Source organism: Capricornis sumatraensis, chromosome 8, assembly GCF_032405125.1.
Source record: "Capricornis sumatraensis isolate serow.1 chromosome 8, serow.2, whole genome shotgun sequence".
Classification (NCBI taxonomy): domain Eukaryota; kingdom Metazoa; phylum Chordata; class Mammalia; order Artiodactyla; family Bovidae; genus Capricornis; species Capricornis sumatraensis.
In genome coordinates this window covers 23,825,604-23,897,692 of record NC_091076.1, presented here as the reverse complement: position 1 = coordinate 23,897,692, position 72,089 = coordinate 23,825,604, and the positions used below count along the sequence as shown (strand labels likewise).

General features: G+C 38.2%; 3 protein-coding genes and 2 pseudogenes across 3 annotated transcripts; 2 read left to right on the top strand and 3 right to left on the bottom strand.

Moving 5' to 3' along the window:
• The first annotated feature begins 11,104 nt into the window (after window positions 1-11,104).
• Window positions 11,105-12,056, top strand: LOC138084041 (putative olfactory receptor 10D4; annotated as a pseudogene).
• A 9,239-nt stretch (window positions 12,057-21,295) lies between these two features.
• LOC138083497 (putative olfactory receptor 10D4) lies at window positions 21,296-22,244 on the top strand (annotated as a pseudogene).
• Window positions 22,245-43,842: 21,598 nt separating this feature from the next.
• On the bottom strand, window positions 43,843-44,778 carry LOC138084060 (putative olfactory receptor 10D4). The gene has a single exon (XM_068978138.1). The coding sequence runs from the start codon at window positions 44,776-44,778 to the stop codon at window positions 43,843-43,845; it is 936 nt and encodes a 311-aa protein (XP_068834239.1).
• Window positions 44,779-51,752: 6,974 nt separating this feature from the next.
• LOC138083496 (olfactory receptor 10N1-like) lies at window positions 51,753-52,685 on the bottom strand. The gene has a single exon (XM_068977350.1). It carries the CDS (start codon window positions 52,683-52,685, stop codon window positions 51,753-51,755), a length of 933 nt encoding a protein of 310 aa, XP_068833451.1.
• A 16,864-nt stretch (window positions 52,686-69,549) lies between these two features.
• Window positions 69,550-70,482, bottom strand: LOC138083494 (olfactory receptor 10N1-like). Its single transcript, XM_068977349.1, has one exon. The coding sequence runs from the start codon at window positions 70,480-70,482 to the stop codon at window positions 69,550-69,552; it is 933 nt and encodes a 310-aa protein (XP_068833450.1).
• Between the last annotated feature and the right edge of the window lie 1,607 nt (window positions 70,483-72,089).

Genomic DNA, 72,089 nt, shown 5'->3' with positions numbered 1-72,089 from the left:
TCTGTTACATTCCCGAAGCCAGGTGATATCCATATATCTACTAACATGTATTTTAATAGATCATCAATCTTAGTTAAGTATATCTGTTCTTTGCTAAAGTGATTTGAATTCTATAATAATGACTGCAGATTATCTTTCATTAAATTAAGACTGAGTTTGAATTGCAGAATTCCTGAACCTTCAAACATAATCAGCTTTTTTCCCTTATATAAGTAAACAGATTTGAAGAAAACAGGAAGACTGTGAAAATTAAAGTGACCTGAAATTATGCATTTATGCTACCACTGAAATATAATCACCATTAACATTCTGGCATTTGCTCTATCTCTCTCATTGGTGACTAAATTAGAACTAAATTTCCTGACTTCCTCTTTATAATTATTTGTTATATATCTCTATTATTATATACCTATCTGCTGCTGCTGCTGCTGCTAAGTCACTTCAGTCGTGTCCGACTCTGTGCGACCCCATAGACGGCAGCCCACCAGGCTCCCCCATCCCTGGGGTTCTCCAGGCAAGAACACTGGAATGGGTTGCCATTTCCTTCTCCAATATCTACATATGTGTATTTATGCAGTTGCAGTCACATATGTGGGGCTTCCCTGGTGGCTCAGTGGTAAAGAATCTGCCTGCAATGCAGGAGACCCGGGTTCTATCCCTGAGTTGGGAAGATTCCCCGGAGGAGTGCGTGGCAACCCATTCTAGTACTCTTGCGTAGAGAATCCCACAGATGGAGGAGCCTGGCAGTCTGCAGTTCTTAGAGTCACACAGAGTCGGACACGACTGAAGTAACTAATCAGCAGCAGCTGCAGTCATGTCTATAAATAAGTGTATAAACTGCTCACTTGCACAGTCATGTCAGACTCTTTTCAACCCCATGGACTGTAGCCCACCAGGCTCCTCAGTACATGGGATTTTTCAGGCAAGAATACTGGAGTGGATTGCCACTTTCTACTGCAGTGAGTCTCTTGTGTCTCCTGCATTGACAGGTGGATTCTTTAACACTGAGCCACCAATCTTGTTTTAATAGTGTATCAAGTATTTTCAGTTGCCACAGTTTTTAACCAGTTTTATTGAGATATAATTTACATACCAAATAATTCACCCATTTAAAGTACATGAGTCAGTGTTTTTTTAGTATATTCACAGATATGTGCAACCATCCCCATGGTGTGTTTTAGAACATTTTTATCATCTCAAAAAGATATCTTATACCATTTAGCTATCATTCTCTTATTACCTCTGTCAGCTTTGACTGTAAGCTATCATTAATCTGCTTTCTGTATCTATAGATGTCCCTGTTCTGGACATTTTAATCAACAGAATCACATAAAATGTGTGTTTTTTTTTGTGTGTGTATGGCTGTCTTAGCATAATGTTTTCAAGGTTCATTCATGTAGTAGCAGGTTATTTATGTCCCTCTGCACCTCCCCCCACTTCATATGTGATATGACTGTCTCTTGTTCTCTTGATTTCTGAGGCAACTATATGTTATTAAATGCATATGTATTTACAATTGTTCTGTCTTTATACCAGATTAACCCTTTTATTATTATAAAATATTCCTTTTTATCTCTAGTTACATGTTCTGTTTTAAAGTCTATTTTGTCTACTAATCTAACCACTTCAACTCCCCCGTTGTTTCTATTTGCATGACATTGCTTTCTCTACACTCTTATTTTCCTTCTGTTTGTATCTTTTTATTTTTTTAAGCTTAAATATATTTATTTTAATTGGAGGCTAAATACTTTTTTAAAAAAAGTATTTATTTTTAATTAATTTATTTGGCTGCCCTGGTTCTTAGTTGCAGCATGTGAGATCTAGTTCCCTGACCACGGATGTGAAACCAGACCCCCTGCATTGAGAGCTCAGAGTCTTAGCCACTGGACCACTTGGGAAGTCTCCTGTTTTTGTCTTTGAATTTAAAATGTGTCTCCTATAGACAGAATGCATTTGGATCACTTTTATGGTCCAGTTCAATGATCTCTGCCTTTTGATTGAATTTTAATCCATTCACATTTTAATGTTAAAATAGATATAATTGGATTTATGTGTGATATGTAAATATCACGTTTACTTTTTGCTTTCTATATGTGTCATTCCATGTCTTTTATTGTTCTTTTATTTCTCCTTTAAAAATTAATTTAATTAATATTTTTAGCATTTTTAAATTCTTTAAGGAGTTCTTAACTATATTGTTTGAATTATTACCTTAATAGTTGCTCTAGGGCTTACCATGTTATGTCTTCAGTTAGGTTCAGTTCAGTTGCTCAGTCGTGTCCGACTCTTTGCGACCCCATAAATCACAGCACACCAGGCCTCCCTGTCCATCACCAACTCCCAGAGTTCACTCAGACTCACGTCCATCAAGTCTGTGATGCCATCCAGCCATCTCATCCTTTGTCGTCCCCTTCTCCTCCTGCCCCCAACCTCTCCCAGCATCAGAGTCTTTTCCAATGAGTCAACTCTTTGCATGAGGTGGCCAAAGTACTGGAGCTTCAGCTTTAGCATCATTCCTTCCAAAGAAATCCCAGGGTTGATCTCCTTCAGAATGGACAGGTTGGATCTCCTTGCAGTCCAAGGGACCCTCAAGAGTCTTCTCCAACACCACATTTCAAACACATCAATTCTTCGGTGCTCAGCCTTCTTCATAGTCCAACTCTCACATCCATACATGACCACAGGAAAAACCATAGCCTGGACTAGATGGACCTTATGGCAGAGTAATGTCTCTGCTTTTGAATATACTATCTAGGTTGGTCATAATTTTTCTTCCAAGGAGTAAGCGTCTTTTAATTTAATGGCTGCAATCACCATCTGCAGGGATTTTGGAGTCCCAAAAAATAAAGTCTGACACTGTTTCTACTGTTTCTCCATTTATTTCCCATGAAGTGATGGGACAGGATGGCATGATCTTCGTTTTCTGAATGTTGAGCTTTAAGCCAACTTTTTTACTCTCCTCTTTCACTTTCATCAAGAGGCTTTTTAGTTCCTCTTCACTTTCTGCCATAAGGGTGGTGTCATCTGCATATCTGAGGTTATTGATATTTCTCCCGGCAATCTTGATTCCAGCTTGTGCTTCTTCCAGCCCAGCGTTTCTCATGATGTACTCTGCATATAAGTTAACTCAATAGGGTGACAATATACAGCCTTCACGTACTCCTTTTCCTATTTGGAAGCAGTCTGTTGTTCCATGTCCAGTTCGAACTGTTGCTTCCTGACCTGCATACAGATTTCTCAAGAGGCAGGTCAGGTGGTCTGGTATTCCCATCTCTTTCAGAATTTTCCACAGTTTATTGTGATCCACACAGTCAAAGGCTTTGGCATAGTCAATAAAGCAGAAATAGATGTGTTTCTGGAACTCTCTTGCTTTTTCCATGATCCAGCGGATGTTGGCAATTTGATCTCTGGTTCCTCTGCGTTTTCTAAAACCAGCTTGAACATCAGGGAGTTCACGGTTCACATATTGCTGAAGCCTGGCTTGGAGAATTTTGAGCATTACTTTACTAGCATGTGAGATGAGGGCAACTGTGCAGTAGTTTGAGGATTCTTTGGCATTGCCTTTCTTTGGGATTGGAATGAAAACTGACGTTTTCCAGTCCTGTGGCCACTGCTGAGTTTTCCAAATTTGCTGGCATATTGAGTGCAGCACTTTCACAGCATCATCTTTCAGGATTTGAAACAGCTCAACTGGAGTTCCATCACCTCCACTAGCTTTGTTCGTAGTGATGCTTTCTAAGGCCCACTTAACTTCACATTCTAAGATGTCTGGCTCTGGATTAGTCATCACATCATCATGATTATCTGGGTCGTGAAGATCTTTTTTGTACAGTTCTTCTGTGTATTCTTGCCACCTCTTCTTAATATCTTCTGCTTCTGTTAGGTCCATACCATTTCTGTCCTTTATCGAGCCCATCTTTGCATGAAACGTTCCCTTGGTATCTCTAATTTTCTTGAAGAGATCTCTAGTCTTTCCCATTCTGTTGTTTTCCTCTATTTCTTTGCATTGATCACTGAAGAAGGCTTTCTTATCTCTTGCTAGTCTTTGGAACTCTGCATTCAGATGCTTATATCTTTCCTCTTCTTTGCTTTTTGCCTCTCTTCTTTTCACAGCTACTTGTTAGCCCTCCCCAGACAGCCATTTTGCTTGTTTGCATTTCTTTTCCATGGGGGTGGTCTTGATCCCTGTCTCCTGTACAATGTCATGAACCTCATTCCATAGTTCATCAGGCATTCTATCTATCAGATCTAGACCCTTAAATCTATTTCTCACTTCCACTGTATAATCATAAGGGATTTGATTTAGGTCATACCTGAATGGTCTAGCAGTTTTCCCTACTTTCTTCAATTTGAGTCTGAATTTGGTAATAAGGAGTTCATGATCTGAGCCACAGTCAACTCCCGGTCTTGTTTTTGTTGATTGTATAGAGCTTCTCCATCTTTGGCTGCAAAGAATATAATCACTCTGATTTCTTGTTGACTATCTGGTGATGTCCATGTGTAGAGTCTTCTCTTGTGTTGTTGGAAGAGGGTGTTTGCTATGACCAGTGCATTTTCTTGGCGAAACTCTATTAGTCTTTGCCCTGCTTCATTCCACATTCCAAGGCCAAATTTGCCTGTTACTCCAGGTGTTTCTTGACTTCCTACTTTTGCATTCCAGTCCCCTATAATGAAAAGGATATCTTTATTGGGTGTTAGTTCTAAAAGGTCTTGTAGATCTTCATAGAACCATTCAACTTCAGTTTCTTCAGCATTGCTGGTTGGGGCATAGACTTGGATAACTGTGATATTGAATGGTTTGCCTTGGAGACAGAGATCATTCTGTCGTTTTTGAAATTGTGTCCAAGTACTGCATTTCGGACTCTTTTTTTTGACCATGATGGCTACTCCATTTCTTTTGAGGGATTCCTGCCTGCAGTAGTAGATGTAATGGTCATCTGAGTTAAATTCACCCATTCCATCCATTTTAGTTCGCTGATTCCTAGAATGTTGATGTTCACCCTTGCCATCTCTTGTTTGACCACTTCCAATTTGCCTTGATTCATGGACCTGACATTCCAGGTTCCTATGCAATACTGCTCTTTACAACATCGGACCTTGCTTCTATCACCAGTCACATCCACAAGTGGGTGTTGTTTTTGCTTTGGCTCCATCCCTTCATTCCCTCTGGAGTTATTTCTCCACTGATCTCCAGTAGCATATTGGGCACCTAATGACCTGGGGAGTTCCTCTTTTGGTATCCTATCATTTTGCCTTTTCCTACTGTTCATGGGGTTCTCAAGGTAAGAATACTGAAGTGGCTTGCCATTCCCTTCTCCAGTGGACCACATTCTGTCAGGCCTCTCCACCATAACCCTCCCGTCCTTGGTTGCCCCGCAGGCATGGCTTGGTTTCATGTCTTAAATTACCACAATAAGCTTCAGACAAATACTAAATTAATTCCAGAGTCACAGAGAGACACTACTTCTATTTAGCTCTCTGCCTTCTGCTCTCTCCTTGTGATATTATTGTTAGACATATTACACCTATGAATGCTACAATTTCAACAATGCATGGTTATAATTATTGCTTTGTGTAATTTTATGTCTTTTAAAGAAGCTGGGTAATGTATGTAAAGTAACTATGTATTTACAGCTTTTGTTATAATAACCTTGTTACTTTTACTTTTCTCCATTTGTTTATGTGGTTTTGAATTATCATATCATTTTCTTTGCTCAGTACAGATTTGCTCCCATCTACCTCATTTTTTGCTATTATTGGCAAGTATATTACATTTTCATATATATTGCATACCCTGTAATACTTTATATGCATATTGTTTTATATATTTGGTATTAAAATATGTTCACAGAAATTAGAAAATATGAATTTATATTGTCTTTTTAAATAGCATACCAATGGTGTTTGTCTTTCATTTGTATTTGGATTACCATCTAGAGTTGGAGAAGGAAATGGCAACCCACTCCAGTACTCTTGCCTGGAAAATTCCATGGACAGAGAAGCCTTGTAAACTACAGTCCACGGGGTTGCAAAGAGTCGGGCACGACTGAGATACGTCACTTCCCTTCGTCATTTCTAGAGTTAAGTGCTATTAGCTTGAAGGATTTCATTTAGTAGTTCTCATAAGGTCCATTTGCTGGGAGCAAATTTTTTCCTGTTTAATTTTTTAAGAATGTGTTTATTTCATGTTTCATATTCATTTGGATAATTTTTTAATGTCAGTAGTATCCTGGTTGGCTTTTTTTCCTTTGAGTACTTAAATACTTGTTCTTGTGTCTTCTGAGATCTGCTGTTTCATATGAAAAGTCAGTCAAACTTCTTACTGAGGTTCCCTTGTAAAGGATGAGTCATTTTTTTCTGAATGCTTTCTACATTTTCTCCTTTTGTTATGTATTTGGTATTTTTGTTATTCTGTGTTTATTTATGCCTATCCTACATGGCCTTTATTGAGCTCTCTTCAGAGCTCATGAAACATAGTGTTCAATAGATAGCTGGTATAATATAGAGGGACATTGGTCATGTTTATATATTGACTTTCTTATTATCTCCACTAATTCTGTGCCACAACCCATTGTACCCCTCTGTACATGGTGGCACTGAGATATAGCAATAAGTATCTTGCCCTTCATTACACATGTAGCTAGGGTAAATACAACTTTAGTCTCAAGTCCTCTTAACTCCTACTATCACTGTTTCCTACTGTATCATACTGACAACATCCCAGATTACCCTCTAGAGTGAAAGGGTTGGGAAAGCCATATTGTCCAGTGTTGTTTGAAGAGAAGATGTCCTGATTACTGGGTTCAGTTACTATGCGTATCTGGTTCTCCCACAAAGTTACATTTTCCAACTTGGCCTCCCCAAATACCCAAGTTGTTCATCATTTCTCACTTTTCTTCAGAATCCAGAGAGAAAGAAGGACAATATTTACAGGCGATCACATGGACACATGAGTCCTTGTTTTCTATGACATTTTACTGATGTGTAGGTTTGTGTTCCATTTTTACTCCCCAAAGTATCCATGCCACTTGAAACCATTAAAATAAAACAAAAAGTGAAAACCCCAAACAAAATAAATTGCTGCCCTTACAAAAAGCAAGAGACAAAAAGGACAAAATGAAATCCATTTGCACCGCAGACAATGGTTTGATGTGCAATGTGAGGATTCCATGTCTCTTCCTAAAATGACAGGTAAAAGCTAAGATCATACAGAATCCTATTCCTATGCTTTGGGAGTGTGTCCTAGACTATATGTTGGATTCAAACAATTCTAGTATTAGTTTGCTGCCCTATTAATGCTGGATACTGATGGAAGAACCCTCATGCTATAATATCTGGAAAACCCTATATAGTGATTATGACAAATAGTTATCAGCACTAATACTTAAACTTGTTCATTTTATTTCTTTTCTGTGCAAGACAAATTTCCATCATGTTTGTCTTATTCATTGTTGTACCCATAGGACATTGCCCAGTGACCTAGTAAGCACCGTGTGTGAGTTTGTTGAATGAATGAATGGGTATCACTTAGCCTTTCAAATTATGATATAATTGCAAATTTATTGATATGAAAACAGAAACATGAGTGAAACATGTGGGATACAGAACAACCACATAACTTATTTAGATATATATTTTCATTAAAGTGGAAATACATATCCTCATTAAAGTTGAAGAAAGCCAAATATGAATGAACTCCAACCACTTTCCTCGGCTTCTCTGTAATCAGTGCTGTAATGTCAGGCACTGCAAAAATATTAAAACATCTTAAAACTTCCCTGTATCTAAAACTTTGGTATAGCACACAACATAAATCTTTTCTTAAAACACATGTGCACACACATACACATGCACACACCAGTTCTTAAAATCTTATTCCAGCATCCTCAACAAGAACAACAACAAAACAAATAACTTGATTAAAGGGGGGAAAAGGACTTAAACAGACATCCGTAAAGAAGACATACAATTGATCATGAAGCATATGAAAAGATGCTTGACATCAGTAATTGTTCATTTCAGTTCAGTCATTCAGTTGTGTCCCATCTTTGCGACTCCATGAATTGCATCACGCCAGGCCTCCCTGTCCATCACCAACTCCCAGAGTTCACTCAGACTCACGTCCATCGAGTCAGTGCTGCCATCCAGCCATCTCATCCTCTGTCGTCCCCTTCTTCTCCTGCCCCCAATCCCTCCCAGCATCAAAGTCTTTTCCAATGAGTCAGCTCTTCACATGAGGTGGCCAAAGTACTGGAGTTTCAGCTTTAGCATCATTCCTTCCAAAGAAATCCCAGGGCTGATCTCCTTCAGAATGGACTGGTTGGATCTCCTTGCAGTCCAAGGGACTCTTAAGAGTCTTCTCCAACACCACAGTTCAAAAGCATCAATTCTTCAGTGCTCAGCTTTCTTCACAGTCCAACTCTCACATCCATATGGAAAAACCGTAGCTTTGATTAGATGGACCTTTGTTGGCAAAGTAATGTCTCTGCTTTTGAATATGCTATCTAGGTTGGTCATAACTTTCCTTCCAAGGAGTAAGCATCTTTTAATTTCATGGCTGCAATCACCATCTGCAGTGATTTTGGAGACCAAAAAAATAAAGTCTGACACTGTTTCCCCATCTATTTCCCATGAAGTGATGGGACCAGATGCCATGATCTTCGTTTTCTGAATGTTGAGCTTTAAGCCAACTTTTTCACTCTCCTCTTTCATTTTCATCAAGGGGCTTTTTAGTTCCTTTTCACTTCTGCCATAAGGATGGTGTCATCTGCATATCTGAGGTTATTGATATTTCTCCCAGCAATCTTGATTCCAGCTTGTGCTTCTTCCAGCCCAGCGTTTCTCATGGTCTACTCTGTATATAAATAAGCAGGGTGACAATATACAGCCTTGACGTACTCTTTTTCCTATTTGGAACCAGTCTTTTGTTCCATGTCCAGTTCTAACTGTTGCTTCCTGACCTGCATATATGTTTCTCAAGATGCAGATTAGGTGGTCTGGTATTCCCATCTCTTTCAGAATTTCCCACAGTTTATTGTAATTGTTGCTGCTGCTGCTAAGTCACTTCATTGTTAGGGAGATGCAAATAAAATTCACTTTGCGATATCACCTGCACCCATTAGAATAGCTCTTACTGGGGAAAAAAGCAAAATAGAAAAGAGATGTGGAAAACTTGGAAGCATTGTGCACCATTGGTAGGAATTGCAAAATGGTACACTCTCTGTGGAAAGTAGTATGGTGATTTCTCAGTAAATTTGGAAATAAAATTACCCTATGATTCACTAATTTTACTTCTGAGTATACATCCAAGAGTCCTGAATATTCATACTTATAGTGTGTTCATGGCAGAATTATTCACAATAGGTAGGAGGTGGAAGCTATTTTTGCCCATTAATGACAAATAGATAATCAAAATGTGGAGCATACATACATATTGAAAATAAATAAATGCTTTTACATAATTATATTTTAGTCTAAGATTTAATGAAGTAGAGACAGTGAGGAGAAGAAGGAAGGAGGGGAAAGTCTCCAGTCTAATTGCTCACCCTGTTCTACAGACATCCCACATGGGGAGAAGGTCTCAAAGGAACTCTCAAAACATCTATTCACTCTTCAGGGAACGAATGCCACTCCTTTTCCCAAGGAACACAGGCACTGTTGGTCTGGATTTTCAGGTCTTAGTGACTTAATCTAAGAGGTGCTTTCAGCTTCTCTGGTTTCAGAGCCTGACTTTCTGTTCCAGGCTCTGAAGGAAAGAAAGGAAAGAAAGCAGGAGGGTGGATGTGGAGCCCAGATTCCAGCCCATGTTGCCTCTTTCCCTTCCATCTGTAGGTGCCTTCATTCTGGAACGCTCTATCCTCATCTGATGGGTTATACACACCATAGGGATGTGAGAGAAGATGGAAATTGGCTCTATTGGAGTTTGGACTAAACATTGACTTAGCTGACTCCATAGGTTTTCTTAAGCTTTTCCCTAGTTAATGACGCTGAGTCTTAAAAACCTTCATCGGGATGGCATACATTGTCATATTGCAGACATAATTTCTATTGAGAGACTGACTGTGACATTGAGAGGAGATAGTTGTTTTTTATTGTTGCTAACTGCCTGTTGCTTTTTCCTGAATTAAGTATTATCATTTCCATTGTGTTTCACTGTATTTCCACTTAGTTGTTGATTTTTCGAGTTGACGATGGAGAAAGCATTTTTGTGAATCGATGACATCAATAGATGATTCCAAAGTGTTGCAGGGGCAGATCAGCCTAAGTCAAATACTGTGTGCAGTAAAGGAGCATTGAAATCAGAATTCAGTACCTTGAGGGAATTTTCTAATGAGGATAGGAATTTGCAGCATTATATTAGGGGTTTTATATATATTAAAGCATTATTCCTCATTAGAATCAAGTTCAGTTGCTCAGTCATGTCTGACTCTTTGCGACCCAATGGACTGCAGCACGCCAGGCTTCCTTGTCCATCACCAAATCCTGGAGTTTGCTCAAACTCATGTCCATCGAGCTGGTGGTGCCATCCAACCATCTCATCCTCTGTCATCCCCTTCTCCTCCTGCCTTCAATCTTTCCCAGCATCAGAGTCAGTTCTTCATATCATGGGGCCAAAGTAGAATCATATTATTAAATCTTAGAATCATAAGATATTATTAAACTATTAACCCAGATACTGAGGATATATGGAGATTTGTTATTTATTTATTTATTTTTTAATTTTTATTTTTACTTTATTTTACTTTACAATACTGTATTGGTTTTGCCATACATTGACAAGAATCTGCCACGAGTGTAGAAAATCACTGAGTGGAAATTAGATTGGGCATTTAAATTCAGATAAATCTGAGGCAGGATTTATCTCGTACCCTCTGCTCTATTTCTCCTGTGCTAGCTATTATCCTTCAGCAGATACAGATGAATAATGGCTGAATGTCACTCATTAATTAGTAAGGACTGGACTGACTCCCATCTTGAAGTTTTTTATGTATAATACATAGATATTATCCCTTTCCCGTGGGTCTTGTGCAGGTATTACTGTTTTGGGGAAAGCCCATCTCAGTGAGACCACTGTCTGACCTTCCAGGTGTGACTAGGTGTGAGGATGAGGAATCACACTCCAGTAACCGAGTTCCTCCTCATGGGAATCCCTCACACACAGGGGCTGGGACACGTGCTCTTTGTCTTCTTCCTCGCCTTCTACCTGCTCACTCTAGTGGGGAACCTGCTCATTCTCCTGGCCACCCTCACTTCCTCCAACCTCCACACCCCCATGTATTTCTTCCTGGGCAACTTGTCAGTGTTTGACATCTTTTTCCCTTCCGTGAGTTCCCCCAAAATGATGCTCTACCTTCTGGGGCAAAGCCGGACCATCTCTTACCAGGGCTGCGCCTGCCAGCTCTTCTTTTATCACTTCCTGGGCTGCACAGAGTGTTTCCTGTACACTGTGATGGCCTATGACCGCTTTGCCGCCATCTGTCACCCCTTGCGGTACACGGCCATGTGTACACGGTTCACGGTACATGAACCCCAGGGTGTGTGCCATCTTGACTCTGAGCACCTGGATGGGGAGCAGTGTGCATGCGTCTGTCCTCACATTCCTTGTGTTTAAGTTACCCTACTGTGGCCCCAATGAGGTGGGCAATTTCTTCTGTGACATCCCGGTTGTGCTGTCCCTGGCCTGTGCAGACACCTCTCTAGCTCACAGGGTGAGTGTCACCAACGTAGGTGTTGTGGCACTCCTGTGTTTCCTTCTTGTCCTCACTTCTTATACTCGCATCGTTATCTCTATATTGAGAATCAGCTCCTCAGAAGGCAGGCACAGAGCCTTCTCCACCTGCAGTGCCCACCTGACTTCTGTCCTGCTCTTCTATGGACCCGTGGTCCTCATTTATCTCCGGCCTGCCTCCAGCCCATGGTTGGATTCTGTGGTTCAGGTATTAAATAATATTGTTACCCCATCCTTAAATCCTTTGATATATAGCTTGAGAAACAAGGATGTGAAGTTGGCTCTGAGAAAAGCACTAATCCAGGGAGTACACATCTGTGGAGTGTAAGCTTTTCTGTCACTACCTGTGATTATAAATTTGCCTTGTATTTATCAGGGATGACTAGTCTCTTAGCATTGCTGTGACTGCTAAACAATTTGAATGGATTTTTTTTTTGTGATTAGCATGTATATATTTATATAATTTTTATTGAGCAAAATCTTTTATAGCACTTACCATGGGCCAAGCACTATTCTATGCACTTTATAAGTACTGACATATGTTATTATGATAATTATCACATGGAGTAGATATTATCATCCCAATTTACAGAGGAGGATATTAAGGCACCGGAAGGTTAAGAAACTTTTGCAGTGTCACAGAGATAGAAGGTTGCTGAGGTAGGACTGTGACTGCTAGAGTTTTAACTTTGTGCTAATAATGCTTCCTCTGTATTGTCAGAAACATGTGTGTGGGTATCCTGTCATGTCTGACTCTTTGTGACCCCATGGACTGTAGCCTGCCAGGCTTTTCTATCCATGGAAGTTTCCAGGAAAGAATGCTGGAGTGGGTTTCAGTTTCCTACTCCAGGGGATCTTCCCTACCCAGGGATTGATCCCGGGTCCGTTGCATCTCTTGCATTGGCAGGAGGATTCTTTACCACTGTGCCACCTGGAAAGCTTTGTATTGTCAGAAGTATAGCACAAATGCCCACTTTTCCAGGAACTTCTTTTCAACTTACATGGAGTATTCTCCAATTTTCCAGAAAAAAAAAATCTGTAATCTATTCAGTTTGTTCCATTCCATTAATTTCCATTGCTTTTTTTCTATGTTGTGAGGAGTGTTATATACCTGAGTCTGATATAAAGAATTTCGGTTACATTTCAGAAACCAGATGATATCCACATATCTACTAGTACATGTTTCATAGATCCTCTAGTCTCAGGGCAGTTATCTGTTCTTAACAACAGTAGTTTTAATTCTGTAACAGTGATTGCAGATTTTCTTCCATTAAATCAGAGACTGAGTTTGAGTTCCAAAATTCCTAGCACTTTAGAAATAATAATCTTCATTTTCCTCATGTAAATAAATAGGTTTGAAGAAAATAGGAAATCTGTAAAAAACTAAAGTGACTAGAAATTACAAATTAATCATATCACACAAATGATAATCACCATTAACTTTCTGACAGTTCTCTCTCTCATTAATGACTAAATTGAAACTAAAATTTCTGACTTTCTGTTTATAATCATGTAATCTAAATGTACATCATGGATATATATATCTATATATGCATATTTATACAGTAGTAGTTTTATATATATACATATATATAATATTTCCTTATTTTAATAGTGTATCAAGTAATTTCAATTGTCACAATTTTTAAACTAATTTTACTGAGATAATTCATGTCCCAAATAGTTCACCCATTTAAAGTGTACAAGTCAATTTTTTTTTTTATTATATTCACAGATCTGTGCAACCATCACTATGGCCAAGTTTAGAACATTTTTATCATCAGAAAAAGATATCCTATACTTTGTAGCTATCATCTTCTTATTACCCTATCATCTTTGGCTGTAAGCAACTTAATCTGCTTTCTGTATCTACAGATTTGCTTGTTTTTGAGATTTTATATAAACAGAATCATATAATACTTATTTTTTTGTGACAGTCTTCTTAACTTCGCATAATGTTTTCAAGATTCAAACATGTAGTAGTAGGTTCTGTTTTTTTTTTTTTTCCACTTCTTATCTTTGTTGTTGTTTAGTTGCTAAGTCGTGTTTGACTCTTTTGCGACCCCATGAACTGTAGCCTGCCAGGCTCCTCTGTCCATGGGACTTCGTGGGCAAGAATATGGGATTGGGTTGCCATTTCCTCTTCCAGGCCATCTTCCAAACCCAGGGATAGATCCCATGTCTCCTGCATTGGCAGATGGAGTCTTTTTCACTGAACCATGAACTTCTTATGTAGCCTGAATTTCACTTTGGTTTTCTAAGGTCACTACATGTTATTAAATACATATATGTTTATAATTGTTCTGTTTTCATAATAGATCAACCGTTTAATCATTATAAAATGTTCCCTTGCATCTCTAGTAACACTTTTTGTTTTAAAGTCTGTTTGTCTATTAGTCCTGCCACTTCAGCTTCCCTGTGATGGATGTTAGCATGACATCTCTTTTTCTTTTCTTTTTTTTTTATCCTCCATCCTTTTGTAGATAGTTTAGTTTATTATAGTTTCAATCATATACAGTTTTACGCATTCTTCAAAAACATAACAATTAATTAAAGAGTAAATATGTAATTCATATTTCATAATATCATTTTAAAGCCTACAGTTCATGGATTTCAATATTTTTGAAAAGCTAAGTGAACATTTGAAGTAACCCTTAAATACAGACCCCCCACTGCAATAGCAAATGAAGATAGGAATTGATAGGTTTTTATGTCTGCTTTTGAAGGGACAAAGGATCCTGCTTTCCCCATAAATGAGATATAAACAAAACAGTATATCACCAAAGACTTGAGTTATAACTCCTTAAATTCCAGTTGGAGGAACAATTCTTGTGTACTAAATCAATCTGGAGAATGAGAAGAGATAAATTCTCTTCAGAGAAGGGGACGACAGAGGATGGGATGGCTGGATGGCATCACCAACTCGATGGATATGTTTGAGTGAACTCTGGGAGTTGGTGATGGACATCTCTTTTTCTATGATTTTATTTTCTTTTTATTTATATCTTTCTATTCTGAACTGTGTCTCCTATAGACAGAATGTATTTGGATCATTTTCAGTTGTGGCCCAACTAGCTCAGCTGCTGTGCAGCATGTGGAATCTTCCTGGGCCAGGGATTGAACCTGCGTCTCCTGCATTGGCAAGTGGACCCTACAGCTGTGCCACCAGGAAGATCCTGTAGCATTTTTTTTGGAAAGCTTAGATCTGTGGCCAAATAATGTTTCTTCACCCCTCCCCACTCCCACCCAGTGAATACCATTGATATCTCTTTTGTTCTTTCTCTAGAATTTTCCCTCAAACATTTATTTTAGATTTTCCTTTTTCTTCTATGTTGACATGGGTCATATACCCTACACTAGCAGTAGATGGATTATCAGTTCTTAAACCACACAGTGGCATGAGAGTCCAATTGTTAGCAAACACAGTAGGCATGGAGGTGCCCTCCCACATCTGCTGCTGTAGTATGAAAAGTAATTTAGGGGAAGAGTAGGGAGCACCTTAACTTTCAACACAGTGATAGCTACCATTTTGAAGAGAGATATTTAGATTTCCGAAGAACTGTTGTGCCTTTAAATTATTTTGAAAAACCTCAGTTCTGAAAGCTATTGGATATGTCCTTACATACACTGTGCTTATAGAGCACCACACTAGGCTGAACTAAGACTTGGGAAAATAGCATCGCTTGAAATAGAAGTATTGAGAATAAACATTTGAGGGGTGAGATTGGATGTCTACAAAAATATTCTACAATTTAGTTTGATTTTATGAGGCTTATCACTGATATCAGAAGATATTATGAGGATTTGATCAAAATCTCAGAAAAAAATATACAGTCTTGGATAGTAGATGAAAAGGAAGTGGATACACAGGGAGATTTTAATGTGATTGTTCATAGGAGGGTTACTCATAATATTCAGAAGTAGAAGCGTCTTGAATGTCTAGTGAAAGGATAAACAAAATTTAATGCATTCATGCTATGGAATACTATTGGCAAGAAAAAGCCTCCGACAAACTACTTTTATATGATATAGCATGGATGAACCTCAACAGCATTTATGCTAAGGGAAAGAAGCCAGTTTCAAAGAACACATGTTGCATCATTCCATTTGTATGAAATGCCTAGAAAAGACAAATTTACAGAGACAAAGAGTAAATTAGTGGTTGGCTTCCGAAGGAGGGGAGTGGGAATGGGAATCGATTGGAAATTGGCCCCAGGGAAACTTTTGGGTGATGGATATGATATGATCAGAATTTTGACAAAGTTTGCATGACTCTATAAATTAAAAAAATAATAATTAAATTGTGTTTTTAACAAGCATTGAATTTTATGATATGTAGCCTGTGCCTTGATAAAGCTGTTGAACAAATGGATAGTGTATCTTTTACCTCTCGTGTCCATGGGAGAGAGATACCAGATGAAAAAGGCATTTCAGACTGTTTGCCAGGTATACTGATGCAGCAGTGAAAAGTGTGGCAAATTATTGTAGTAGGAGAACCCTTGGTTATAATCGTCTAGTTGACACTGCTTTAACTTTGCTCTCACTAACAGTCTCCTAAGAGAGTATTTTGCTTTGAATGTAAAATTTTCCTGTTTGGAAAAGAATGTTAACCTACTAACTCATACATCCTAGTAAATATGGTATTTTATTTCTCTTTGCAAATTTATATATCCTTACTCATGTATAAGTCATATATTCATAAATTCATGAATGCGATGTATATATATGTATAAGTGTTTTGAAAGTGAATGTATTGCGAAGCTAATTTAATCTGTCTGGGTGACAAGTGCATTTCACTGTGGATACTTATTGAATAAATTAATGATATGGAAAATCTAGGAATAATACAATATAAAGAACAGTACAGTTGGGGGCTATTAGGTTATCTGTTTCTTTAATGTCTTGTGATTTTGCCAAGAACAGCATTTCTTTTTTTAAAAAAAATTTAAATTTATTTATTTTAATTGGAGGCTAATTACTTTACCATATTGTTTTGGTTTTGCCATACATCAACATGAATCCGCCATGGGTGTACACGTGTTCCCCATCCTGAACCCCCCTCCCACCTCCCTCTGAAAGTTGAAATGAGATAGTACATATAAGGCTCACTGTGGCTTATGTCTTTTCTTAATGTGTGTGTTTTAAAGTATCATAGAGATACTGATTATGAAATACATAAACTCCATGAAGAATTCTTGTTATTACTTAGGTGCAAAGTAAAATAATTAATAGAAAGGGTAGTTGAAAAAAGCAGAGACATTATTTTGTTGACTAAGGTCTGTCTAGTCAAGACTATGGTTTTTCCAGTAGTCATGTATGGATGTGAGAGATGGACTGTGAAGAAGGCTGAGCGCTGAAGAATTGATACTTTTGAACTGTGGTGTTGGAGAAGACTCTTGAGAGTCGCTTGGACTGCAAGGAGATCCAACCAGTCCATTCTGAAGATCAGCCCTGGGATTTCTTTGGAAAGAATGATGCTAAAGCTGAAACTCCAGTACTTTGGCCACCTCATGTGAAGAGTTGACTCATTGGAAAAGACTCTGATCCTGGGAAGGATTGGGGGCAGGAGGAGAAGGGGAAGACCGAGGATGAGATGGCAGGATGGCATCACTGATTCAATGGATGTAAGTCTGAGTGAACTCCGGGAGTTGGTGATGGACAGGGAGGCCTGGTGTGCTGCGATTCATGGGGCTGCAAAGAGTCGGACACAACTGAGCGACTGAACTGAACTGAACTGAACTGAGGGCACATTATTAATTACAAAATATTTCAGAGCTGGTCTGATTTTCACTAATACAGCACTGCTTTTCACAGTAAAGAAGTTGAGATGATAAGCTGAAACAAAATAATAAAAACTGTGAATATAATATATATATAAATTCAGAATTGACATTCTGAACGGTTTAATATGTAACATTCCAAAATAATTCAGTTTGGACTGGATTTTGGTGATGATTTTGAGATATGCAAAATATTTCTAGTTACACCAATAAACTTTTAGGGGTCTGCAGGTACTAGGAATAAAGTTAGAATCTTACCTTATGGTTCAGGACATAAAAATATCCATATGATAAAATATTGTTCACCAAAATGAAGCAGCTTTAAAAAATACTGATGCATGCAATAGCAGAGATCAATCTCAAAAACATATTCAGTGAAAGATGCCAGACAAAAAGAACACATAATTTGTGACTACTTGTAAAACATAATCAAAAAGGGCAAGTTCATAGAGACCAAAAATAGATTAATAGTTGCCTAGAGCTTGGGATATTGATGGAAATGACTGGAAATGGACACTTCTCTTTCATATGAAGGAAAAGTTCTAAAATTAGCCTGTGGTGATTGTTGTACCTCTCTGTAAGTACATATTCTTTGTAAAAATATTCTCATTGAGTTGTAACTTTAAGTGGGTATTTTATGGCATAGAAATTATATCTCAATAAAACTGTTTAAAATATAAAGAAATCATTGCTTGTCAAAACAATTTAAGCTTTTATGATGATTTGATTCATCACCTTCATTTTGAAAACAAAAGGAACGAATAAGAAAACGAGTAGAAATATAAGACTATAATATATTTACTTTTAAAATTAAGACTAAAGTTATTTATTTCAGTTTGTTAGAAATGAACATAAGTTTTAAATGCAGACACTGACATTCAAATCCAAGTTCTGTGATTGACTTTTGGAGTAAATTTTGATAATTATTTAAACTTTTCCAGCCTTATTTTTATCTTCAAAAAGAAAGTGATGTCTACTCATATGATTGATGCAAGGATGAAATAAAGTGTCCTTGAACAGTTGGCTAAAAAAAAAAAATATGATATTCTCAGTAAGTAATTGTGATTTCAAAACCAGAGAGACAGAAGACTCTTCTGAATTCCTTAGCATGAAAAAATGACAATGATGATTAGAATGTTGTAAATACTTAAAGCATTGTCACTTTTGCGCATTTTGTATTACATCAAAGGAATTTTAGCTATAACATTTAAAATAGATCCATGTGCTTGTTTCACTGCTGCTGCTGCTGCTGCTCCTGTCGCTTCAGTCGTGTCCGACTCTGTGTGACCCCATGGACAGCAGCCCACCAGGCTCCTCTCTCCACAGGATTCTCCAGGCAAGAATACTGGAGTGGGTTGCCATTTTCTTCTCTGAATGGCCATTAAAAATAACATGCTCACGTGAATGCTAATTCGCTTCAGTTGTGTCCATCTCTTTGCTACTCCATGGACCATAGCCCACCAGGCTCCTCTATCCATGAGGATTCTCCAGGCGAGAACACTGGAGTGGGATGCCATTTCCTTCTCCAGGAGATCTTCCCGACCCAGGGATTGAATCTGTGTCTCCTGTGGCTCCTGCATTGCAGGCGGAATCTTTACCATTGAGCTACCAGGGAAGCCCAGCGTGATCACAGTCCTACCTAATTCTACCTTTGTCTGTTCTGATCCTTTGTCTACACAGCAGTCAGTAGACTGATTCTTATAACATAAATTGAACCTAGTTACAGTAGTTAAGGGCTTCCCACGTGGCACCAGTGGTAAAGAACCTGCTGGCCAATACAGGAGAGATGAGACATGGGTTCGATTCTGGGGTTGGAAAGATGCCCTGGAGGAGGGCATGGCAACCACTGCAGTATTCTTGCCTGGAAAATCCCATGGACAGTCTGTCCATGGGTTCACAGAGTCAAACACGACTGAAGCGACTTGGCATGCACACACCCACCGTAAAGAATGCTAATAGAAAGACTAGTAGTGATCTTGAAAATGAAAATGAAGAACAGAGTCTTTAGAAAAGGATAAGATATTAATTGAAGCAGTTGAGAAAGTGATATTGGGGAACTATACAACTAATTATAGAAAAAAGCAGTTTTGTTAACACCAAATGGAATTGTTGCCTCATTTCTATAAGTGGTTCCTTTCCTAATCCTCAGCTTTTTTCTTAAACCTATTTCTTCCAAACACAAGATCACTGGGAAATTTCAAAAATCTGAACTCAATGGATGGCTTTCCACTAGATAAAAATGCCCAAGTGTTATTGTTAATCTAAGGGATTTGAGAACTGAAAATAAGTAAATGCTTTTGGTGCTTCAGACAGTAAAGAATCTGTCTGCAATGTGTGAGACCCCCTGGAGAAGCAAATAGCAACCCACTCCAGTATTCTTGCTTGGAGAATCCCATGGACAGAAGAGCCTGAGGGGCTATAGTCCATGGGGTTGCAAAGAGTCAGACATGACTGAGTGACTAACATTTTCCTCACTTTTTAAGGTAATTACATTTTCATCTAAGAATTAATGAGATAGAGACAGTGGGCAGAAGGAAGGAGCAGAAAGTCTCCACTCTAATTGCTCCCTCTGTTATACAGACATCCCACATGGGGAGTGGGTCCCAAAGGAACACACAAGATATCTATTCTCTCTTCAGGAAATGGATGCCTCTCCTTTTATCAGGGACCAGACTCCCTGTTGGCCTGAGTGACTGAATGTGACAAAGAGGCGTCTTCAACTTCTCTGGTTTCAGAGCCTGGCCGTCATGTTCCACAGCACCTAAATTAAAGGAAACAGGAGGGTGGATGTGGAGCCTGGATTCCAGCCCATGTCCACTCTTTCCCTTCCACCTGTAGGTGCCTTCTTTCTAGAGCACTCTCTTCTCCTCATCTGATGGGCTATACATACCATAGGCAGGTGAGAGAAGATGGGAATTAGGTCTATTTGAGTTTGGACTAATATTGGCTTTGCAGATTTCATGGATTTTCTTAAGATATCCCCTAATTAATGATGCTGAACCTTAAAAACCTTCATCAGGATGGCATTTGTTGTCATATTGCAGACATAATTTCTATTGAGAGACTGAATGTTACATTGAAATAAGATAGCTGTTTTTATTATTGCTAAGTGCCTGTTTTCCTGATTAAGTATTATCATTTCCATCTTGTCTCAATGTATTCCTACCAGACAGTTTTTAGTTTTCCATTGTTTCTGTTGATGATGCAGAAAACATTTCTGTGAATCATTTTAATCAATAGGTGGTTCCAAACTCCTGTAGGTGCAGGTCAGCCGAAGAGAAACTCCATGTGGAGTAAAAGTGCATTATATCAGAATATTAGCATCTTGAGTGAATTTTTAAACAAGAGTGAGTAAGAGCAGTCATTACACAGGAGACTTTATATATATATACATTAAAGCTTTAATTCTCATAAGAATCATAAGATATATTATACCATGAACATGGACACAGAGGAGATTTAGAGATTATTTTTCAAAAATTTCCAGGGTTACAGAGTGGGGAGTAGATTTGGAATTGAAACTCAGATAAATCCAAGTGTAAGATTTATTTTCTGCTTTCTAGTCTATTCTGCCTGTTGTGTCATCTCTTATTTTTCTGAGGAAACAATGGCTGAATGTCACTTATTAATTAGTAAGGACTGGACTGACTCCCATCTAGAAGTTTTTTATGTATAGTATATAGATATTATCCCTTTCCCCTGGGTCTTGTGCAGGTGTTACTGTTTTGGGAAAAGCCCATCTCAGTGAGACCACTGTCTGACCTTCCAGGTGTGACTAGATGTGAAGATGAGGAATCACACTCCAGTAACCGAGTTCCTCCTCATGGGAATCCCTCACACACAGGGGCTGGAACACGCGCTCTTTGTCTTCTTCCTCACCTTCTACCTGCTCACTCTAGTGGGGAACCTGCTCATTCTCCTGGCCACCCTCACTTCCTCCAACCTCCACACCCCCATGTATTTCTTCCTGGGCAACCTGTCAGTGTTTGACATCTTTTTCCCTTCTGTGAGTTCCCCCAAAATGATGCTCTACCTTCTGGGGCAAAGCCGGACCATCTCTTACCAGGGCTGCGCCTGCCAGCTCTTCTTTTATCACTTCCTGGGCTGCACGGAGTGTTTCCTGTACACTGTGATGGCCTATGACCGCTTTGCCGCCATCTGTCACCCCTTGCGGTACACGGCCATGTGTACACGGTTCACGGTACATGAACCCCAGGGTGTGTGCCATCTTGACTCTGAGCACCTGGATGGGGAGCAGTGTGCATGCGTCTGTCCTCACATTCCTTGTGTTTAAGTTACCTTATTGTGGCCCCAAGGAGGTGGGCAATTTCTTCTGTGACATCCCGGTGGTGCTGCCCCTGGCCTGTGCAGACACCTCTCTAGCTCACAGGGTGAGTGTCACCAACGTAGGTGTTGTGGCACTCCTGTGTTTCCTTCTTGTCCTCACTTCTTATACTCGCATCATTATCTCTATATTGAGAATCAGCTCCTCAGAAGGGAGGCACAGAGCCTTCTCCACCTGCAGTGCCCACCTGACTTCCGTCCTGCTCTTCTATGGACCCGTGGTCCTCATTTATCTCCGGCCTGCCTCCAGCCCTTGGCTGGATTCTGTGGTTCCGTTGTTCAATAATATTGTTAACCCTTCCCTGAATCCTTTGATATACAGCTTGAGAAACAAGGATGTGAAGTTGGCTCTGAGAAAAGCACTAATCCAAGTACATACTTGTGGACCATAAAGTACTATGTCATTATCTGTGCTTACAGATTTGCCTTGCCTTTATATGGGGCATGTGGTCTCTGAAACCAGCTGGGGTGAATGGCTAAGTGGCATCTGGGATAAATAGGTTGAATAGATTTTTTTTTTTGTCATTAACATGTATATATTTATATAAATTTGTATTCAAGAAAATCTTTGTGGCACTTACCATGTGCCAGGTACTATGCTATGCACTTTATAAACACTGACATATGTTATTATGAGAATTTTCATATAGAGTAGACGTTATTATCCCAGTATACAGAGGAGTGTATTAATGCACTGAGAGGTTAAGGCACTCCTGCAGTGTCTCAGAGATAGAAATTTGCTGAGCTAGGATGTGAATGCAAGGGTTTTAACTTTGTGCTAATAATGTTGCCTCTGTATTGTCATAATTAGAGCACACGTGCTTACTCTTCCAGCAACTTCTTTTCAATTTGCATGGAGTAGTTTTCATTTTTCCAAAAAGAAATCCGTTGTCTACTCAATTCATTCCATTAAATTTATCACTTTGTCATCTATGCTGTGATGACTATTATGTACTTAAGTCTGATATAAAGAAATTCAGTTATGTTTCAGAAACCAGAAATGTGCTAATCTATCTAGTGACAGGTATTTTCATCGATTCTCTAGACTTAGGTCGGTGTATCTGCTCTTTATGACCGTGCTTTGAATTCTGTAGTATGAATGCAGATTTTCTACATTAAATCAAAGATGGAGTTTGACTTCCAGAATTCCTGGACCCTCAAAAATAGTAATCATTTTTTTTCCTTTTGAAAATAAATAGATTTGAAGAAAATAGGAAAACCGTAAAAAATAGTGACTAGAAATTACAAATTAACCCTACCACCTAAATAATAATCACCATTAACATTCTGACATTTCTGCTATCTCTTTAATGAGTGACTAAATTGGAACTAAATTTTCTAAAATCCTATGTGATCCATATATCTATCTACATATGTGTATTTATAAATTTGAAATCATATTATATATATATGTATATAATCCTTGTTTATTTCAAGAGTGTATCCAAACTTTTCCATTGCCACAATTTTTAACCAGTTTTATTGTGATATATTTCATATGCTAGAGAATTCACCCATTTAAATTATAGGAGTCAGTGTATTTTTTAGTATATTCACAGAGTGTCCACCATCACCATGGTCAATTTTTAGAACATTTTTATCATCACAAAAAGATATCATATACCTTTTACAGATCACCTTCTCATTACCTCCATCAATTTCAGCTCTAAGCAACCATTAATCTACTTTCTATAACTATAGGTTTGCCTGTTCTGGACATTTGATATAAATAGAATCATATAAAATGTGTTTTCTGTGACTGATTCGTTTAACTTAGCATAATGTTTTCAAGGTTCATCCATGTTGTAGCAGGTTCATTTCCCCCCCGCCCCCATTTCTTATGTGTCTGAATGTCCCTAGTTCCTATAGATTCTGAGGTCACTATATATTATTAAATACATGTGTATTTATGATTGTACTATTTTCTTAGAAGATTAAGCCTTTTATCATTGTAAAATATTCCTTTTTATCTCTAGTAACATTTTGTGTTTTAAAGTCTATTTTGTCTGTTAGTCTAACCACTTCAACTCCCTTGCTGTTGCTGTTTGCATGATATCCCTTTTTCTATGCATTTGTTTTCCTTCTGTTTGTATCTTTGAATCTAAAGTGTGTCTCCTGTAGACAGAATGTATTAGGAAAAGTTTTTTCTGCTCCAGTTTGATGATCTCTGTCTTTTGATTGAATTTTAATTCATTCACATTTTAATGTTAATATAGATATAGTTGGATTTATATTTGCTATTTTACCTGTTTTTTGTTTTCTATGCTTCATTCTGTCTTTTTTGTTCCTCTATTTCTCCTTTACTTTTAAAAATTGACTTTATGAAATAGAATTTTGATTTATTTAATGAGTTTTTCACTATTTTGTTTGAGTTATTACCTTAATAGTTGCTCCGGGATTACCATCTTATATCTTAACTTATCACAATCAGTTTCAAATGTATACTAAATAAATTCCAGAGCAATATAGAGACACTACTTCTATATATCTCTACTCAATTCCCCCTCTTTTTGTGGTATTGTTGTTAGACATATTGCATCTATGAATGCTATAATTCCAACAACACGTTATAATTATTGCTTTATATAAGTTTATGGTTTTTAAGAAACTGGGGGAAGTATGTAAAGCAACTGTGTATTTATAGCTTTTGTTATAATAACCTTCTTACTTATTTTTGGCTTTCACCATTCGTTTCTGTGCTTTTGAGTTATCGTGTCATTTTCTTTGCCCAATACAGACTTTCTCCCATCCAACTCGTGTTTGATATTATTGGCAAGTATATTACAATTATATGTGTATATATTGCATGCATATATATATATCAGTTTATATCAGTATATATATCAGTTTATCTTCAAGTTTGTTCATTCTTTTTTATGCCAATTTAAGTCTACCTTTGATTCCCTCTAATAAATTGTTTATTTCAATAATTGTACTTTTCTACTCCAGAACTTCCATTCGGTTCTTATAATTTCTAGCCATTGATATTCTCTATTTGATCTAACATTGTTAGTACACATTCCTTTGCTTAATTATGGCTTCCTTCAGTTATTTGAACATATTTATAAGGACAATTTTAAAATATTTTCCTATTAAAATTTGACATTTCATTAGTCTCATAGGCAGCTTTTTTGCCTGCTTTTTTCCCCTGCGCTATGAATCATACTTTTCCGTTTCTTTGTATGTTAATTTTTTGTTGAAAACTGGATATTTTAGATAATATATTTTAGCAACACTAGGTTCTAGTCCCTGCCTCCCTCCAGAGCATGTTAGTTTTTTGGTTAGAGGCTGACTGAATAATTTTAATGAATTCTTTCCTTTCCCCTGCAGTGTTAAACCTCTCAGGATATTGTTCCTCAAGGTGAGGTAAAAGCCTGAGTATGCCCACAGCCCTCCTCAACACTGGTATTGGCAGGGCTCACTTTGATGGATTCTTTCCCTGACCACATCCTTTTGTGGAAATGTGTGCATGTGCACACCCATTACTATTCCTAAGGCAGAAGAATGTAATAATAATGGTGATTTATTCAAGGTCATTCTGGATGAGGAAATAGGAAAGAATAGAAACAATTTATGAGAACACTTTACTCATATAGTAAAGTGTAAAAAAGCACTTAATTAGGACCCAGAAAAATATCTGGATTCTACCTGGCTTCACTGATAATAATACCCTATGTGGTCCTGAACAAGTCATTTTATTCTGTGACCTTGGTTTCCAACATTTATGAAATGAAGCTGTTGGACTAGATTATCTTTAAGCATTCTTTCACATCTGAAATTGTGTACCATCAAAGGAACTATTATTTAGAAGCATGTGGTCATGGGTTAAGGGGGAAAAAGGTGCCCAGAGGCGTCCTAGTTTCTGATTTTGGCGAGGCAATGACTGCCATTTGCAGTACTGCCTTTTTTTAAAAAATAAAAATAATATTAAGATATAATTGCCATGCAACCCTGTGTAAGCTTAAGGTGTATGTGGTGATTTGATTCATTTGTATAGTGCAATATGATCACCACGATAGCATTAAGTAACACTTCTCTCAAGTCACTTAATTATCCTTTCATTTTTTCCTGGTGAGAACAACTGTGCTCTCTGTTTAGAATTCAGCCATTGAGACTGGCCTCTGAAGCAAGGCTTCCCTAGTGGCTCAGCTATAAAGAATCCGGGTGCAATGAGAGAGACTTGGGTTTGATCCCTGGGTTGGGAAGATCCCCTGGAGAAGGGAACAGCTGCTACTCACAGTAGTATTCTGGCCTGGAGAATTCCATGGACTGTTGCAAAGAGTCAACTACTGAGAGACTTTCACTTTCTGAAGAAAGGTAAAATTCCTCATATTGGCCAGAAGATGACACTGTTGGGGCACTGACAAGCTAGATTCTTCTCTGCACCGATTTAGGCTGCAATAAAGATGGCTGAGTCCCTTCACTGTTCACCTGAAACTACCACAACATTGTTTATGGCTATACCCCAATACAAAGTGTTTTTGGTGTTAAAAAAATGAAAAATTTTAAAAAAGGAGATAGTCTAAAAAAAATAGATCTCAGAACTGAATTGATGGGATAAAGAATGTTTGAAATGATGATTAGAACTGTGGGAGAGAGGTCTGTGAAGCTCATGGCTTCCTGATGACACTATCATGTGTGAATATCTTTCTGGAGCAGTGGTTTCAAATAAGTGATTGTTACATGTTGTTGTCACTATATGCACTGTTTGTGTATAGAGATTAGATACAAGAGGTAATATAGGTAAGAGAGAAAGTCTTGATGTAAATGGTTGGCAGAAGTCACAGGGCCCTGCATTTCATTTACAGAAGCCAGAAAACCCCCATTCTGATATTAATACGTGTATTCCCCCTCCAACTCCCAGCTAACTGAGAAGAGAACTGAACATTTTCCTTGTCATAAAAAAGGACTTGATCTCCGTTATTAAGAAGCCCCAGGGAATTAACTTTGCATAGAAATTGTGTTGATGACATGATACCAAGTATTAATTTTAGCAAAAGGAAACAACAGAGGGACTTTGGTAGCTACAGAATATTATTACTATTTCACGACATAAATATTGATAAAATTTATACTAAATCGAAAAGTTTTATGTTTTGGAAAGAGAGAAACACCTGTACTTTTGTCTTATTTAGTTTCAGAGGCAGAAACTGAACTGCTCCTATCTTTTTCACTCTCTTTGCCTTTTATATGCTGGTTTTACATCACTCATCTTTTTTTTTTTTTTTCTAAAACAGTTCTGACATAAATATAAATCTTTCTATTCTCCAAGCTCAAAGTGCTGAGTAGACTTGAAACTGATAAATGCAAGAAACAGTTTAATAATTTTTCCTCCACTGTAATCCTTGGTTGAAGTATGAACAATTATATTTTTGTTTCATTTATTTTCCTTTACTCTCCTACTATTTCTCATATTCAAACTTTTAAGATTTTCTTTGAGCTAACTGGTTAAATTCTTGAATTTAGCCTTGAAAATCTTGCTGCTTCTATTAGCAATCACTAGCAAAGGGAATCTCAAAAAAATGAAAGGGAGAAAAGGTTCCCTTTTTTTTCTTCAACTGTAGTAATTGACACCATTCTGTTTTGTCAACTTCCTTTTGACAAAATGTTAAATAAAAGCATTCACAAAATTCTGTCTTAAGAAAATGCATAGTGCTGCATTTCTGTCTTTGATTTTTATAAAGTTTCTCCTGTAAGCATTACTTTAATAATGGAAATTTTTAGGACATCCATCTGGAATGGAGAAATTTTCCTATCCTCTAAAATGCAGCCTTTAATGTCTAAAACATTTGGTTTTCTAATTGGCTTTTAGTTGACAAGTTGTTATGTTCATTTTTTTATTTAAATGTGAATTTTTATTCTTTTGGAAATATAAATTACTCTAGATATGTATTATTAGGCAAAATTGCTCTCTTCTTCTCCCCATATTCATGAAGGTATAGTATAAACCTACTATTCCAATATGTTCTCCATTTAAACAAAGGCTTTGAAATATTTTGTCTATCTCTTTTTTTAAAATATAAATTTATTTATTTTAATTGGAGGTTAATTACTTTACAATACTGTATTGGTAATAAACACAAGTCCTAGTGGGTCGCTATGGAGTCCTACATGCTTCTTCTTTTGCTCTTGGAAGGAGGCGAGTAACCAGGTAAGGAAAGAAGCAGGGGTGGTGCCGTCTTCCTCTTCCCATCTTCTTAAATAGGATGGATACGAAAAGGAGTACGTCAAGGCTGTATACTGTCACCCTGCTTATTTAACTTCTATGCAGAGTACATCATGAGAAACGCTGGGCTGGAAGAAACGCAAGCTGGAATCAAGATTGCCGGGAGAAATATCAAGAACCTCAGATATGCAGATGACACCACCCTTATGGCAGAAAGTGAAGAGGAACTAAAAAGCCTCTTGATGAAAGTGAAAGAGGAGAGTGAAAAAGTTGGCTTAAAGCTCAACATTCAGAAAACGAAGATCATGGCATCTGGTCCCATCACTTCATGAGAAATAGATGGGGAAACAGTGGAAACCGTGTCAGACTTCATTTTTTTGGGCTCCAAAATCACTGCAGAAGATGACTGCAGCCATGAAATTAAAAGACGCTTACTCCTTGGAAGGAAAGTTATGACCAACCTAGATAGTATATTCAAAAGCAGAGACATGACTTTGTCAACAAAGGTCCGTCTAGTCAAGGCTATGGTTTTTCCTGTGGTCATGCATGGATGTGAGAGTTGGACTGTGAAGAAAGCTGAGTGCTGAAGAATTGATGCTTTTGAACTGTGGTGTTGGAGAAGACTCTTGAGAGTCCGTTGGTCTGCAAGGAGATCCAACCAGTCCATTCTGAAGGAGATCAACCCTGGGATTTCTTCGGAAGGAATGATGCTGAAACTTCAGTACTTTGGCCACCTCATGCGAAGAGTTGACTCATTGGAAAAGATTCTGATGCTGGGAGGGATTGGGGGCAGGAGGAGAAGGGGACGACAGAGGATGAGATGGCTGGATGGCATCAGCAACTCGATGGACGTGAGTCTGAGTGAACTGCAGAAGTTGGTGATGGACAGGGAGGCCTGGCGTGCTGTGATTCATGGGGTCACAAAGAGTCGGACACGACTGAGTGACTGAACTAACTGACTGACTGACCCCTCATGCTCCAGTGGGAAAGGGGATCTGTAATTTTCTTTATTTCAGGCTGCCTTCTAAACACCTCTTTTCAACTGCTTGATTTTAAAATATGAGTTTCTTTTCTTTGCATTTAAAAAAGTTCATGCCCAAACTTTTAACCTAAATAATGCTTAAAAAAATAAAATTTGAGGTCTTTCTTTTAAGATAAAGCAATAATACTTTAGGACAAGATGTGAGAGTATTGCTATGTTATATTGCCTTTCTAAAGCAGGGAAGAAACTAAGATTATATGCACATGGATGAAATAAGGGTCTCAGTTGAGAGGATGGTTTAAGGTAATAGTTTATGATCGTGTGTGTGCATGTTCAGTCATGTCTGGCTCTTTGCAATCCCATGGACTGTAGCCTGCCAGGCTCCTCTGTCCATGGGATTTCCCAGGCAAGAATACTAGTGTGAGTTGCCGTTCCCTTTGCCAGGGGATCTTCCCGACCCAGGGATTGAACCTGGGTCTCCTGCATCTTCTACATTTTCTGTTAGTGAGTTAAATACATTGAGTGGCCATAAAATGGATTTTTTGGTAACCATATTAATTAATATGGCTATCTAGTTTTATTGATGTAAAAAAAATAGTTCAAGGAATAGAAAAAATTAGAGTACAGGATGATAACTATAATATTATTTCATGCGTGTAAATCTGTGTAAGTGTGGGCATATATAGGTGTGCTTGATAGATGCCCACCAAAATTATTAACAGTGGTCATTTCTGGGAAGTGAAATTTTTATTGGATTAAAAATAATATTTTGTGTTTTTTGTTACTTTTTTCATCATTACCACCTCATAAGACCATTATGCAGTTTTTTATTATTTATTTATTTATTTATTTATTTTTATGCAGTTTTTTAAAAAGGAAGAAACAGTAATTCTCTTGAATGAATCTTCTAGTAATTGTTCTCTCCTGATGTGAGAACACCTGATATTGTACTCTCCTGAGCCCACAGATAAAGATAGATTAAAGAGAAGGAAGCGTGGGGAGCTCTCAACTTACTCTCAGCAGTAAAAGTACTAAAATAAAAAGAAAGGTTTCTAAGGAAAGTCCTAAGATTGAAATCAGGGGATAGGAGAATAACAGCAGATGCAGTCCTAAAAATTTCAGAAAATTTCAGGAAATAACTTCTAAAAGAAAATGCTTAGAAGTTACCAGCTTTTATATTTTCTTTTCTTTAATTTTTTTGTGCTATATTTTAGATCATTTTCAAAGTTAAATCTTCTGGTTCAGTAGTTTTTTCTCTTTAGTCCTTTATTCAGTCATATATTATTGCATTTTTAAATTCAATAATATTATTTATATGATTTCTGATGATTTCTTTTCACAACTTTTCTTTCCTTTGTTTAGAATTTCCTATTCTTATTTCCTAATAATATTATTTGTCTAATTTTCTCTTTGATATTTATATTGTAAATTATTTTTGATGCCCTACTATTTTTTATTTTGTAATTTATAAGTACTTCTGATTTTTAAGGTTTTTGTGTATGTCTTTTCAGAATATTGATTTCTTTGAATAGCTGATGAGAAAGCCAATAAAACAGTTCTTAATTGTGACTCTTTCCTGAATGGTAATGATTTTGTAATATTAATGCTGGTCCTTTTTGAAATGTGGCTCTGGCCTGGAGTTTGTTTGGTTGTAGAGCTCTGGACCCAGGTCAGATGGGTACTACGGGTGTCATGGTTGTTTCTTGTTTACAGAGAATTCTTCTTCATTATTTTCATCTGAAGATGTACACTTACTATATTTTTTCCTATAATTTCTGTGTGTAGAGAAAGAGATCACACTTTCAATATGTACTTACTCTTTGTTCTAGAATCAGAAGCCCAAGATTTATTTATTTACTTATTTATATCTTAATAAGCTACTGATACATTTGCTTTTTGAACACCCTGTAATGACCAGTGGTAAAACCTTTCAACTTTAAAGGAAGGGGTGGGTATGACTCACTGGAGCATAAATACACTGAAAAATTTGTGTCTTTTCACTTTCTTTGCCTAAAGAGGATAAAGCCTAGATGGGAAAAAGTGAAAAGTAAGAGACAGGAAGAAATGTTGACAACAGGATGACTCTATAGGACTTCTAAATAATTTTAAAAGGGTGCACAGTAATTAATGTCAAGATCTGGAATTGGACACAAGACAGTACCAATGAGTCAGAAGCCAGCACATGTCCCGGAGAGCAGATCACAGGAAAACATAATGACTGTGCTCTAATCACAGGGCTGTGAGATCATCTGACTGTATCTTAAAGAGATAAGAGCAAACCAGCCCTCATTTCAAAATTCACTGTTTGACAAGATATCTCACTTTCCTTCATATCATCTTTTATCTCTGAGGACATTTTAATGCCTTTAATGTCACTTAAATGAGGTAAATTTTCATGTCTGATCATCTCTCTTGCTTTTTCCATGATCCAGTGGATGTTGGCAATTTGATCTCTGGTTCTTCTGCCTTTTCTAAACCCAGATTGAATATCTGGAAGTTCACGGTTCACGTAGTGCTGAAGCCTGGATTGGAGAATTTTGAGCATGACTTTAACTAGCCAACATCCGTTGGATCATGGAAAAAGCAAGAGAGTTCCAGAAAAACATCTCTTTCTGCTTTATTGACTATGCCAAAGCCCTTGACTGTGTGGATCACAAAAAACTGTGGAAAATTCTGAAAGAGATGGGAATACCAGACCACCTAATCTGCATCTTGAGAAACCTATAAGCAGGTCAGGAAGCAAAAGTTAGAACTGGACATGGAACAACAGACTGGTTCCAAATAGGAAAAGGAGTACGTCAAGGCTGTATACTGTCACCCTGCTTATTTAACTTATATGCCGAGTACATAATGAGAAACGCTGGGCTGGAAGAAGCACAAGCTGGAATCAAGATTGCTGGGAGAAATATCAATAACCTCAGATATGCAGATGACACCACCCTTATGGCAGAAAGTGAAGAGGAACTAAAAAGCCTCTTGATGAAAGTGAAAGAGGAGAGTGAAAAAGTTGGCTTAGAGCTCAACATTCAGAGAATGAAGATCATGGCATCTGGTCCCATCACTTCACGGGAAATAGATGGGGAAACAGTGGAAACAGTGTCAGACTTTATTTTTTGGGCTCCAAAATCACTGCAGAAGATGACTGCAGCCATGAAATTAAAAGACGTTTACTCCTTGGAAGGAAAGTTATGACCAACCTGGATAGCATATTCAAAAGCTGAGACATTACTTTGCCAACAAAGGTCCATCTAGTCAAGGCAATGGTTTTTGCAGTGGTCATGTATGGATGTGAGAGTTGGACTGCGAAGAAAGCTGAGCGCTGAAGAATTGATGCTTTTGAACTGTGGTGTTGGAGAAGACTCTTGAGAGTCCCTGGAACTGCAAGGAGATCCAATCAGTCCATTCTGAAGGAGATCAGCCCTGGGATTTCTTTGGAAGGAATGATGCTAAAGCTGAAACTTCAGTACTTTGGCCACCTCATGCGAAGAGTTGACTCATTGGAAAAGACTTTGATGCTGGGAGGGATTGGGAGCAAGAGGAGAAGGGGACGACAGAGGATGAGATGGCTGGATGGCAGCATTGACTCTATGGACATGAGTCTGAGTGAACTCCGGGAGATGGTGATGGACAGGGAGGCCTGGCGTGCTGCGATTCACGGGGTCGCAAAGAGTCAGACACGACTGAGCGACTGAACTGAACTGATCATCTCTCTGTTTATTTGTTCCTCTTTAGTTTTTGCTACAGTGACTGAGTTCTTGTTGATTTGCTCCTGTTGGCCCAATGACTGTTATTATCAGTGTCTGAGTTTTCACCGTTCCTTCAGTGGAGGCAATCCGGTTTCCAATGAGAAACTCAATTGAAAATCTGTTGACTAGGTGATAAGAAGAGAAAAAAGGGACAATTAAGGACCTAGAAAGTCTCATTTCAATGTTCTTTCACTGTGCTGTGCTCTGCGTTCCTCAGGCCGCAGCCTACCTTATGCATCAACCCTCTCACTCCCTGCTTCGGTCATCTTCCCTAGAATATTGGCTTCCCAGGTGTTGCAGGAGACATAAGAGATGCAGATTTGATCCCTTGGTCAGGAAGATCCCCTGGAGGAGGAAATGACAACCCATTCCAGTATTCTTGCCTAGGAAACATGGACAGAGGAGCCTGGAGGGCTACAGTGGACAGAGGAGCCTGGAGGGCTACAGTGGACAGAGGAGCCTGGAGGGCTACAGTCCTTGGGTTCACAAGAGTTAAACATGACATAGTGACTGAGCACACACTCCCCAGAATGTAATAGGAAGGAGAGGTTTATCAAATATCCCTTCTCAGTTATCTCCCTGGGAGTTGTCGCCCATCCCCGCCAGTCTAGTGCTATGTACTTCCTGCTGCTCCTGAGCTGTCTGATCATTTCAACGCCTGGAACTCCTGGGCAGAGCCCCCTAGGGGCTGTTTCTCGGTGGGTATCCATGAGGAGAGAGGGTGAGTGATGTCACTGGAGGAACTCCAAGGACTTCACAGTTTGACAAGCAGACTCGCAGGAAACCATGAATTCAGCACTGAGCTGATCTAGCTTTAATCGTTGACACATTAGAGGAGGTACAGCATTCACAGCTCATGCATCCCTAGTGAGAATTCATCAGACAACCCCAGCACAGGCTTCCAGTCTCCACCACTGCACGGCCACGCTTGTCTTGAAGACACGAAGCAAACTATCACGAAGAAGCTGCGATCCCAATAACCAGATTCTGGTTGCTCTGAGAAATATTACTCAGAATCAACTGATAACAAGGAAAAAAGGTATTTTAAACTATGATCATTTGCCAGATTTTCTCTCTCACAACAGAGTTAGTATTTTCATGATCAAGCAGAACACTAGTCCTTCCTCCGCACCCCCCCCCCCACCTGCTTTCTCCCTATAAATTCTGGCTCTTCATTTTCCATGAAGGTAAGCAACATGATTAACAGTGAGTCATAAAATTTTCAGTTGCCTCATATGGCTGCTTTGAAAATATAAGATTAAACCCCCTGGTACCAGTAGCTAAATTATTTCAATAGTAGAGTCAGTGTGCATGAAAAAGTAGCATTTAAACAATAAATATTGTTTAAGTAAATAAACAAAAATATTGCTTGAATTTTGTTCTTTTTTAATAAAAAACATCTGGATAGAAGATAATGTAAGATAATTTTCACCGTGTAAACACAAAAGACTACCCTATTATGCCAATTTCCTGTTTTTCTATGTGTAGTTTGGCTTTATTCCAAAAAAAGAAAAAAAATCCTTTTATCTAGAAACTGTCATCTATTTTTACTTCATGAATAGGAATTGAAAAGATTTAATTGTAAGCAGAGTTTCTTCTATAATTTATTGAAAATTGCTATTTTTAGATAAGGGAAATATCCTTTCTGGTGAATGTTTTGCAGTGATGAAGTCTCCCTTCCCATGTTTTTTCCATAGAGATAAGAAAAGAATGAAAAATTATTTAGGTCAGGGGCAAATCAAATGATAAACAGCAATTAAATTCTGTTACTTACATAATAAACTCTAGTTTTAAGGTGTGATTAGTAGCAAATTTCTACATGTGGGCATAGGATTTAAGAATGAAGTTAAAGAGATAGTACTAGATTAAAGCACAGTCCCTTGAAAGTGGTTAAAGAAACAATAGTCACGTTTCCTCTAGAAGTTCTGAGTATTCTCATTTATTTTTTGAATTAAGTTTGTTATTTAAATCTTTTATTTGGAACACTTTTGCTTCTCTAGCTGGAGATCAGGGAGTTTAATGACAGGGTCATTCAAATTCAGTAGCTGAGTCAAAGAATCAAAGAAGGCTCTGATCCTGGGGTTCTGTTCTTGGCCACAAAGAATAGCAGGCTTCCGGTGAGGTAGGCTGAGAAAGCTCAATGCATGCCTTCTGCTGAGAGAATTCTTTGTGTGACAATAACATTGCAAATGTAAGAATAATGGAAAAAGAAGAGAGAGGAAAAAAGACCAACATTAGGAAAACCTACTCTCTGGGCTTAGTACACATTTGAATAGGTAGTATGTTAACTTCAGGAAAGTTCAGGCAAAGGTAGCCCATCCTTACAACCTGTGTGGAAAGGACAGGGATGGTGGGGGGAAGAATGAACAATTCCTGTTTTAGCTCTAAAAGCCAGAATAATGATGGCTGCTTATCGAGTATTATCTCATGCTGCCAGTATCCACAGGAAGGAGGTGTTATTCAGAACTGAAGTGGAGGAAACTGCAGTCTAAGAAGTTCAACACACCCAATGTCACAGGCAACAAAGTATTAGTTGTAGGAATTCAACTCAGGTCTATTTCTTACTACTATTGTATGTTCAAAGTGCGCTGCTGAAAGAGACCGGTCAGAAAAAATGCATGCAAGCTAAAGGAGGAGAAATCAGCCTTCCCAGAATGGCCTCATGGAAGAGGCACTATTTGGGAGACATCTGACAGAAGAGCTAAGAAGTGGTTTAAACCAACATTCCTGGACCCACAGCACAGCACAGTTTCATATGTAGACCCATGAATAGAAAGGTCTGCAAAAGACAGGCTGGGAAGGGCCTTTTATGATATGCCCTTTTGTATTCATCCTGGAAAATTCCATGGACAGAGGAGCCTGGCAGACTACAGTCCATCCATGGAGCTGCAAAGAGGTGGACATGACTGAGCATGCTCACACACACATACACACATTCATATTGCAGATGTGGGGATCAGACGCTGTTCTGAAAATGTGATACGAACCATTGTAAACAGGGAGATGTCCTCGGCTGCAGTGGTGACTGGGATTCCATTTAGAAAGCTATCAGTGTGTGATTGAGGTGTGAAAAAAGGTGGTGGCCATTAGGAAGGATAATTAGGGAAAAATATATAAAAATAGAGTAGTGGATCTTCATGGATGATCTATCGAGTGGAGTGCGAGAAAAAAAAGGAGTGCTCTTGGTTGCTGATGAGGGCATCTGATTATGTAGCAAAGTCACTAATCAAAAGATGGAAGGGGGAGGGGAGATTGTAATTTCATTTGGGTAATATCTTAATCACTTAAAAAGGCTCTGATAACTGATGAAGAATTACCTTGTTTGTCTTGTGCTCTATAGAAAGCTTAGCTTGATATACACTTGGAAAGCATTTATGATGCTTCTTTGCACATATTATTAGGCTGAAGTTGAGAAGAATTTTAAGAGAAGTTACTGAACTATATTTCATAAACCATCATTTCATCTATAAGCAACTTGGGTTTGTGAAATATCATAACAACCTGAGGATAAAATAATGTATGTTGAAGAAGCCTTAACAATCACCTTTCTGCCCATTTCCCTGTCTCTGGATACTAAAAATTGATGAATAAACAGGGTTAAAATAAAATGTTGGTTTTATCACTATTAAAGGCGGAATAAAAATGCAGGAGAATATCCTAATTTTCTCCCTCCAAAACCTTGGAACCAGTGGCATCTTGATTTGCCCTCCCCCATCCGCTGAGGTCTGGGGGAAAGCAGAACATTCAGTTCAGGCAGCTGGTTGCCAGGCAACCCAGGGAGATCTGCCTGCATCATCCAGCAGCCCATCTCACTGGTCTCTCTTCAGCACAAAACAGAAATTAATTTAATATCAAGGACACACTGTACTCGCAGCCCCAAATGCCTTCTCTGTTCAATGTCTCATCACAGATTATGTCTACATTTTTCAATATAGCGCAACAGAAGAAGCTCTAAAGTAAGCACTCACAATAGAGTGGAAAAGTGCCAAATAATATACTGCCAACAAAATTAAATTGTATATGAATACCAATTCTGAATATGAATTTTCTTATTAAAATTTCATAAAGAATTAGATATAAATATGAAATATCTTTTCATTGTATGTTAAAGTCCAAAGAATTGCAGGTCCAAAATTCTCTCTTTCATTATTTCATACCCATCTTATTCTAAGGCTGAGGGGCTTTATTTGGGGTCATGTTTTTTCTTCCATGCCTAATGTCTGGGCTTTCTCCTGATGGAATGGAATGAGGTTCCTTTAGTACTTCCCAATTTTAATTGCCCTAACATGAAATCTTTTAATTAATTTTGACTTTCCTTACTGGGTATTTTTTATTCAGTATTCAGAAATTTACTATGGTGACCTCAGTGTCTCCAGGTTTTATTTCAAGAGAGAAACCATGTGCATTTTATTCACTTCCTAACTATCATATTCTTTATGACTCCATGGGCTATAGCCTGCCAGGCTCCTTTGTCCTTGGGATTTTCCAGGCAAGAATACTGGAGTGTGTTGCCATTTCTTCTTCCAGGGGATCTTCCTGACCCAGGGATTGAACCCGCATCTCCTATGTCTCTTGCATTGGCAGGCATGTTCTTTACCACTGAGCCACCAGAGAAGCCCCAACTATTGTACAGATCTTAACTGTTTACATATGATCAGTAAATATGTGTTGACTTAATAACACATACTCCAGCATGTGCTTAACCTATTAAATTCTATTTCTTTTGAGGTTTGTGTTGCAGTACAGTCTTCCTACCTCACCTTACCAACAGAGTACTCACATGAATAACTCTAAGCCATGTCTCCCCTGAGAACTGTAAGCCATATCCTCCCCTCTGCACAGGTGCTGTTGTTCAGTCACTAAGTTGTATCCTACTCTTTGCAACCCCAAGGACTGCAGTCCTTAGACTGCATGCCAGGCTCCTCTGTCCTTCACTATCTCTAGGAGTTTGCTCAAATTCATGTCTGTTGATTCACTGACACTGTTTAACCATCTCATCCTCTAAATTGCTCTAAATTTGATTGTACAACACACTCCTTCATGCATACCCACTACAAATCTCCCCACTCTGTTAAGGGTTTGCTATTTAATTGTTCCTTGCTTATTTAAGTGAGCTTAAGGCAAACTTATTTCCTATCATGTGCTCACAGGTGACAGTTTAAAGAGAATTATGAAGTTAATATTAATATGTTATTGGGCAAAGCCACCATGTTTAGAATTCTTCTGGGCCTAGGTCATTTGTCTTCAGGACCTCTGGCTAGTACAGAGTATAGGAAATCTGGCGTTGCAGAAGATGCGAAATCCCAAAACAGCCCAGGTGGTGTAAGAGTGTAGACTGAGACTAAGTGGTGAATGAGATGGAGAAAGAAAATTTTGATGAGGTCCCCTAAGAATTCTGGGAAAGAGTTCCTTTCTAATTCTGCTGCATCTTGTTCAGGAATGTACTTATAGGAGACTCCGTGGACTGCAGAGTCTGAGAGCAATTGTTGAGGACTTTTCAGAGGTCTGAGTTTACTGTGTCCTCTGTCTTGTAATCATATCATGTACTTGTGTAGTACTGAGATTGATGACATATTCCTGCCCCAGACTGAGGTTGTTGATGACACTTATATACACAGGGATGGTCTAGTCTTGTGTTCTAATGCCCACCAGTCTGGGTCTGAAGGTCGTCAATAATGTTTCCACAGGTAAACTTATCCATTCCCATAATATCATAAACAACCCTGTGTTCAATGGTGAAATTTAGGTCCAAGAACCTTGTGCGTTCTGTCTTGAAAAAATGTTGCTGTTGTCTCTGTAATATGTCTATCCTAATGGTCCATTTTTCCTCTATATCCTTACAATCAGTACATCCTGTTATTTGGAGGACTGGTGTCCTTGTCTGTTGATTCATATCTAGTGTTTGCAGCTAGCTGAGATCAAGCAACTAGCTGAGCAAAAATACTTTGTGTTTTTAAATTTGTTTTTAATTGAAGGGTAATTGCCTTACAATGTTGTGTTGGTATCTGCCATACAGCAAAGTGAATCAGCCATAAGTATACATATGTCCCCTCCATCTTCTACCTCCCTCCCACTCCCACTGTATCCCACGCCCTAGGTTGTCACATAGCACTGAGCTCAGCTCCCTGTGTTACACAGCAAGAAGTTATTATTTGTTTTTATTTGTTGGGTAATTCAGCAAGGATTTCATGGCAAGAATAAAATGCCTTTTTTTCTGTCCCATTATCATCTCCCATTTGCATTTTTTCCTCTACCCATACTCCCATCTCCCCAACCAGAAGGGTTGGTCCACAGTTATGAGGCAGCTCTATAGAGACACAGAATTAGTATTTCAGAGTTGGAAGGGAACTTTGACGTGACCTAGTTCAGTTTTGCTATCTTTTGCATTTCTTCTACTAAAAAGCAGTTCTCCTTCCTAATAAGATAAGGTCTTAGTATGGTTATCTTACCCCATGTGATTTCAACTAACAGCCTTTGTCACATTCTCAACAAGATAAGATCATATATTTTATTCAGTTTGTTAGAGTGACATTTTAATATAAATGTCATTTTGTATACATTTAAATATAAATTTTATATTAAAAAGAGAAAGGAAAGCTCTCCCTTATACAGTAGGAATGATTAAATTAGAAAAACAATATTTGGCAACTACCATAATAATAAATTCTTACAGAATTCATCCATGAAGGTTATAACTATCAGTTTAAACTTTGAGGAGTAACAGGATATTTACATAATCACAAAGTACCCCTCTTCCCCACAAAGATCACAATTAATTCTGAAAGTAAAATTATAACTTTATTCTTGAGTAATCTGGCAGAAATGATTGGTATTGCCCTCACTACTAAAGGGACAAATGTATAGTAAATACCTCCTGATATGATATACTAGGAAGAACAAAACATCATTTCTGAGTTTGTCCTGCCCAAAATGCATAACCTGAATCTAATGAGAAGGAAATATCAGGCAAACTCAAATTAATGGATGTTCCACAAAATACTCAGAATAAAATCTTCAAAAACTCTACTGTCCTAGATTATAAAGCATGACTTAGGAAACATAGCAGATGAATAGAACCGAACAGAAATGACTTTATGCAATGCATGATCCTGGACATTTTTTTTCTTGCTATAAATGATATTATTGAAATAATTACTAAAACCTAAAGTAAGGCTGCAGATCAGGTAAAAGTATTCTATCGATGTTAACTTCTTAGTTTTGATAACTTTATTACAGTTATATAAGGAGGTTCCTTAAGCTTCCCTGGTGGCTCAGACAGCAAAGTGTCTGCCTGCACTGAGGGAGACCCGGGTTCGATTCCTGGGTTGGGAAGATCCCCTGGAGAAGGAAATGGCAATCCACTCCAGCACTCTTGCCTGGAAAATCCCGTGGATGGAGGAGCCTGTTAGGCTACAGTCCATGGGGTTGCAAAGAGTCGGACACAACTGAGTGACTTCACTTCACTTTAAGGAGGTTTCTTATTTTCAGAAAAATGCACTTTAAGTAAGGAGTGTAAGGAAAAGGGGAATTATGTCTGCAACTCCTCATGGCAACAACGTATTCTGATTTAGAAAAAAAAATGTGTGTGTTTGTGTGTATGTGTATGGGGAGAGAGAGAGAGGAAGAATTGTAATAAATATAATGATAACATTTTTGGAATCTGAATAAAGGGTATACATGGATTTTTTATACTACTTTTGTAACTCTTCTGGAAGTTTCAAATTATCTCTAAATTTATAAAGTCTGATGAAGCTTTAGGAATGTATCAAGAGAATGTAAAAGCTAGACATTATTTTTTCATTTTTTTTTTAATGTTTAAAAGCTTTTATATGTTTTGTGTCAAAAGCGGTAAAATTTCTGAATCAGAGGTGACCTCTTACAATAAAATACTGAATTATTTTTCAACTTAAGTGTTCTTATTGCTATGATGACTTGTCTGGAAATTAATGAAAATTTCTGTAGCATCAAGATCACTCATAAATTCCTCAGTTGGAATTTATGTCTGTGCAACAGGAAAAGAACTGATCTGCAAACCAGAAGACCAGGATTCTATTTTTGGTTCTACCATTAACTAAGGAAATTTATGTATCGAGGCTCTTAGCCTGTGAACCTGGCCCTTCAATGAAAGGTGAAGGACTTGGAAGTAAGTAGAAAGATATGAATAGTTAAAATTACATTTTAAAATACATATTAGAGGAAAACTGTTAGGATAAAATACAAAGAAATGTTCTAAACCATTGTAATTTTTCAAATGTTTATTTTTTTTAGTATCGTCATGTGTTTCCTTGTAGTGACAAGTAGTAAAATCCTTAAAACAAAAGAGTGTGCATGTGTTTAAAGAACAGAAGAGTGGAGGCTGTAAAACATAAACCTATTTCAGCATCTGCCCATCAAAGTGGGAGATCAGGAAATAAAATATGGGTATTTATGTTTAGGGAAATGGAAAGCAATTAGTATAAATCCCTGGACTCTAGAGGAAGAATGAAATGAATGGGAAGGGTATGAATGCAGCTGACAGCATCAAGACAAGGCTTAAAGAACAGAAGTGACTACAGTAGATGCCCATTATCCTGGGGTATATCTTCCAAGACCCCCAGTGGGTGCCTGGAACTGCAAATAGTGTCAAACCTGAATCTGGTGGCTCAGAGTGTAAAGAATCTGCCTCCAATGCAGAAGACCCCGGTTTGATCCCTGGGTTGTGAAGATCCCCTGCAGAAGGAAATGACAATCCACTCCAGTGTTCTTGCCTGGGAAATCCTGTGGACAGAGGACCCTGGAGGGCTACAGTCCACTGGGTCACAAAGAGTTGGACACAACTGAGCGACTAACACTTTATATATGTTTTTTTCCTATACATACAAACCTATGATAAAGTTTAACTTATAAACTGGTCACAGTAAGAGATCAACAATAACTAATAATAAAACAGAACAATAATAATAATATGCTGTAACAAACGTTATATGAATGTGGTCGCCCTCTTGATCTTAAAATATTTTACTGCACAATTTAATGACTTTTCCATCCTAATTAAACACTTATCACACACTATGGTCATAGCTTTTGTAGTTTGAGGTGTGGCAACAAAACGAGTATAAATTTATTTTTCTTTCTTCATAGTTTCTTGCGTATACGATTCATTATCAGTAACCTCGATACAGAACTGATTTTTTTCTTAAGTTGAGAACTTTAACTTTATCATTTAAAGGAAGCACTTTATGGCTTCACTATGGCTTATCTGTATTGGCAACATCACTTCTCTTGAGCTTTGGGTCCTTACTGAGTAAAAGAAAGGTTTCTTGAACATAAACACTGTATTCTTGGGACCAGACAGAGCTCGAGATTTCATCACACTACTCAGAAAGGCTGGCTGTTTAAAACTTAGGAATGATCTGTTTCTGGAATTTTTCATTTAATAGTTTCAGACCAAGGTTGGCCTGTGGGTGACTGAAACCACAGAACTGAAACCACTGAAAATGAAACTGCAGATAAGGGCGGAACTACTGTAGTTCTCTCTCGGTTAAGAGAACATTGGAAAAAAACAACCTTGCTCTAATGGGAGATACTGAGTTTTTGATGTTAATATGAAAACAGTGAGTGAAAATCAAACCATTATTTACATTTCATCCTTTAACACTTGATATGTTTAATATTTCAATTCAATCGTTGCTAACCTGGAAACAACTTCCGTGTAATTAAGATTACTTGGTTAATGTCTTCTGGATTTCTAGCCAGAAATGTCTAGTGACTCCAGAATTGCTTGTCAGGTGCAATTACAGTGTCTCACATTAGAGATTCTTTTACAACAAATTCAGAGCACTGGTGACTGGCATCTCCTGCCATGGGAGCCCATTTAATATTTTCTAACAGCTCATTCCACATTCATTGTGATGCTTACAGTTTCTACTTGGAGAACTTATTTTCAATCATTTGTATTGATAGGCAGGAAGTGAAGGCCAGAGAAGAAAGAAAATAATAAATCCATTATGAAAAATACTACTTAACTTCTGAAATACAGCTTTATTAATAGCATTATTATTATTTGTTTTAGTGCATTATTTATTCTCTGGTTCTTACCAAAAGGACTTAAGGTGGCTTACAAGAAAAATCATAAACATCTGGTAGGTAAAACATAAAAGGAAACAAAATAAAATCAGCAAAAAGAAGAATGAAACTATGTTATAAAATTTAACACAGTTTCTATGATAAATTTACCTATTTTTTCCCTTACCATTAGGAAATCTAGAGATTAGCAGAATCAAAATAAGTTATATATACCTTATTATTTCCAATGGAAAGGCAAGTTTATTGCTACCTGAATTTAAATGAAAATTCTAATCAGCTTACTTATAACAGACAAATCAATCAATATTGTTGTTTTAGAAAAACATGTAGTACCACATTTAAACTTGACTGTTTTTGTCTTACTGTCTTTTTGTTTCCTTTTTTCTTTAAAAACTAAAGCTGATTTTTGTAGGGGCTAATGAGACACGATTCAAGTTCATAGCCTTCCAGTCATCTAATAATACAAGAATGTCTGGATTCCAAAGGAATGTGTACACAAGGAAAATATTAAAATCAAACCAGACTACACATGAGATAGATCTTACCTTAAATATTACTCAAGTTAGAGTTTTGGTGTTGAGTGGAAGTAAATTGGAGGTTATACTCTACAGAAAGGATATTGAGTTCTGATACTCTGTATTAAGCTGGGCTTGCTTAAATTTTTTTTCCATTCTCCCTTCCTTTTAGATATATATGGAAATACTTTTAACTGAGATTGTGAGAAACAAAATATGTTCTCTGAACTCTTTCAAAGATTTAACGAGGGAGGAAATGTTTGGGGAAGAATGGCAGTTCTGGCAGGGAATCCAGGCAGCCCAAGAATAAGACTGATGTCAGTAGTTCCTCTAGTAATTATATTTCATTATAAACACAGGAAAATATGAAAGCAGACATGGCTTTAAAACTTGGTGAGGTTAAGTGGTAGATCCATTCAGAGCACATTTGATTTCAACATGCCTTGGAAGCTACGGAAGAGAATTAGTCCTGAGAAATGGAGACTCCAACTTTGTCCAGCAAAGCTTGAGCTTTTCTCAGTTTTTCCTCAGAGTGAAGCTTCTCTTGGGAAATGCATTCCTCAGAGCTGATTTAACAGCCTGATTTCTCAGGCTGTAGATCAATGGGTTCAGCATGGGGGTTACATGGTTATTCAATATCTGGATTATAGCACCAAGTAAGGCACTGGGATTGGGCTGTAGATAGATGATGATGACTGGCCCATAAGCACAGAGAATTGCAGTCACGTGTGCACTGCAGGTGGAGAATGCTCGCTTCCTGCCCTCTGCTGAGCGAATTTTTGATATGGCAATCCCAATGCGGGTGTAGGAAACAAGAATGAGAAAAAAGCAAATGAGAGACAAAAGGCCAACATTTGTAAAACCTACCCTCTGGGCTAGAGATGTATCCCCACAGGCTAGAGGTAAGATGGCAGGTATGTCACAGAAGTAATAGCTCACCTTGTTAGAGCCACAGTAGGACAGCTGGAAGGTGAGGGACGTTAGGATAATGGCATGGATACAGCCGCCCATCCAGGTGCCTGTGGCCAAGATGGTGCAGACTCTGTGATTCATTATGACCATGTATCTCAGAGGAAAGCATATGGCAACAAAGCGGTCATAGGCCATCACTGTGTATAGGAAACACTCAGTACATCCCAAGAAGTGGTAGAAGAAGAGCTGGGTAGCACAACCCTGAAAAGAGATACCTTGACTCAGCCCTGAAAGGTATGACAGCATCTTGGGAGCAGTTGTTGATGAGAAACCTAGGTCGAACACGGAGAGATTTGCCAAGAAAAAGTACATGGGTGTATGAAGCCGAGAGGAAGAGATGATAGCCAAAAGGATGAGCATGTTTCCCAAGACAGTGCACAAATATAATGATGAGAACAGGGAAAAAAGCACAGTCTCTAGGCCCTCTGTCTCAGGGATTCCCAGCAGGATGTATTCAGTCACCACTGTGTGATTTCTCATGTTTTTGGGAAGATCAGCTCTTGGGTGTCTGTGAAAAGAAATCTGTGGTTAAAGCGAATACATATGTGAATTGGCTGTGTTTAAGACAATGAAATGGAAATGGAGCAAATATTCTCAATGTAAACAGACTAGTGCTTCCCTTTAGAATTGCTTTGATTGGCCCGCTTCTCTGCATGCTGAATCTCTCTTTGCAGTGCAGTTTCTACTTGCAGTCTCACCAAGAAATTCTTACATGACAACTCTCCTATCTTCCATGCTTCATATACACTGTTAAATTGTATTAATTTTGAATGCTGCTCTGTGATTTTAAAAGGACTAATTTAAAGATGCAAGAGGGTCCTATCCACATTTCCTATATTCACCTAAGACAACTAGGTAACTTTAAATGTCCAAAATCATTTATGATCATATAAGTCACATATGGGCTTTCCTGGAGGCTCAGATGGTAAAGAATCTGCCTGTCATGCAGGTTTGATCCGTGGGTCAGGAAGATCCTCTGGAGAAGGGAATGGCTATCATTCCTGTATTCCTGCCTGGAGAATTTCATGGATAGAGGAGCCTGGTGGTCTACAGTCCATGGGGTCAGAAAGAGTCAAACAGGACTGAACAACTAACGCCTTCACTTTTAGGGGCTTTCCAGGTGACACTAGTAAGGAACCCACCTGCCACTGCAGGAGACAGAAGAGACCTGGGTTTGATTCCTGGGTTGGGAAGATCCCCTGGAGGAGGACACATGAGCCCACTCCAGTATTCTTTCCTGGAGAATCCTATGGACAGAGGAGCCTGGTGGGCTACAGTTCAGAGGGTCTCAAGAGTCGGACACGACTGAGGTGATTAGCATGCACGCATGCAAGCCACACATACAAAAGACAGACTCTTTCCCACATTATCTCCCTGGGTATGAGGGTCAACAATGAGAAGCCAGCCAAAAGAGGGGTCTTTAACAGCCTTTAAAGAACAGAAAATTACATTAACAGGACTCATATGCTCTGGATTTTAGCACACATCTTTAAGCAATAGCCTCCATTTCAGTCTCCAAAACCTGTAATAGTCTAACCAGATCCAGGCTAAAAAGCATTCTACTTTTATGGCAGTAGAAGACATAGGGGTAGGTATAGTAGAGACTCCTTTCCAATTTCCATCTTTTGAACATTTCTCATATTTTTTCAACTTGTTCTAACTTTTTCAGCACAGTAAGCTCTTTAAATCATACATTAACCCATGAATTCTACTGCCTAAGACCCCACCTAGCTCTAGCTCTGTCTTTATTATTTTATTTTAATGGTCATGACAGGAAGGAGAGGGTGAGAGCCAAAATTTTTTTAAATGAAGGATAAATCTGGGCACTTACAAGGCAAACAGAACATAACTGACTGGTGGTATTGAATTGAATGTTACTTTGCTTTCCTTCTCTGGAAGAAGGAAGTAACCCTGTCCTGTGAAATTCCCTTCAACTTGCAGTCTGTTGATATATCTTCAGAATTGCCTTTTTCAATAACTTTCAAATAGAATGTCAAAATCTGAGTGTGATTTTCACTTTTATAGTAATTTATGTCTGATCTAGGAACTGCAATAAATACCAAACACGGGAGATAGTAAGTAGCCTTGGTCTTCCTTTGGGTATTAATCCCCCAAGTCAGGGTTCTTATTAAGCAAGGGAGAAATTAACTGCTTGATATAATTAGACCTTACCAATGAAACCTAAAGAGAAACAGAGAGGAGGAAACTGATTAAAGAGGAAATCTTTTATGGTTTCCTTATAAAATATACTTCAGTGAATAATCATTTAAAACTTCATTTGGCACATATATCACATTTATAGATATATTTACTGGTTTTTCATGTGTATGTGTTGTTTTAATCAATAAATTATTTTACTATTTGTGATAATAGTATTGATTTATTGCAAGCAACAGTAACTGGGTTAGCTCAGAAAATTAAAGAAATTGTTGAAAAACTAGGCTCATGGAAGGATAGGAATTAGGGCAGCTCCTCAGCAGTAAGAACTTGTGGTGCATCCTCTGGGCCCTGCCAGCAGGTGATTCAGCCTCAGCTGCCCATTACTTCTGGGAGCCTCAGATTCAAATCTGATTTTCTTGGCTGAATCTCATGCCCACCTCTGTGGCCAGGATACAGGGTACAGTGGGACAGAAATGAGCAGTCCTCCAAAGGGTAGGGAAAATAGAGGCTTAAGCTAGGAGAAAAGGGAGGAAGAAACATGCTAAGAGGTGGAAAAGAATTTTAAGCTATAATTTGAAGTATGTGTTTTATTATACTTGGCACTTAGGTAGTTACGTTATTCTAAGTACATCTGGAATTTCTACTTAAAAAGTAAACAATATTTTTATTGCACATCTAACTGATGCTAAAAGGATGTCAAAGTTAATGATTCTACCATCCTATTTATCTCTGATTATCTTTAATGCTTTGAAGCATGGTGATCGACTTGAAAAAACTGTACAGACTGTCCAAATAAAAAAGATGGTAACAATGCCTTTGACTAGGGAATATACACCATTAAATTGACCTTGATGAGTAACCATGTATTTAGGGTTAGAATTAGAGTCAGGAGAGGGCTTCCCTAGTGGCTCAGATGGCAAAGAAACTGCCTACAATGCAGGAGACCTGGATTCAATCCCTGGGTTGGAAAGATCTGGAGAAGGGCATGGCTACCAATTCCATTATTCTTGCCTGGAGAATTCAATGGGACAGAGGAGCGTCATGCAGACTCGAGTCATGGGGTCGCAAAGAGCCAGACTTGATTGAGCCACTGTCACTTTCACTAGAGTGAGGAAGGCTAGGAAGAAAAAATAAATAGAAAATGGAAAAGGCATTGAATAACTGGAGGGAAAGAAAGGAAGTATAAGAAGGAGGGGTGCTTGGAGGGCTTAAAGCAAGAATAAGAGATAATATGGGAATATTCTCATATATCAGAGATGATGAAAGAAAAAAAGCTGAAGTAAGAGGTTTTGGTGTGTTTATGTAAAAGGTCAAATATGTATTTTAAGAATTTCAGCAAAATTGCTATATTGAGTATAGCTGCATGATGATTTGAGGTGGAATCCTTATCCTATCCACAAAAAGACTGTAAATTTACAGAAATGTACACAACATCCCTAAGACTTGTTTTACCTCTGTAATGTGATCTAGCACTTTTTTGTAGATAGACTAGGTAATACTTGTGAAGAAAGTGCATTACACTGTGTCTGGTAGTGAGTTAGGACACAAATGATAACTCCAGGAAGACTCCCCTGAAGCCTGCCTTATGCTGGGTTTCTGACTCTTCTCTGCCTACACCAGACTGAGGTATTCAACAAAGTAACAGTGATTTAAGAGTGGGTTCAAGAGTAGATGAAGTTATAAGAAAAAGGAGTGAACTAGAAAACTCAAAAATCCCAGGATATGTGAGAATCAGATAAGGAGGCTTCTTTGTATTTATTTTTGAAAAAGTTTTTATTTTATATTGGAGTATAGTTGATTAACATTGTTGTGATAGTTTCAGGTGAACAGCAAAGGGACTCAGCCATGCATATACATGTTTTCATTCTCCCCCAAACTTTTGTCCCGTTCAGGCTACCACCTAACATTGAGCAGAGTTCCCTGTGCTATACAGTAGATTATCCATTTAAAATATAGCAATGTGTACATGTCCTTCCCAAAGGAGCTTCATTTTTAAATGGTGGAAAAGCAATATAAAGCATAACATTTACCATCTTAACCATTTTAAGTATACAGTTTAGTAGTATTATATGTATTCATTCTACAGTGCAACCAAACTTCAGAACATTTTCATCTTGCAAAAGGAAACTATATATATTAAACAACAATCTATCTTCCTCTTCCCCAGCCCCTGGGAATCACCTTCCTACCTTCTTATCTGTCGTCTAACTACTCTAAACACCCAGTATAGCTGGAATCCTACAGTATCTGTCTTTTTGTAGCTGCTTATTTCACTTAACATAATCTCCTCAAGGTTCATCCATCTAGTAGCATCCAATTGGGTCAATTTCCTTCCTTTTTAAAGTGGGAATAATATTTCATGTATGTATATACCACATTTTGACTATTCATTTATTGTTAATGGACATGAAGAGCTCTCACCTCTTACCTGTCTATTGTGAATAATGCTGCTTTGAACATGCCATTCATATTAAATATGAATATTCAGATCCCTTTTGGATCTATACTCAAAAGTATAATTGGTGAATCATAGGGTAATGTTAGTTTTAAATTTATATTGAGGAATCTCCACACTGTTTTCTATAGTGGCGGTACCATTTTATAGTTTCCACAAACAGCGCACAATGGTTCCAATTTCTCCACATTTCCCCCTCACCTTTTTTTTTAGTAGAAGCCATTTTAATGGCTGTGAGTGACATCTTATTGTGAATTTGATTTGCATTTACCTAGCAGAGTGTCTTTTAAGTCCTTTACACCATTTTAAATCAAGTTACTTGTTTTTTTAAAATTTATTTTTAATTGAAGGAATATTGCTTTACAATATTGTGTTGGTTTCTGCCATACATCAACATGCATCAGCCATAGGTATACATATGTTCTCTCCCTCTTGAGCCTCCTTCCTCTCTCCCTCCCCATCCTGTCCCTCTAGGTTGTCACAGAGCATCTTTCTGAGCTCCCTGAATCATACAGCAAATTGTCACTGTCTGTATATTTCACCCATGATAATGTATATGTTTCCATGCTATTCCCTCCATTCGTCCCACCACTCATTCCCCACCTCTGTGTCAATGAGTCTGTTCTCTATGTCTGCATCTCCATTGCTGCCCTGCAAATAGGTTCGTCAGTACCAGCTTTCTAGATTCCATATATTCTCATGAATATATGAGATGCATTTTTCTCTGAGTTACTTCACTGTGTAGAATAGGCTCTAGGTTCATCCATCTCATTAGAACTGTCTCAAAGTCATTCTTTTTATGGTTGAGTAATATTCTGTTGTATATATGTAACACAGCTTCTTTATCCATTCATCTGTTGATGGACATAAAGACTGCTTCCATGTGCTATTGTAAATTGTGCTGCAATGAATATTTCAGAACTTGTGTTTTTTTTTTTTTTTCAATTATGGTTTTCACAGGGAATATGCCCAGTAGTGGAACTGTTGGATCATATGGTAATTTTATTCATAATTTTAAAGGAATCTCCATACTGCCCTATAGTGTATCCATATCAGTTTACATTCCCACGAACAGTACAAGAGGGTTCCCTTTACTCCACATTCCTCCAAGCCTTCACTGTTATAGATCTTTTGATGATGGCCATTCTGACCAGTGTATGATATCTCATTGTAGTTTTGATTTGCATTTCTCTAATAATGAGTGATGTTGAGCATTTTTTCATGTGTTTATTAGCCACCTGTATGTATTCTTTGGAAAAATGTCTGTTGAGGTTTTCTGCCCACTTTTTGGAATCAGGTTCTTTGTTTTTTTTGTTGTGTTGTTGATGGAGTGAGATTTTTTTTTTAATTTTAATTTTTACTTTATTTTACTTTACAATACTGTATTGGTTTTGCCATACATTGACATGAATCCACCACGGGTGTACATGAGTTCCCAAACATGAACCCCTCTCCCACCTCCCTCCCCATAATATCTCTCTGGGTCATCCCCGTGCACCAGCCCCAAGCATGCTGTATCCTGCATTGGACATAGACTGGCGATTCGATTCTTACATAATAGTATACGTGTTTCAATGCCATTCTCCCAAATCATCCCACCCTCTCTCTCGCCCTCTGAGTCCAAAAGTCCGCTATACACATTTTAAGAACTGGTGTTTGCTTGTGTGTGTGAGCATGTATGTTTTAAGTAAAATTTTTTGTTGTGTGCTATACTAAAGTATTAGATAGAGGAAAGATTGAAACTGATTTAACTGTTTTGCAATGCCAGCCATCACAACACTGATTTGAGAATTGAGGAAAAGTGGTTAGAGTTCATTCAGATTTGGTTTTCACATTTCCTCAACTTTAAGAGGATATGTATTTATTTCAGTGTACGTGGTTGTTCTGTTTCCCAGTTATTGAAATTATGTTTATGTTCATCATAAATAAAAATGCAATTACATCAGATTTAAAAGGTTAAGTGATACCCATTCATTCACTTAAGAAACTCATGTATAGCACTTACTAGATCATTGAGCCGTGTCCTGTGGATACAACAGTGAATAAGACAAATGTGAGGAAGCATTTTCTATGATCTACTTATTCATTTAAAAGGGAGTGGAGTTTGGAGGAGAGTGATACGTATATATGAATGGCTGAGTCCCTTTGCTGTTCACCTGAAATTATCACAACATAGTTGACTGGCTATACTCCAACAAAAAATGAAAAAAAAATTAAAATAAAGCAAACAAAAAAGAAGAAATAGGTTATCTTATGTGCAGAGAAGAAATAGGGACACAGGTATAGAATAGATATATGGCTACCAAGTCGAAAATGGGGAGTGGTGGTGGGATGAATTGGGAGGTTGGGACTGACATATAAATACTATTGATATTATGTGCAAGATATATAACTGATAGGAACCCACACTGTAGCACAAGGAACTCTACTCAGTGCCCTGCGGTGACCTAAATGGGAAGGAAATCCAAAAAAGAAGGGATATACGAGTGGATATAAAGAACCCACCTGCCAACGGAGGAGATACAGGAGACATGGGTTTGATCCCTGGGTTAGGAAGATCCCCTGGAATAGGAAATGGCAACCCACTCCAGTATTCTTGTCTGGAGAAGCCCATGGACAGAGGAGCCTTGTAGGTTATAGTCCATGGGGTTGCAAAGAGTCGGACATGACTGATGCAGCTTAGCACATGCATGGGTATGGCTGATTAATTTAAGGTACAGAAGAAATGAACACAACATTGTAAAAAATCTATACTACAATAATTTTTTTTAAAAAAAGAAGAAATAGGAGAATGGTGTTACAAGACAATAAATCTAAAATCCTTCACAAAACTCATAATTTAGTCCAGAGCAGTAAATACTACATTATAGAATATCCTTTTTAGTGAGCTTTTCACCTCCTTGTTCCTTAAAGAATAGATTAATGAGTTCAGCATGGGTGAGACAATATTATTTAATATTTGCACTGTGGCACTGAGAAAAGGGTTGGGTGTGGGCTGCAGATAGATGATGATTACAGGTCCATAGGCACAGAGAATGGCAGTGAGGTGGGCACTGCAGGTAGAGAAAGCTTTCTGCCTGCCCTCTGCAGAACGGATCCTCAAAATGGCAATCCCAATGCGTGTGTAGGAGGCACAAATACTCAACCAAAGTGTTAAAGCCAGAAAGCCAACATTAGTGGAACTCACTCTCTGGGCCAGGGAGCTATCAGCACAAGCCAGGGGTAAGACAGCAGGAATGTCACAGAAGAAGTGGTCCAATCTATTGGGGCCACAGTAGGGTAGCTGAAAGGTAAAAGATGTCAGGATAGTGGCATGAAGACAAGCTACCAACCAGGCTGCCATGACCAAACCAACACAGACTCCAGGTCTCATGATGAGCATATACCTCAGTGGGTGACAGATGGCAACAAAGCGATCATAAGCCATCACAGAATAGAGGCAGCCTTCCGTAGAACCCAGGAAATGATAGAAGAAGAGCTGAACAGCACATCCCTTATAAGATATGGCTCGGCTCTGGCCAGAGAGATAGAATAGCATCTTGGGACAGGTGACAGAGGGGAACAGTGTGTCCAAAATCGATAGGAGCCCCAAGAAGAAGTACATGGGAGTGTGAAGGGTTGAGGAGGAGACAATTGCTAGAAGAATGAGCAAATTTCCCAGCAGGGTGAAGAGGTAAATAAATAAGAAGATGAGAAGGAGCACAGTCTCCAGTCCCTCTGTCTGAGGTATTCCCAGTAGGATGAACTCACTCAGCTCTGTGTGATTCCTCATGTTCTTGGGAGGAAGGTCTAGGGGAGACAAAAGACAGGAAAGCATGACTGTGGAAGCTGTGACAGACACAATAGACAGAATACCAATACATTCATCGTCACTCTGAATCCAAAAAGAAATCAATCCTCAATATTCACTGGAAGGACTGTTGCTGAAGCTGAAAAATTGTGGCCATCTGATCTGAAGAGCCAACTTATTGGAAAAGAACCTGATGCTGGGAAAGATTGAAGGAAAAAGAGGAGGGTGGCAGAGAGTGAGATGGTTAGATAGTATCAATGACTCAATAGACTTGAACAAATTTTGGGAGATAGTGGAGGGTAGAGGAGACAGTCATGCTACAGTCTATGGGATGGCATAAGAGTCAGACATGACTTAGTGACACTAACAACTAGAATCTTTGTTTAAACACCAAGATGATGTTGAGGTTAATTAGAAATTCTACCAAGGACATTGAGGGGCTAGGAAGTACTTTTCTGATGGCTCAGTTGTATTGAATTCACCTGCAGTGCAGGAGAAGTGGGAGACTTGAGTTCGATTCCTGGGTCTGGAAGATCCCCTGGAGAAGGAAATGGCAACCCATTCCAGTATTCCTACTGGGAAAATCCTACACACACTGAAGCCTAGCAGGCTATAGTCTATGGGGTAACGAAAGGGTCAGATAGGACTAAACTACAACAACTTTATGGCAGTAGACAGCCCAGGAGTACGCATATTAGAGACTCCTTTCCAATTTTCATTTTTGAACACATCTCATATCTTTTCCAAATTGCTTTAATTTTCCAAAACAGTGAAGTCATCGAATCATAGATCAATCCATGAATTTCACTGCCTAAAACCTTATTTAGCTCTAGTTCTGTTCTTACTTTATTTTATTTTGGTGATTATTATGGGTGGGAGAGGGTGAGAGTCAATAATTTTTAAAAAATATAGCACAAAATTTGGGAACTAACAAGGCAAAGAGGGAACATAACTGACTGGTGCTATTTGAGTTGAATGTCACTTTTCTTTCCTACTGCAGGAAAAGGAAGCAGTCTTGTCCTGCTGAATTTTCATCCGCTTGCAGTCTGCTGGTAGACCTCCAGAATTCTTCTCTTTTCCCATCACTTTCAAACGGAATGTCAAAAATCTCAGTGTGCTTTTCTTTCTTGCAATATAATTTCCTTTTTGACTCTAAGAACTGCAATAATTTCCAAACAAGCTTTAAGTAACCTTGGTCTTCCTTTGGGTGTTAATCTCCTAAGTCAGAGAGCCTAAAAGCAAGGAAGCAATTAACTGCTTGGTATAATTACACCTTAGCAACAAGACAGAAAGAGAAGGAAACTGATTAAAGATGAAATCTTTCATGATTATCTTTGTAAAATACACTTCAGTAGAATAATAATATAATTTAAAAATTCATTTGGCACATATATCACATATTTATAGGTACATTTATGCATTTACTGCTTTTTCATGTGTATGTGTTGTTTTAATTAATGAATTATGTTATTTTGGGGCTTCCCTGGTGGGTCAGATGGTAAAGAATCCACCTTCAGTGCAGGAGACCCCAAGTTTGATTCCTGGGTTGGGATTTCCTCTGGAGAATGGAATGGCAACACACTCCATTATCCTTGCCTGGAAAATCCAATGGACAGAGGATCCTGATGCCTATAGTGCATGGAGTTGCAAAGAGTCGGACACTACTGAGCAACTAACACATACATATATACATACATATTATTTTGGTACTTGTGTCAATAGGATTGATTTACTGCAAGAAATAGTAACTGTGGTAGCTTAGAAAACTAAACAAATTGATGAAAAACTGGGCTCATGGAAGGCTAGGAACTAGGGCAGCTCCTCAGCAGTAAGAACTTGTGGTGCATCCTCAGGGCCCTGCCAGCAGCTGATTCAGACTCAACCATCCATTGCTTCTGGGAGTCTCAGATTCAAATCTGATTTTTTGGGCTGAGTCTCATGCCCAGCTCTGTGGCCAGGTTACGGGTACAATGGAATAGAGTTGGGCAGTCCTCCAAAGGGTAGAGGAAATAAAGGCCTAAGCCAGGAGAAAATGGGGAAGAAACATTCTAAGAGGTCATATAGAATTTTAAGCTATAATTTGAAATTTATTTTTTATAGTAAGTGGCATCTTAGTCGTATTTAGGTAGCTACATTATTCCAGATACATCTGGAATTTCAATTTGAAAAGTAAACAATAGTTTTGTTGCACATCTAACTAATGATAAAAGGTTATTAAAGTGAGTATTGCTACCATCCTATTTATCCTTGATTATATTTAATACTTTGAAGCATGGAGACTGACTTGAAAAAAACTGTACAGTCTGTCCAAATAAAGAAGATGATAACCATACCTTTAACTACAAAGCTGTTGCTTTTGTTCAGTCACTCAGGTGTGTCCAACTCTTTGTGACCCCATGGACTGCAGCACGCCAGACCTCCCTGTCCCTCATGATCTCCCAGAGTTTGCCAAAGTTCATGTCCATTGCATTCGTGTTGCCATCCAGCCATCTCACCCTTTGTTGACACCTTCTCTTGACCTCAGTATTTTCCAGCATCAGGAACTTTTCCAAAAATTGGCAGTTTGCATCAGGTAACCAAAATACTGGAGCTTCAGCTTCACCATCAGTCCTTCCAATGTGTATTCAGGGTTGATTTCGTTTAAGACTGATTGATTTGATCTCCTTGCTGTCCAAGGGACTCTCACGAGTTTTCTCTAGCACCAGAGTTTGAAGGCATCATTTCTTTGGCACTCTGGCTTCTTTCTGGTCCAGCTCTCAAACCATATGTGACCACTGGGAAGACCATAGCCTTGACTATACGGATCTTTGTCAGTAGAATCGAGCCTAGGATGTAAACACCATTAAATTGACCTTGGTCTGTAAGGGTATATTCAGGGTTAAGGTTAAAATTAGGGTTAGGAAGGCTTGGAAGGAAAATTAAATAAAAAAGATAAGACATTGAGTAATGTGGGGAAAAGATAAGGAGACTCCTTGCATGGTTCGAGGACAGGAATAAGAGATAATATGAGGTATTGAAAGGAAAAACAAAGTGAGGTAAGATGTTTTGGGGTGTGTGTGTGTGTGTGTGTGTGTGTGTGTGTGTGTGTGTGTATGTGTATGTGCTGTGTGTATGTGTACTCAGTCACTGACTCTTTTTGACTCCATGGACTGTAGCCCACCAGACTCCTCTGTCCATGGAATTTCCAAGGCAAGAATACTGGAGTGAGTTGCAATTTCCTCCTCCAGCGGATATTCCTGACCCAGAGACAAAACCTGCATCTTCTGCACTGCAGGTGGAATCTTTACCACTGAACTGTAGGGAAGCCTTGGTGTATGTATGTAAATGGTCAAATACTTACTTTCAAAATTTTTGCAAAATTGCTATTGAGGATAGCTACAAACGGATTTGAGATGGAATTCTAAATCTATTTACAAAAACCTGTGAAATTCACAGAAATTTATCCAGCATCCCTAAGCCTTGTTTCACCTTAAGTAAAATAATCTCAGCATTTTTTCAGGTAAACTAGATAATACTTGTAAAGCAATCACATTTCACTGTCTGGTAAGGAGTAAGGGCACTAATGATAACTCCAGGCATACCCCAGTGGAGCCTACCTTAGACTAGATTTTTCTCTGCCCACACCAAACACCAGACTGAGGTATTCAGCAATTCCACAGTGATTTGAGTGGGTTCAAGAGTAGATGAACTTATAATAAAAAAGAGAGAACTAGCAAACTCAAAAATCCCAGGATATGTGAGAACCAGATAAGGAGGCTTCTTTTTATTTATTTTTAAAATGTTTTTAACTTTTTTTTTATATTGGAGTATAGTTGATTAATAATGTTGTGATAGTTTCAGGTGAATAGCAAAAGGACTCAGCCATACCTGTACATGTATCCATTCTCCACCAAATTCCCCTCCTGTCCAGGCTGCCACATAACATTGAGGAGACTTCCCTGTGCTATGCAGTAGATTATCCATTTTAAATGCAGCAGTGTGTACATGTCTATTCCAAAGGAGCCTCATTTTTAAATAGTGGAAAAGCAGTACAAAACATTAAATTTATCATCTTAACCATTTAGAGTATACAGTTCAGTAGTCCTATGTATATTCATGCTATAGCACAACCAAACTTCAGGACTTTTTCACCTTGCAGAAGGAAACTATATACATTAAACAACAGTCTCTCTTTCCCTGGGTCTTTCCTGGTGGTTCAGACAGTAAAGAAGTCTCTGGCTGTAATGTGGGAGACCCAGGTTCAATTCCTGGGTTGGGAAGATCCTCTGGAGAAGGGAATGGCAACCCACTCGAGTATTCTTGCCTGGAGAATTCCATGGACAGAGGGGCCTGGTGGGCTACAGTCTCTGGTGTCACAAAGAGTTGGACACCAGGAGTGAGTAACAAACATATCTTCTTCTCTCCCAGCCCCTGGCAAACAAATTCCTACCTTCTTATCTGTCATCTAACTACTCTAAACACCCCATATAGCTGGAATTCTACAGTATTTCTTTTTGTGGTTGCTTATTTCACTTAACATAGTCTCCTCAAGCTTCATCCATCTAGTAGCATCCATCCAGAGTCAATTTCCTTCCTTTATTTTTTAAAATTAATTTATTTTTTATTGAAGGATAATTGCTTTACAGAATTTTGTTGTTTTCTGTCAAACCCTCAGCATGAGTCAGCCATAGGTATACATATATCCCCTCCCTTTTGAAGTTCCCTCCCATCTCCCTCCCCATCCTAGCCTTCTAGGTTGATTCAGAGCCTGTTTGAGTTTCCTGAGCCATACACCAAACTCCAGTTGGCTATCTATTTTACAAACAGTAATGTAATTTTCCATTTTACTCTTTCCACACATCTCACCCTCTCCTCCCCTCTCCCCATGTCCATAAGTCTATTCTCTATGTCTGTTTCTCCATTGTTGCCCTGTAAGTAAATTCTTCAGTACCATTTTTCTAGATTCTGAATATATGTGTTAGAATAGGGTATTTTTCTTTCTCTTTCTGACTCACTTCACTCTGTATAATAGGTTCTAGGTTCATCTACCTCATTAGAACTGATTCAAATGCATTTCTTTTTATGGCTGAGTAATATTCCATTGTGCATATATACCACAGCTTCTTTATCCATTCATCTGTCGATGGACATCTAGGTTGCTTCCATGTTCTAGCTATTGTAAATAGTGTTGCAATGAACAATGAGATACATGTGTCTCTTTCAGTTTTGGTTTCCTCAGGGTATATGCCTAGGAGTGGGACGGCTGGGTCATATGGTGGTTTTATTCCTAGTTTTTAAAGGAATCTCCATACTGACTTCCACAGTGGCTGTATCAGTTTACATTCCCACCAACAGTGCAAGAGTGTTCCCTTTTCTCCACACCCTTTCCAGCATTTATTGCTTGTAGACTTTTTGATGATGGCCATTCTGACTAGTGTTAGGTAATATTTCATTGTAGTTTTGACTTACATTTCTCTAATAATGAGCAATGTTGAGCATCTTTTCATGTGTTTGTTAGTCATCTGTAAGTGTTCTTTGGAGAAATATCTGTTTAGGTCTTCACCCACTTTTTGATTGGGTTGCTTGTTTTTCTGGTATTGAGTTGTATGAACTGCTTGTATATTTTGGAAATTAATCCTTTGTCAGTTGTTTCATTTGCTATTATTTTCTCCCATTCTGAAGGTTTTCTTTTCACCCTGCTTATAGTTTTCTTTGCTGTGCAAATGCTTTTAAGTTTAATCAGGTCCCACTTGTTTATTTTTGTTTTTATTTCTGGTACTCCAGGAGGTGTCATCGAGGATCCTACTTTGATTTATGTCATTGAGTGTTCTGCCTTTGTTTTCCTCTAAGAGTTTTATAGTTTCTGGTCTTACATTTAGGTCTTTAATACATTTTGAGTTTATCTTTGTGTATCATGTTAGGAAGTGTTCTAATTTCATTCTTTTACATGTAGCTGTCCAGTTATCCCAGCATCATTTACTGAAGAGGCTGTTTTTGCCACCTTGTATATTCTTGCCTCCTTTGTCAAAAATAAGGTACCCACTGGTGCATTGGTTTATTTCTGGGCTTTCTATCTTGTTCCATTGATCTATATCTCTGTTTTTGTGCCAGTACCATCCTGTCTTGATGACTGTAGCTTTGTAGTATAATCTGAAGTCCTGAAGGTTGATTCTTCCAGCTCCATTCTTCTTTCTCAAGACTGCTTTAGCTATTCAGGGTCTTTTGTGTTTCCATATGAATTGTGAAACTCTTTGTTCTAGTTCTGTGAAAAATGCCATTGGTAATTAGATAGGGATTGCATTGAATCTGTAGGTTGCATTTGGTAGTATAGTCATTTTCACAATATTGATTCTTCCTACCCAGGAACATGGAGTATCTCTCCATCTGTTTATGTCATCTTTGATTTCTTTCATTAGTGTCTTTTAATTTTCTGTGTACAGTTCTTTCATCTCCTTAGGTAAGTTTATTCCTATATATTTAATTCTTTTTGTTGCAATGGTGAGTGGGATTGATTTCTTAATTGCTTTTCCTGATTTTTCATTGTTAGTATATAGAAATGCAAGTATTTCTGTGTATTGGTTTTATATCCTGCAATTTTGCTAAATTCACTGATTAGCTCTAGTAATCTTCTTACACTATCTTTAGGGTTTTTTATGTGCAGTATCATGTCAGCTGCAAACAGTGAGAGGTTTACTACTTTTCTGATCTGGATTCCTTTTATTTCTTTTTCTGATTGCTATATCTAGGACTTCCAGAACTATGTTGAATAACAGTGGTGAAATTTTTTTATTTCCCCATTAATTTTGAATGAGATCCTTGCTGGGTATAGGAATCTTGGTTGTAGATTTTTCTTTTTCAGTACTTTAAATATATCCTGCCATTCCCTTCTGGCCTGCAGAGTTTCTGCTGAAAGATCAGCAGCTAAGCATATGGGGTTTCCCCTGTATGTTACTTGTTGCTTCTCCCTTGCTGCTTTTAATGTTCTTTCTTTGTGTTTAGTCTTTGTTAGTTTGATTAGTATGTGTCTTGCATGTTTCTCCTTGGGTTTATCCTGTATGGGCCTCTTCGTGCCTCTTGGACTTGGTTGGCTATTTTCTTCTCCATGTTGGGGAAAATTTCAACTATAATCTCTTCAAAATTTTCTCATACCCTTTCTTTTTCTGTTCTTATTCTGGGACCCCTATATTTTGAATGTTGGTGTGTTTGATATGGTCCCAGAGGTTTCTGAGACTGTCCTGAGCTCTTTTCATTTTTTTACTTTATTTTGCTCTTCAGAAGTTATTTCCACCGTTTTATCTTACAGCTCACTGAAACGTTCTTCTGCTTCAGATATTCTGCTATTGATTCTTTCTAGAGTATTTTTAACTTCAGTAATTGTGTTGTCTCTGTATGCTTATTCTTTAATTCTTCTAGATCTTTGTTAATTGATTCTTGTATTTTCTCCATTTTGTTTTCAAGGTTTTTGATCATCTTTGCTATCATTATTCTGAACTTTTTTCCAGGTAATTTTCATATTTTCTCTTCGTTTATTTGGTCTTCTGTGTTTCTAGTTTGTTTGTTCATTTGTACAGTATTTCTCTGCCTTTTCATTTTTTAAAACATGTCATTGTGTTTGAGGTCTCCTTTTCCCAGGCTTCAAGGAAAATTGAAGTTTTTCCTTGAAGAAGGTTGAATTTTTTCTTCCTTTTAGTTTCTGCCCTCCTAAAGTTTCTTCCAATGGTTTGTGTGAGCTTTGTATAGGGTGTTATTTGTGCTGAGTTTTTGTTTGTTTGTTTTTCCTCTGATGGGCAAGGCTGAGTGAGGTGGTAGTTTGCTGATGAATGGGTTTGTATTTTTGTTTTATTTTGTTTTTGTTTTTTAAATTTTTATTTTTACTTTATTTTACTTTACAATACTGTATTGGTTTTGCCATACATTGACATGACAGACTGAAAGTGAAGGGCTGGAAAAAGATATATCACGCAAATAAAGACCAAAAGAAAGCAGGAGTGGCAATACTCATATCCGATAAAATAGACTTTAAAACAAAGGCTGTGAAAAGAGACAAAGAAGGCCACTACATAATGATCAAAGGATCAATCCAAGAAGAAGATATAACAATTATAAATATATATGCACCCAACATAGGAGCACTGCAATATGTAAGACAAATGCTAACAAGTATGAAAGGAGAAATTAACAATAACACCATAATAGTGGGAGACTTTAATACCCCACTCACACCTATGGACAGACCAACTAAACAGAAAATTAACAAAGAAACACAAACTTTAAATGATACAATAGACCAGTTAAACCGAATTGATATCTATAGGACATTTCACCCCAAAACAATGAATTTCACCTTTTTCTCAAGTGCTCACGGAACCTTCTCCAGGACAGATCACATCCTGGGCCATAAATCTAACCTTGATAAATTCAAAAAAATCGAAATCATTCCAAGCATCTTTTCTGACCATAATGCATTAAGATTAGATCTCAATTACAGGAGAAAAACTATTTGAAATTCCAACATATGGAGGCTGAACAATAGGCTTCTGAATAACCAACAAATCACAGAAGAAATCAAAAAAGAAATCAAAATATGCATAGAAACAAATGAAAATGAAAACACAACAACCCAAAACCTGTGGGACACTATAAAAGCAGTGCTAAGAGGAAAGTTCATAGCAATACAGGCATACCTCAAGAAACAAGAAAAAAGTCAAATAAATAACCTAACTCTACACCTAAAGCAGCTAGAAAAGAAGGAAATGGAGAACCCCAGAGTTAGCAGAATGAAAGAAATCTTAAAAATTAGGGCAGAAATAAATGCAAAAGAAACAGAAGAGACCATAGCAAAAATCAACAAAGCCAAAAGCTGGTTCTTTGAAGGGATAAATAAAATTGACAACCATTAGCCAGACTCATCAAGAAGCAAAGAGAGAAAAATCAAATCAATAAAATTAGAAATGAAAATGGAGAGATCACAACAGACAACACAGAAATACAAAGGATCATAAGAGACTACTATCAGCAATTATATGCCAATAAAATGGACAACGTGGAAGAAATGGACAAATTCTTAGAAAAGTACAGTTTTCCAAAACTGAACCAGGAAGAAATAGAAAATCTTAACAGACCCATCACAAGCACGGAAATTGAAACTGTAATCAGAAATCTTCCAGCAAACAAAAGCCCAGGTCCAGACGGCTTCACAGCTGAATTCTACCAAAAATTTCGAGAAGAGCTAACACCTATCCTCCTCAAACTCTTCCAGAAAATTGCAGAGGAAGGTAAACTTCCAAACTCATTCTATGAGGCCACCATCACCCTAATACCAAAACCTGACAAAGATGCCACACACACACAAAAAAAAAACTACAGGCCAGTATCACTGATGAACATAGACGCAAAAATCCTTAATAAAATTCTAGCAATCAGAATCCAACAACACATTAAAAAGGTCATACACCATGACCAAGTGGGCTATCCCAGGGATGCAAGGATTCTTCAATATCCGCAAATCAGTCAATGTAATTCACCACATTAACAAAATGAAAAATAAAAGCCATATGATTATCTCAATAGATGCAGAGAAGGCCTTTGACAAAATTCAACATCCATTTATGATAAAAACTCTCCAGAAAGCAGGAATAGAAGGAACATACCTCAACATAATAAAAGCTATCTATGACAAACCCACAGCAAACATTATCCTCAATGGTGAAAAATTGAAAGCATTTCCCTTAAAGTCAGGAACAAGACAAGGGTGCCCACTTTCACTGCTACTATTCAACATAGTTCTGCAAGTTTTGGCCATGGCAATCAGAGCAGAAAAAGAAATAAAAGGAATCCAAATTGGAAAAGAAGTAGTATTTTTGTTTTGTTTGTTGTTTAGATGAGGTGTCCTGCACGGAATACTACTGGTGGTTGGGTGACACTGGGTCTTGTATTCAAGTGGTTTCTTTTGTGTGAGTTCTCACTATTTGATACTTCCTAGGGCTAGTTCTCTGGAAAAGGCAATGGCAACACACTCCAGTACTCTTGCCTGGAAAATCCCATGGGTGGAGAAGCCTGGTAGGCTGCAGTCCATGGAGTTGCTGAGTTGGACACAACTGAGCAACTTCACTTTCATTTTTCACTTTCATGCATTGGAGAAGGAAATGGCAACCCACTCCAGTGTTCTTGCCTGGTGAATCCTAGGGACAGGGGAGGCTGGTGGGCTGCCATCTATGGGGTTGCACAAAGTCAGACACAACTGAAGCGACTTAGCAGCAGCAGCAGCAGGGCTAGTTCTCTGGTAGTGTAGAGTCTTGGAGTCAGTGCTCTTACTCCAAAGGCTCAGGGTTTGATCTCTGGTCTGGAATGAAGATTCCACAAGTGGTTTGTTATGGGATTAAGGGAGAGTAAAACAAATATCCAAAAATGAGAAACCAAAGATGAACCCTGGACCAATGAGAGTTACAAAATCAAGCAAATAATAATTAAAATAATGGAATATACACATATACACCCAAGAGCAAAGTGAAAACAGTCCAACAAAAATAAAGTACAGTAGATTGATCTGTTGAACAAAGAAAATAAAAAATTATATTTACCAGTTAAGAACAAACCTAGTAAGCAGAAACTGGGAAACAAAACTAAAGCAAGGTGCCAGGTGAGGAATAAAGCAATTGAAAAAAAACAAACAAACAAACTAACAGACTTGTTGAGAGGAAAGGAAAGAAAAAAAAGAAAGAAAGAAAGAATAGATATGCAAAGTTAAATAGAGGTAGATGAAGAAGGTTTATATACATTAAAGATTAAATGCCAGGAGAAAAGAACAGTAGGAAAGGCAAACCAAGGAATAAATGTAGAAAAATTATAATAGGTTTAAAAAAATTAAAATAGAAAAGAGAAAAAAAAAAAAAACAGAAGAAGAAAGAAAGAAGGGAAAAAAAAGGAAAACTCCACACAACTGCAAAAGCCCAATGTAGAGGTGAGGTTTATAACAACAATAGAAAGTGTGACTGAATATACACATATGCATATAACCCCTAAGTAAAGTCAAAACAGTCCAACAAAAATTAAGTACAATAGATTGTCCCAATGAACAAATGAAACCAAAAATTTTATCTACCAGAACAAACCTAATTAAAGCACAAACTGGAAAACATAACTAAAGCAAGGTGCCAATTGGGAAATAAAACAATGAAGATAAAACTAACAAATATGTTGAGAGGAAAGGACAGAAAGGAAAGAAAGAAAGAATAGATATGCAAAGTTAAATAAAGGTAGATAAAGAAGATTTATATAAGTTTAAGATTAACTGCAAGGGATAAAAAACAGTAGGAAAAGCAAACAAATGAATAAATGTAGAAAAATAATAATAGGCTTAAAATATTAAAAACTAAAATTAAAAAAAGAGGAAAAGTCCACAGAACTGCAAAAGCCCAATATAGAGGGAGAAGTTTATGACAACAGTAAAAAATGTGACTGAGGAAAAAGAAAAGAAAAAAAAAGCTCAAAAGCTTAATTGGGTTTCTTAGTGCTAATAAAATCTACAACCACAACAGAGGGGGGAAAAAAGAAAAAAAAATGAAAAAGATCCAAAATAATCTACAGAACAAGTCAAAAAATAAGAATAATAAATAATTTTCTTGAGTCACTGCTGTCAGAGTCCTTTCCCGCATAGGGAATCACAGTCCACCTTACCTCTCTAGGATGTCGTCCAACACTGTACTGATTTCTGTGCCTGCTGTGGGGGCTGCTCAGATTCTAATCTGGTCCTACTCCTCTGTGTTCTTGCCTCCAATGTCCACAGCTATCAGAGTTAGAGTGTTTTCTTTTGTGGGAGCTCTCAATTACCTTTTATATATTCTATGGATACAGAATCTGCCTAGTTGATTGTGTGGATTTAATCTGCAGCTTGTACCGCTGGTTGGAAGGTTTTGGGTCTTCTTCCTTAGTCACACTACCTCTGGGTTTCAACTGTGGTTTTATTTCCACCTCTGCAGGTGGGTCGTCCACTGAGGTTTAGCTCCTGAGGCTGCCCCGAAGGGCTTGGCTTTGTCCCTATGAGGGCCAGGTGTGGAGGTGGTGCAGATGCTTGGGTGCCGGGGCTCTGGCAGGACCAGGTACTCAGAGGGGTTGGTGGCTAGGGTAGTAGGAAATATGGTGCTGTAGAAGGGTATGGCAAGCAGTATTGGCTGATATACCCCAGTATTCTTGCCTGGAAAATCCTCTCTCTGACAGAGAAGCCTGGTAGGCCACAGTCTACAGGGTGGCAAAGAGTTGGACATGACTGAAGTGACCCTGTGTACATAAACCCAAGACTTTTTTTTGGCTTGTGGCAGCTCTGCACCAGTGAGAGTTGAGCATGAAGGTGGCGCAGCTGCTTGGCTTGCAGGGATCCTGGTGGCTCCAAGTGTGCAGGGACATAGACTGCCTCCACAGCAGGAGTTATGGCCCTATCAGGATCTTTCTTTGAGCCTCTTGTAGCTGGTGATCAGAAGGCCTCTCAGTCTTTCTCTGTAGCTCCACTGGTTCAGGCACTTAGAGGGCTCCCTTGCCTGGGGTCTTTCTCTGCTGTTTTGCACGTCAGGCACATAGAGGGCCGCCCCCGACAGGGGTACTACTCTGTAGATCGGTACAACAGGCACTTAAAGGACTCCCTGGGTGGGATCCTACTCTGTAGTTCAGTGCAGTCAGGCGTCTGATGGGCTAGCCTCTCTATTGTTCAGCTGCTGATTCTGGTGTGTAGAGAGAGAGAGGCTATGGTGATGGCTCCACCCCCTATGTGTGACCCAACAGTATCGCCTTGCTTCCATGGCTGCTGCTTCCACGCTGCACGATTGGACTCCTGATTCATTTCCCCCACCCACTGAGAGCAAGTCCAGTCCTACTAACACTCCGTTTTCCCCCTAGTTCCTTTGTCCTACCTAGTTTTGCATGGTTCTTTATCTTCTTTTTCACTGGTCAAGTACTCCTGTCTGCTCTCAGCTGGTGTTCTGCATGCACTTCTGTTTCTGAAGGTATATTCCATGGAGAGAGATGTACTCCATGTCCACCTACTCCCCTTCCATCTTGTTCTCAGCAATTTCCTTCTTTTTAAAGTGGAAATAATATTCTGTGTATGTATATACTATATTTTGACTATCCATTTAAAGTTAATGGACAAAAATAACTTCCACTTCCTACCTATTGTGAATAATGCTGCTTTGAACATGCTATAAGTATGAATATTCAGGAAACTTTTGAATGTGTACTCAGAAGGATAATTGCCAAATCATTGGGTAATGTTATTTTTAAATTTATTGAGAAATTTCCTTACTGTTTTCCATAGTGGCTGCACCATTTTATAATTTCCACCAATAGTGCACCATGGTTCCAAAATTTCTCCACATTTCTTTTCCTTTTTTTTTTTTTCCTCCCAAAAAGCCATTCTAATGGGTGTTAGGTGACATCTCCTTGGAATTTGATATGCATCTCCGTAATGGCAGTGATTGGAATTAAAACTGATCTTTTCCAGTCCTGGGGCCACTGCTGAGTTTTCAGTGCCAAAGATTGTTCAAACTACAACACAATTGCACTTATCTCACACACTAGCAAAGTAATGCTCAAAATTCTCCAAGCTAGTCTTCAACAGTACATGAACTGAGAAATTCCAGATGTTCAAACTGGTTTTAGAAAAGGCAGAGAAACCAGAAATCAAATTGCCAACACCCACTGGATCATAGAAAAAGCAAGAGAATTCCAGAAAAATATCTATTTCTGCTTCATTCACTACACTAAAGCCTTTGACTGTGTGGATAAAAAAAAGCTGTGGAAAATTCTTAAAGAGATGGGAATACCAGATCATCTTACCTGCCTCCTGAGAAACCTGTATTCAGGTCAAGAAGCAACAGAAAGAACCAGACATGGAACAGTAGACTGGTTCCAAATTGGGGAAGGGGTACGTCAAGGCTGTATATTGTCACCTTGCTTATTTAACTTATATGCAGAGTACATCAAGCTAAATGCCAGACTGGATGAAGCACAAGCTGGAATCAAGATTGCTGGGAGAAATATCAATAACCTCAGATATGCAGATGACACCAGGAACTAAAGAGCCTCTTGATAAGGTGAAAGAGGAGAGTGAAAAAGCTGGCTTAACATTCAACATTCAAAAAACTAAGATTATGGCATCTGGTCCCATAACTTCATAGCAAATAGGAAAACATGGGAAACAATGGACACAGTGACAGACTTTATTTTGGGGAGCTCCAAAATCACTGCAGGTGATGACTGCAGCCATGAAATAAAGACACTTGCTCCTTGAAACAAAAGCTATGACAAACCAAGAGAGTGCATGAAAAAGTAGACACATTACTGACAAAGGTCCATTCAGTCAAAGCTATGGTTTTTCCAAGTCCATGTCTGGATGTGAGACTTGGACCGTAAAGAAAGCTGAGCGCCAAAGAATTGATGTTTTTGACCTGTGGTGTTGGAGAAGAATCTTGAGAGTCCCTTGGACTGCAAGATCAAACCAGTCAGTCCTAAAGGAAATCAATCCTGAATAGTCATTGGAAGGGCTGACACTGCAATACTTTGGCCACCTGACTTTTCACTGGAAAAGACCCTGATGCTGGGAAAGACTGAAGGCAGGAGGAGAAGGGGATGACAGAGAATGAGATGGTTGGGTGGCATCAATGACTTGATGGACATGACTTTGAGCAATCTATGGGAGCTGGTGATGAACAGAGAAGCCTGGAGTGCTGCAGTCTATGGGGTAACAGTGTCAGACATGACTGAGCGACTGAACTGACTGAATAGCACTGATATTATGCATCTGTTTGTATGTTTCTTGTTTTCTTTGCAGAATGCTTTAAGTCCTCTACTCCCTTTTTAATAAAATTGTTTGTTTTTTTTAAATGTATTTGTTTTTAATTGAAGGATAATAGCTTTAACTGTTGTATTGGTTTCTGCCATACATCAACTTGAATTAGCCCATAGGTATATATATGTCCCCTCCCTCTTGAATGTCCCCCCTCACCCCACCCCTCTAGGTTGTCACAGAGTCCTAGTTTGAGCTCCCTGCATCATATAACACATTCACACTGGCTGTTTTACATATGATAGCATATTCTTTCTATGCTACTTTCTCCATTTTCCCCACCCTCTACTGCCCTCCCTCGTGTCCACAAGTCTGTTTATGTCTGCATCTCCATTGCTGCCCTGCAAATAGGTTAATCAGTGTCATCTTTCTAGATTCCATATATATATATCTATGCTAATATATGGCTTTGGTTTTCTCTTTTTAAATTATTTCATTCTGTATAACATGCTCTAGGTTCACCCACCTGATAAGAACTATCTTAAATGCATATTTATGGCTGAGTAATATTCCATTGTATATATGTACCACAGCTTCTTTACCCATTTGTTTCTTGATGGACATAAAGATTGCTTCCATGTCCTAGCTACTGTAAATAGTGATGCAATGATATTGGGGAACATGTACTTTTTCAATTGTGGTTTCCTCTGGGAAATGACCAGTAGTGGGATTGCTGAGTTGTATGGTAGTTTTATTCCTTTTTTTTTTTTTTTTTTTTTTTAAGGACTCTCCATACTGTCATACATAGTGTCTGTATCAATTTACATTCCCACCAACAGGGTAGGAGGGTTCCCTTTTCTCCACAACCTTTCCAACATTTATTGTTTGTAAATTTTTTTGATGATGGCCATTCTGATCAGTGTTAGGTGATATCTCATTGTAGTTTTAGGTACATTTCCCTAATAATGAACAATGCTGAGCGTCTTTTCATGTGTTTATTAGCCACCTGTATGTCTCCTTTGGAGAAATATCTGTTGAGATATCCTGCCCAATTTTTTGAATCAAGTTCTTTGTTTTTGTTATTATTGTGCTGTTGATAGAGTAAGATTTTAAGAACTGATGTTTGCATGTATTTGTGGCACATATTTTTAAGTAAAATTTTATGTTGTGTGCTATATATGAAAGTTTTAGATACAGGAAGGATTTAAATTGATTTAATTGTTTTGTAATGCCAAGCATCACAATACTGGTTTCAGTTGAGAAAAGTGGTTAGAGTTCATCAGGATCAGTTTTCATATATCTTCAACTTTAATGAGAATGTATATTTAAATTAGTGTAGGTGGTTGTTCTGTATCCCAATTATTTTGATCATGTTTAAGTTTTCATTACATAAATATATGATTACATCATAATTTAAAACACTAAGTGGTACCCATTCATTTGTTTAATAAACTCATGCACAGTGCTTAGTAGGTCACGGCCATGTCCTATGGATACAACAGTGAATAAGACAAATGTGAGGAAGCATTTTCTATCTCTTTATTCATTTAAAAGGAAGGGGAGTTTGGAGGAGAACGATACATGTATATGTATAGCTGAATCCCTTTGCTGTTCACCTGAAACTCACAACATTGTTAATTGGCTATACTCCAATACAAAATAAAAATTAAAAAACAAAACAAAGAAACAAAAAAAGAAATAGACAACTTTACTTGCAAAACAGAAATAGAAACACAGATATAGAGAACAGAAGTATGGATATCAAGCCAGAAAGGCTGTGGTGGGATGAATTGGGAGATTCAGATTGACATATATACACTATTGATACTATGTATAAGATTGATAAAAATAAGAACCTACTGTGTAACACAGGGGACTCTACTCAATGCTCTGTGGTGACCTAAATGGGAAGGAAATCCAAAAAGGAAGGGATACATGTGTGGGTATGACTGATTCGCTTTATTGTATAGAAGAAATGAACACAACATTATAAAGCACATATTCCAATAAAACTTTTTAAAAATAATCAAAAGAATTAGGAGAATGATGTTAAAAGACAATAAATCTAAAATCCTTCACAAAACTCATAATTTAGTCCACAGCAGTAAATACTACCTTATAGAATATCCTTTTTAATGAGCTTTTCACCTCCTTGTTCCTTAAGGAATAGATTAATGAGTTCAGCATGGGTGAGACAATATTATTTAATATTTGCACCATGGCACCAAGAAATGGGTTGGGTGTGGGCTGCAGATAGATGATGATTACAGGTCCAAAGGCACAAAGAATGGCAGTGAGGTGGGCACTGCAGGTAGAGAAAGCTTTCTGCCTGCCCTCTGCAGAATGGATCCTCAAAAGGGCAATCCCAATGCATGTGTAGGAGACACAAACACTCAACCAAAGCATTAAAGCCAGAAAGCCAACGTTAGTGGAACCCACTCTCTGGGCCAGGGAGCTATCAGCACAAGCCAGGGGTAAGACAACAGGAATGTCACAGAAGAAGTGGTTCACCCGACTGGGGCCACAGTAGGGTAACTGAAAGGTAAAGGATGTCAGGATGGTAGCCTGAAGACAACCTACCAACCAAGCTGCCGTGACCAAACCAACACAGACTCCAGGTCTCATGATGAGCATATACCTCAGTGGGTGACAGATGGCAACAAAGCGATCATAAGCCATCACAGAATAGAGGCAGCCTTCCGTAGAACCCAGGAAATGATAGAAGAAGAGCTGAACAGCACATCCCTTATAAGATATGGCTCGGCTCTGGCCAGAGAGATAGAATAGCATCTTGGGACAGGTGACAGAGGGGAACAACATGTCCAAAATCGATAGGAGTCCCAAGAAGAAGTACATGGGAGTGTGAAGGGTTGAGGAGGAGACAATTGCTAGAAGGATGAGCAAATTTCCCAGCAAGGTCAAGGGGTAAACAAATGAGAAGATGAGAAGGAGCACAGTCTCCAGTCCCTCTGTCTGAGGTATTCCCAGTAGGATGAACTCACTCAGCTCTGTGTGGTTCCTCATGTTCTTGGGAGGAAGGTCTAGGGGAGACCAAAGACAGGAAAGCTCGAATGTGGAAGCTGATTGTTGACAGACACAACACCAATACATTCATCCATCATCACTCAATCCTAACGGAAATCAACACTGAATATTGGAAGGACTCTTTCTGAAGCTGAATCTCCAAAACTTTGGCCACCTGATCTGAAGAGGTGACTCCTTGGTAAAGATCCTGATGCTGGGAAAGATTGAAAGAAAAAGGAGAATAGGGTGGTAGAGGAAGAGATAGTTAGAAAGCATTACTGAGTCAATGGACAAATGAACATGAATTTGAGCAAACTCTGGGAGATAGTGAAGGACAGAGGAACCAGGCATGCTATAGTCCATGGTGTGGCAAAAAGTCCGACATGCTTAGGTACTTAACAGCAGCAAAATTTGTTTAAACATAAAGATGGCATTAAAATTGAGAGTTAGAAATTCTGCCAAGAACATCGAAGGCCTAGTACATATTTTCTTGGTGGTTCAGCCGTGTAGGATCTGCCTGCAATGCAGGAGAACCAAGAGATGAGGGTTGGATGCCTGGGTAGGGAAGATCCCCAGGAGGAGGAAATGGCAGCCCACTCCAGTATTCTTGCTGGGAAAATCCTACACACAGAGGAACCTTGTGGGCTATAGTCTATCAGGTCGCAAAGGAGTCAAATATGACTTAGCCACTAAACGACAACTTTATGGCAATAGACGGCCCAGGGGTAGACATAGTAGAGGTTCCTTTCCAATTTCTATCTTTTGAACCCTTCTCATATCTTTTCCAACTTGCTTTAACTTTTCCAACACTGAGGTCTTCAAATCATAGATCTATCCATGAATTCTACTGCCAAAAATCCTATCTAGCTCTAACTCTGTTTTTATTTTATTTTGGTGGTAATGATACGTGAGAGTGGGTGAGAGTCAGGTTTTTTTTTTTTTTTTTAAAGAATAAAATTTGGGCACTTACAAGGCAAAGAGGGAACATAACTGGCTGGTGCTATTGAGCTGAAAGTCAGTTTTCTCTCCTTTCGCAGGAGAAGGAAGCAGCCCTGTCCTGCTAAACTCCCATCAGCTTGCAGTCTGCTGGTAGATCTCCAGAATTCTTTTTTCTGATAACTTGCAAATAGAATGCCAAAAATCTTTATGTGCTTTTATCTCTTGCAATAATTACCTCTTTGACTCTAGGAACTGTAATAATTCCCAAACAAGCTTTAAGTAACTTTGGTCTTCCTTTGGGTATTAATCCCCCTAGTCAGAGATCCTATTAGGCAAGGAAGCAATTAACTGCTTGTTATAATTTTACCTTAGTAACTAGACAGAAAGAGAGTGAAGGAAACTGATTAAAGGTGAAATCTTTTATGATTTCCTTTGTAAAATATACTTCAGTGGAATAATATAATAATTTAAAATTTCATTTGGCATATATATCATGTATTTATAGGTACATTTATGTATTTACTGCTTTTTCATGTGTATGTGTTGCTTTAATTAATGAATTATTTTATTATTTGAGGCAAAAGGATAGATCTATTCAAGAAATAGTAATTGGATTAGCTCAGAAAATTAATCCAATTGATGAAAAACTAAACTCATGGAAGGCTAGA

What these genes read in the sequence shown, in the direction of transcription:
- LOC138083494 (XM_068977349.1), bottom strand. Translation starts at nt 70,482, where the DNA reads ATGAGGAACCACACAGAGCTGAGTGAGTTCATCCTACTGGGAATACCT.
- LOC138083496 (XM_068977350.1), bottom strand. Translation starts at nt 52,685, where the DNA reads ATGAGGAATCACACAGAGCTGAGTGAGTTCATCCTACTGGGAATACCT.
- LOC138084060 (XM_068978138.1), bottom strand. Translation starts at nt 44,778, where the DNA reads ATGAGAAATCACACAGTGGTGACTGAATACATCCTGCTGGGAATCCCT.